This window comes from Bubalus bubalis, chromosome 16 (assembly GCF_019923935.1).
Source record: "Bubalus bubalis isolate 160015118507 breed Murrah chromosome 16, NDDB_SH_1, whole genome shotgun sequence".
Classification (NCBI taxonomy): domain Eukaryota; kingdom Metazoa; phylum Chordata; class Mammalia; order Artiodactyla; family Bovidae; genus Bubalus; species Bubalus bubalis.
The window spans coordinates 17,389,066-17,461,154 of NC_059172.1; the positions used below are offsets into that span (position 1 = coordinate 17,389,066).

Consider the following 72,089-nt stretch of genomic DNA (forward strand, 5'->3'; position numbering starts at 1 on the left):
AGGAATCCTGAACTCTCAGAGGTAGCAATGTGAACGACAGAGCATCCAGCACCTGTACTTGGCTGGGACTGATCGGAGCCAATCTGAGAGTCTTCCTCACTTCAAACTGGGACAGGGTGAAGCCACCCCACACCATAGTGTTATCTGAATATGGACATTGTCAAGTCTAGAAACCTGTCATTCCTGATGATCTACAACTCTATCACATTTTATATGAAACTGTAACATAAGAGCAGTAAAAATATTTTTTCATCGCTTTCTAATGTAAGTAAGAAATTTAAACTGTACCATGGACAAAGAGGGGAGAATTTCTAAATGATAAAAAGGTCTCATTAGTTAAGAGAATTTAAGTCAGAATTGCCAAGATCATCTTATGCAACAACTTTAAAATTAAGAAATGAAAGCCTAGAGAGTTTAATCAATTTGTCTAACATCCAGTGGAAAAAAGCAAGACAGACCCAAGGAATCCACACCTCCCTGCCAGTTGTTACCTGGATTTCAAAAATTCTGCTTTGCTTCATGGCATCTTTCTTAATTCTCAGCTATGTAAACAGTTCAACTGTATTTTTTTTTAACCTTTTGGCCCCATTGCACAGCACATGGGATCTTAGTTCGCCAATCAGGGACTGAATCTGCATCCCCTACACTGGAAATGTAACCACTGGACTGCCAGGGAAGTCCCTTCAACTGCACTCTGCATACTGTGTTAACCTTGCTTTGCTACATAAGGATGAAACCTAGTACCAAATTCTTTTGAGTTTAACAGGTGAGACTTTACTTCTGCAGAACAATATCTCTGTTGCTTTCTGGGGTGACATTTCCTTTGGTTTCCCACAGGTAACCTCCCTTTAACTTCAATTCCCATTTGCTTTTTATTATGGTTCCTTATGAGGTCACTCCATTACCCCATCTGTCTCTAATTAACCTGTAGGCTATTTCCCTGGGAATTATTCAGAATGATTTAACAACTTTAATTTCCAATAGTGGCATACTAGGATTGAACTGATATATCTTGAAGATAATCAACTTGCCTCATGACATATAAATATGCATATGCCATTTTATAATTTAAAAAGTGACTTTGTGTGGATTATCTTTTCTTTGTAAGTTTGTATGTATATTTATTACTTTATTTTTAAAAATATAGCATATAGAGGTCAGAAGACAAGCCTGCTGAATATGAAGTTGGAGAGCGAGGCATGAAATTCAGGTCTCTCTGATTCAAAATTCCACGTACTTTCTACTAGGTCATAACTTCTTCAGAAAAATTGCCAGGTTTGGCCTGTCTCTGGAGGATTAAAATGTACAGAAGCTGAATAAGTTTATGTGTAAGCTTCTACTCTGGGATGGTGAGCATCCCCAGTCCTAGCGCTGGCCTGCTAAATTGGATTAGGAACAAGACACACGGCCACACCTGGTGGCGAACATTAAACCATCTCTGTCAGTAACAGAAACCAAGAGCAACAGGCAAGTGGCTTGGAAAACAGTTAGGTCAGATAGGAAGGGGATGAACGGGCATCATATGTGAGGAGGCAAGGACTGGAGAGAAAGCTTCAAGGCAGGTCATTCCCAGCAATGAAAGTCTGTAAGGAGAATTGAAGCAGGACCACTGCATACCTAGGGCTTCCCAGGTTGTGCTAGCGCTAAAGAATCCGCCTGCTGATGCAGGAGACACAAGACATACTGGTTATATCCCTGGGTTGGGAAGATGCCCTGGAGTAGGAAGGGGAGACTGATGGGCCAAAGTCCATGGAGCCTCAAAAAGTCAGATATGACTGAGCACCTGTGGACCACATCTTGGGGATGGCCCTTAGCAAGACTTGGCCCTAATGTCATCATAACCTCCTACTTGCCTCCTCCTTTGGCTCAGAATGGACTTGAATGTAAAATAGATCTTACTCCTTAAGACAGGAAATGATCCTGAGAAAGTGAAGGAATTGCATTTGCTTTCCTCATCAGAGACCTCATAGAGACTGAGCAGGAATGCCTATGTGGAGGGAAGGCTCTCCTGTGTTGTACACACCCTCCCTGACACATGGCAATCTGTGGATTTCCTCACTGCATGACTGTCTCACGCAGGGCATAATCCAGAAAAAAACTGATCCAGAAAAAAATAGGAGGGCACTTTTCCTCTCCTCCCATCCCACCATCTCTCTCTGCTGCTTTCCAAACTCTGACTCTATTGGTACTAGTACTCAGAGAGCACAACCAGAAAGTTTAAATCTGCTTCAAAATAGGTGTATTCTAATTAAATGGCGCTTTCCACCATTAGAAGTGGATGGGTTTGAGTTTCCCGTTGGAACAGCCTGAAAAAGAAACTACACATTTTCTAACGCTGTGTGATACACAGTTCTCACTCTGGACTTTATGTTTTTCTTAGACCATAAGATCAAAGTGGCATTATTATACTCTGTCCATGTATCGTGTGTATAAACAAATCAAAAAGAGAAAATGTTTTTCTTTTCCCTCAAGGAATTTTAAGGAAATTTATAGTTAAATCCGAGATCCATTTTCCTCCCAGTCTTTGAATTAGTGGCTGGGCTCCCCCAACTGGAGCTTTACTGTACTGCAAGCCATCCTTAATGGCTGTTAGGATTTAAAGAAATACTTATAAACTGATTTTTCTTTATAATCCTCATAAACAAAAGGACCTCATTAGGGAATTTCAGGCTCTATATTTTCCCACTCTTATTCTTTGATTTACTGTATCCTTTAATAAGTATTTTCTTTGATTTACTGTATCCTTTAACAAATATTTTGGGGTCTTATGTCAAACTCAGTAAGAGTAGCCATGGAAATTTTTGCAATTTGGAACAGGTAATTATGAACATGGATAAGGAAATGGCAACACACTCCAGTATTCTTGCCTAGAAAATCCCATGGACAGAGGAGCCTGCAAGGCTACAGTCCATGGGGTCACAGAGAGTCAGACAGGACTGAGTGACTTCACTCACTCAATTATGAGCAAGATCTTGAGAAATCAAAGAGGGTCCCAAGTAAGGACTCTGAGGACTTGACCCTGAGAACAACAGCTGAGCTCACTACATGGGCAATGACAAACTAATTACCACATTGAAACTAATTACAAATGTGTAGTCTGAACAAGAAAAAGCTAAGAGATTACCTATAACTGTCTTCACCCATCAAAGCATGTCTCACAAAGAAGAGGGCTTAGACATATCTTGCATTACTCTATAGCAGAGTTTCTCAACTTTGACACTATTGAAATTATGGGCTGGATAGTTTTTGTTGTCCTATGCATTATAAGATGTTAAGCATCATCCTTGACCTCTACTCATTAGATGCCAGTGGCATCCAGTTGAGAAATTCCAAAATGTCTTTGGATTTTGCCATATCTTCCCAGGGGGATATATGATCCACACTAAAAACCGTTGCTATGGAATCTACAGTGGTGATTTCCAAATGGATTTCCAGAGGGGTATTCAGTTAGCAGAAGTCCAGACACTCTTTTACCAAAGTGACTCCATTCTTGCACATTTTCATATCAGATGGGAGATGCTACAGAGAACTCACACTCAGGTCAATTTCAGGGAGAAAAAGTTCCAAACCCAGTGTTTGAGCAGAAATGAAACTGTGAGGCTCATGTTGCAACATGCTCCCCTTCACTAGAGGAATTTGACAGGAACATAACATCAGTAGGAGAATCTGTAAAAAGATTCTAGGCAACAAGTAGGTAGTGAGGTGTCACTTCTAAGGTTTCCATAATTATGATTTCTTGTCATGATTACATATGGTTGTGTAAACCAGGCACAGAAATGGTGGCTACACAGAATATCATTAACTAATTAACTACAAATTTGATCAGCTGTTCCCTTTAAGAATCTGAAGGCATTTATGCCCATAATTTAAATTGTACCATTTATTTTTGTACCGATCATCCAAAAAGCCTAATCCTTTTTAGAATCTATGATTAAAACCCATCTGCCTTCTTTTCATGTTATCCAAAATAGTGAACATTATTTTATACTTTTTTTGACTGCCTCGGAATTTGGAAGAAATTTCAGAAAGAACAAAACTGTGCCCACTGACCACTCAAGGGTGATTGTTTCTGGACAATGTATACGTCTTTAGAGTGTGTTTCTTATTTCACGCTAATAATAATAGTCCATAGTAATGGCACTATGTTGTCAGAATATTAAATATGTGCATACACCTTCCAATGGAGAAATATCTTTGCCCAATCCATAATACCCTACTTTTACCCAGACAATGACTCTATTTTTTTTTAAACTCCCCTAATCTAAAAGGTATTTTCAAGAGGTGAGATGCTTCTCAACGTTTCCCTAGAGCAGAAATGTCAGAGAAATACAAAAATATAGGGTTGACTCTAGGCTATGTGTTATTTTGAATCATTAGCACAGTCTAAAGGGCTTTTCCGAATCGCCTAGAAATGAAGCTATTTTAAACTGGTAATTAGAAGATTATCTGCATGCTAGTATTTTTAAATTAATTTTAAGCCCCAAAGGGCTTGTGAATGGTTGGGTAGGCTTATTACTGAGTTTTTTTTTTTTTAATGCTCCAGTTATTTGATAATTTTTTTTAATTAAAAAGACAGTGGAAAAGCTCCACTGATCAGACCTATATTAGTTCCCCAGATTGTATCTAAGCCTTGAAGGTTGCTTGTTTAAGCTGGCTTTCCTCAAGTCAAAAATGGCCCTTTCTAGAAAGTATAAATGAAGTCTATATGCATCCTTTGAAGTCTGACCACTGATTCTCATCCCAGGACCACAAGATATGAGTCACTACCAAAAATGTTAACCCCATTCGTTTATTAAATGGGGTTATTCATTTCCAAGATACTTATTACACTGAGAATGCTTACATTAAACTTAATGCCTTACAAAACTGATTTTGAATATTAAAAACACTGGGATTGAAATTAAAGTCACGGCACCTTGAAATTGAATCCTTTTCTATCATCAATGAGTTGTGTGAATCTGAGCAAGCCAAGCTCTCCTCCTACAATTCAGTCTTTTCACCTTAATAGTATTAGATAGTTCTTATTTTTAAATAAAGTTATAGAATTCCATATTCTATAGGCAAACTAGGAAACAGAACATCTTGTGCTTCTTAAAAGTTAAGTATCACAATTTTATCTCCATTCTGAAGATATTTCCTATGGTCTACTCATTCACTTAACACATGGGAGCTCCCAGTGACTCAAGGGAAAGAAACATTTGAAACTTTAAAAAAAAAAAAAAAATCAAGAAAAGAATCTTCCATTGTTTTCTAACTTAGCTTACTGGTTTTGGTTTAGGTTGATGGATTATAGTTTTAGATAAAAATTTGCTGTTGTTTGTGCTCAGTTGTGTCCAATTCTTTATGACCCCACGGACTATAGCCCATCAGGGTCCTCTGTCCATGGAATTTTCCAGGCAAGAATACTGGAGCAGGTTGCCATTTCCTACTCCAGGGTATCTTCCTGACTCAGAGGTTGAACCTGATCTCTATGTCTCCTGCATTATCAGGCAGATTCTTTATCATTAGCGCTATACTTATTGAATGCTTTCTACTTGGGTTGGGCTCTATAGCTAGACTCTCTTCAGTGGATTCAGGCCAATCTCATCAGGTCAAGCAAAACACCTGGCACTTGTTCCCAAAGACTTCCTGAGAAAGAGTTGTGGGTTATACAAATTAATTTGTCTCTTACCCACAAGGAACTGAGAGAGTAGCATTAACATACACACACTGCTGCTGCTGCTGCTAAGCCACTTTAGTCGTGTCCGACTCTGTGCGACCCCATAGACACACTGCTGCTGCTGCTAAGTCGCTTCAGTCGTGTCTGACTCTGTGCGACCCCATAGACAGCAGCCCACCAGCTCCCCCATCCCTGGGATTCTCCAGGCAAGAACACTGGAGTGGGTTGCCATTTCCTTCTCCAATGCATGAAAGTGAAAAGTGAAAATGAAGTCGCTCAGTCGTGTCTGACCCTTAGCGACCCCATGGACTGCAGCCTACCAGGCTCCTCCATCCATGGGAGTCTCCAGGCAAGAGTACCAGAGTGGGGCTAGTGGAAAGCTGCTAAAAAAACACAGGGAGTTCAGCTTGGTGCTCTGTGATGACCTAGAGGAGTGGGATGAGAGGTTGGAGGGAGGCCCAAGATAGAGGGGATATATGTATATTTATAGTTGATTCACATTGTGGTATAGAAGAAGCTAACAACACCGTAAAGCAATTATCCTCCAATTTTAAAAAAATCCTATGACAAATATTTTACCCACTAATACAGTAAAAACAAATTGTCTTATACAGAACAATCTATGCACTTAGCATATTTAACATTCCAGATATACTGTCAAGAAGAATTCATATACTCCTGCTTCTGTATCCTTAGGAAAATGTTGAATACCGAAGATTAAAAACAAACTCATCCCCAGATAAAAGTAAATTAAAGTTCGATTAAAATGAAGTGACACCAAGTTAAACAAAATAGATGCTGTAGCCACTATATAACTGCTCCAGCTCCATAAAATGCCCACTAGCTTTCATATCTTTACTTTAAAACTCAGCTATGCTTCTGCATAGGCACAGGGAGAAAAAAACTTCTGACTTGGCAAGACTTGATTTATAAACAAAGAGTAGGAAAGATGCTTGAAGTGTCCTGACTCACCCTGTCGCTCATTCCATAGCAACATTTCTCCCACCAAAACCAAAGTTAAAGGTCAGCTTCGGAGCTTGAGAGGGCAAGACGTGATAATTAATACTGAGTATGTACTGCATGCATATGTCTAAGTCACTTTTCATACACTAAATCATTTACAACCACTATGAAGATTAATTTTACATGTGAACTTTATGGGCTGAGGGATTCCCAGATGGCTGGTAACACATTATTTCTAGGTGTGTTTGTGAAAGTGTTTCCAGAAGATATTAGCACTTGAATCACAGACAATAAAGAAGATCTCTTTCACCTATATGGGCATCATCCAATCAAAATAGAGCAGAAAGATGGAGACAGAGCACATTTCCCTCTCTGCTCCAGTGGAGGCATGGATTTTTCTCCTGTTCTTAAACACTGGCACTCCTGGTTCTTAGGCTTTTGAACTCAGACCGGGACTTACACCATCAGTTACCCAGTGTTTAGGCCTTTGGACTTGAGCTGAACTATACCACTGGCTTTCTAGATGCTCCAGCTTGCAAACGGTAGATCTCAGATTGTGGGAACATCTTGGCCTTCATAACCTTGTGAGTCAATTCCTATAATAAATCTCCTCTTTTGTGAGCGTGTGCACGTGTATGTGTGCATATATCCTATTTCTTGTCTCTGGAGAGCTCTACTACAATACTCTTATAAAGTAAAATCGATTATTATCACCAGTCTTTGAATGAAGAAACACAGGCACATATAGGTTCAATATTGTGCCTTTTGTTACACAGTGTCACAAAAAAGCAGAGGTTCAAGTTTAGGCAATCTAACACCTTAGTCCTCATTCCTAACAAGTAACTATAAAAATAATAACTAATATTACTATTAACTATTATTGCATATCTTTTAAATGGCATTCCTTTTCTCACTTTCTCCTTGTGAACTAAGGGTTAGTATTCCCATTATAAGATTCTAAAAGATTAACTAAATAGCCTGATGTCACATAGCTAGCAAATGAGAGAGCATACATCTAAGTCTCTGCTTTTAAGCTACTGTCTGCCCTGTTTTGTGAGGATATGAGATGTTCCGTATTCTGTGGTTTTAAGAAAATCCAAGGATACTGAATAAAGTTTCCATGGCTAAAAGCTAATCAACCAGCAGAATATGAACAGACTCAGCATATACTAATACAGAAGAAAGAAGGGCTAAAGCAGAGCTGCAAATTAAGCACCTTTACAGTCGAGACAAATTCAACTATATACTATAGTAGTATAGTTACTACTATACTCAGACACAAGGACGACCCATTCCCACCCAAGTCTCCCTCCACATGCCCAAAAGACCTGACCACCAAGGCCCATGTCCTCTCTTTTAGACCATGTTTCAGTTATCCAGGGCTTCAGAAATCTGTGCACAAATGGTCTTGAGCCCTGGATCCAACCTCCCCAGGACCAGCCATGCCAATGATGTGCACACCCAAAGATGTTTGGCTGGGGCAATAGTTTAAGGGGTGCAAAAGGAGTTTGGATATGCAAGCTGGGGTAGCTGCTTTGTGTAGAAAGGCGCTAAAGGTGGTAAAAAGATAACAAGCAATGGGCCAGGAACTGGGCGCTTACACCATCAACACAGGATTTTGATAAATCTAAGAATTTTAAACTTGAACCCGGGCTTCCAGGATAAAGTTATATTTGTAAAGAGAAAAGGATAGGGCATATTTTATGTAAACATTTGTGAGTCTGATTTATAACTTTTAAAGACCTATGTCCTTCAGATCTCCATCTGCATTCCTGCCCTGAATCCAAAAATTCCAAGTGCAGGCTTGGGTCAGCTCATTTTTTTCTTATTCTTTCCCCTCCTCTCAGAGGTGAATATGCTGCAATGAGCTCACTTTAGTATTAAACTGGCTTCTGTTGTTTAGTCACTAAGTTGTATCCTACTCTTGTGACGCCATGGACTGTAGCCCACCAGGTTCTCTGTCCATGGGATTTCCCAGGGAAGAATACTGGAGTGGGTCACCATTTCCTTTGCCAAGGGATCTTCCTGACCCAGGGATCAAACCCACGTCTCTTGCATTGGCAGGAGGATTCTTTACCACCGAGCCACCTGGGAAGTCCCCTTTCAGCTGGTAGTGGTTAACAAACCTGGTTCGTGGCTCCACTGGTCTTTCCAGAGAGACTCATTAAATCTCAGCTACAGATGACTTTCTGTAGCCTCACTTCTCAGTCTCTGCTGAGGACAAGGAAAAAAAAAAAAAATCACCTGGTGTTGTGTAGGAATTGCCATTTACATAACACTTTGCTGTTCACTTCATTGGAAACAGCTGTTTCATCGATTTATTTCAATGTTCATTAGCTTGACACACAAGATTATGGTGTGCTGTCTACATGATGCCAGAACAACTAGATGATTTAATCAAATTCAGTCCAACAAGCAGACAATTTACTTTGAAAGAGAAATTAGTCCATTTGTTTGCTTGCTTTTTTAATTGCTTGTTTTTAACTATCAATTGTAAATCAATAGGAAATTCAGTCATCCCCACCCCCATCCTGTCCACTCCAGAATAGATATCCACTCCGAGTAGAAGTTTGTATGGAGGGGGCTAGGCTAGACAACATATAAGATGCTCTAGCTTTGTCATAGTTTTCCTTACAAGGAGCAAGTGTCTTTTAATTTCATGGCTGTAGTCACTGCAAGGAGATCCAACCAGTCCATCCTAAAGGAAATCAATCCTGAATATTCATTGGAAGGACTGATGTAGAAGCTGAAACTCCAATACTTTGGCCACCTGATGCAAAGAACTGACTCATTTGAAAAGACTCTGAGGCTTGGAAAGATTGAGGGCAGGAGGAGAAGGGGACAACAGAGGATGAGATGGTTGGATGGCATCACCGACTCAAATGGACATGAGTTTGAGTAAACTCCGGGAGTTGTTGATGGACAGGGAGGCCTGGTGTGCTGCAGTCCATGGGGTCAATGGGAGTCGGACACGACTGAGCGACTTCACTTTCACTTTTCACTTTCATGCATTGGAGAAGGAAATGGCAACCCACTCCGGTGTTCTTGCCTGGAGAATCCCAGGGATAGCGGAGCCTGGCGGGCTGCCGTCTGTGGGGTCGCACAGAGTCAGACATGACTGAAGCGACTTAGCAGCAGCAGCAGCAGCAGCCATAAAAGACCCTGCTCCTGGGAAAGATTGAGGGCAGGAGGATAAGGGTGTGACAGAGGATGAGATGGTTGGATGGCATCACTGACTTGATGGATGTGAGTTTGAGCAAGCGGAGATAGGGAAGGACAGGGAAGCCTGGTGTCCTGCTGTTCTTGGGGTCACAGAGATTCAGAATCAACTTAGCAACTGAACAACAACATGGCTAGACTTACAAAGTCATGGTGACATCAGTCACCTCTCATTCTGACATGTCTGAGTTCACAAAATCCAAAATACCTCCATCCTGCCTTCTTATAGGCTTCCAGCATTCTTCACTATTGAAGAATAGGGAGAGGTTAAATAAAAGTGACCTTATGATCATCTGAACCATCGTTTGGTGCCCCAAGATCAATATATCAACCCATTTGCTGCTTGAAAAGATGGGGCCAGATGTCCTGTAGCAGGAGATAAACAGACCTGAAACTCAGAATCCAGCTGCTTCACACAGTGTGAGATTCCAGTCACTGACAACCATACCACAGCCTATTTATAAATAGAACATCTAATTGAAACCCATGTGAGAATATACCTGATTCATTGTGTGTGGCTGCCAGAAGCAATACAGAGCAATGGGAAATCATTAAAGAGGTACACTCAGTAGCCTTAGTGAAAGTGCCTGCTGATTTGGGGAGGGCACTTTGGAGAAGTGACGTTCTTCCATTTAAAGATAGAAACTCCTCTGGCCACAGAAAGCAAGTTACTTCCCAGTCTTACCTACAAGTCACTTGGGTCATGGTATAAATTTGGAAGGCCGGCTGCAAGGAGTGAATTTTACTGATCATTTACCCTTCCCAAACAGCATGATCTCCCAGGACCACTCTGTTAGAACACAGTAGATCACAGCTTGCCGTAGGTAGGGCCGCAGCCCAAGCTAAACGATTTCATTAGGCACATGCTGACTTAGTCCAGATTGTTTCCTTCGGGTCCTGGATCCTATGTGGAATGGAATCATCCTCCATCATAATTACCAGAAGCGTCAGAAGCAGCTGTTGCCTCCTTCCCACTGCTAAGACTGGGCAGCAGACAGCCTGAGGGTCGCATCGTCTGACAATGACATGCTCGCTTCATGGCAGTGTGCACGCCTGTGCATTCCGTGGCCTGAGCCAGGAGCTGTCACCTGCCCACTTGATGCTGAATATGGTGTGGAAACTTCTCTCCACATTAACGGAGTGACGACAGGACTACTACACCCACTAAACACAAAGGAGTCACAAACACTAAGTTTCACTGAGACACACAAACTAGGGAATACTACTGTCAATATTAGCCATCAGTTACTTATCACCACTATGTGCTAGGCACCAAGCTAAGTTTGATATACATGATTTCACTTCATCCACTACAACATCTTTGAGATTAAAAAGTTATACCATCAACAATCAGAGCGTAAAGGAAAGTAAAACAGACCCTCATCTCGACATAGAGTCTACGAAAATAAGGGGAGAAAAGACATGAAGCAATTGATCCAGGAGGCATAGACTGAGGGGGGATAATTTGAGGCACTCAATCAACGTTTGTTATCACATAATATGGACTGAGATCACCGACCCCATGGACTGTAGCCTGCCAGGCTCCTTTGTCCATGGGATTCTCCAGGCAAGAATATTGGAGTGGGAAGTCATTCTCTTCTTCAGGGGACCTTCCTGACTCAGGGACCAAACTCAAGTCTCCTGCTCTTCAGGTAGGTTCTTTAACATCTGAGCCACCAGGGAAGCCCAACACTGCATGGTAAGCTCTGCACAAGATGCTGGGGACACGACAGAAGAGAGTGACATGGGTTTTACCACTTGAGAAATATAAAGGGAGTGATTTTTTAAACTGTTTTGAGAAAGTAATGCTCAAAATTCTCCAAGCCAGGCTTCAACAGTATATGAACCAAGAACTTCCAGATGTTCAAGCTGGATTTAGAAAAGGCAGAGGAATCAGAGATCAAATTGCCAACATCCATTGGATCATAGAAAAAGCAAGAGAGTTCCAGAAAAGCATTTACTTCTGCTTCTTTGACTACACCAAAGCCTTTGACTGTGTGGATCACAACAAACTGTGGAAAAATTTTAAAGACATGGGAATACCAGACCACCTTATCTGCCTCTTGAGAAATCTAGTATATACAGGTCAAGAAGCAACAGTTAGAACTGGACATGGAACAACAAACTGGTTCCAAATTGGGAAAGGAGTATGTCAAGGCTGTATATTGTCACCCTGCTTATTTAACTTATATGCAGTGTACATCATGCAAAATGCCAGGCTGGATGAAGCACAAGCTGGAATCAAGATTACCAGGAGAAATATCAATAACCTCTGATATGCAGATAAAACCATCCTTATGGGAGAAAGTGAAGAGGGACTAAAGAGCCTCTTGATGAAGGTGAAAGAAGAGAGTGAAAAAACTGGCTTAAAACTCAACATTCAAAAAACTTAAGATCATGGCATCCAGTCCCATTGCTTCATAGCAAATAGATGGGAAAACAATGGAAACAGTGACAGACTTTATTTTCTTGGGCTCCAAAATCACCACAGATTGTGACTGGAGCCATGAAATTAAAAGATCCTTGCTCCTTGGAGAAAACCTATGACCACCTAATAGCATATTAAAAAGCAGAGACATTACTTTGCCCAAAAAGGGCCATATAGTCAAAGCTATGGTTTTTCCAGTAGTCATGTACAGATGTGAGAGTTGGACCATAACAAAAGCTGAGGGCTGAAGAATTGATGCTTTTTAACTGTGGTATTGGAGAAGACTCTTGAGAGTCCTTTGACTGCAAGGAAATCAAGCCAGTCAATCCTAAATGAAATCAGTCCTGAATCTTCATTGGAAGGACTGATGCTGAAGCTGAAGCTCCAATACTTTGGCCACCTGATGAGAAGAACTGACTCATTTGAAAAGACCCTGATGCTGGGAAATATTGAAGGCAGGAGGAGAAGGGGATGGCAGAGGATGAGATGGTTAGATGGCATCACCAACTCAACAGACATGAGTTTGAGCAAGCTCCGGGAGCTGGTGATACATGGGGAAGCCTGGCATGCTGCAGTCCATGGGGTCACAAAGAGTTGGACATGACTGAGTGACTGGACTGAGCTGTTTGGCATAAAACAAGAGGAGAATAAAGGGACTAGCAGGCATTGCAGCAACCCCAGGAAAGAATTCAGTCCAGAGACTTCAGTCAGTGACACTTGCCCTGAACAGGTAGGGAGAGAGGGTTGATAAGAAAAAGGCAGGAAAACTGAGGTTTATAAAGAGGTTCTTCCACAGACCCACATTAGAAGAGAATCAAGAGCTAGCTCTTCCACGATCTGTACCCCCTGGGAACTTCCTTGGTGGTCCAGGGGTTAAGACTCCATACTTCTAAGGCAAAGGTGTGTAGGTTCAATCCAGGATCGGGGAACTAAGGTCTCACATGCTATGGAGTAAGGTCAAAATAATTAATGAATTAACTTAGAAACTAAGAAATTAATGTTTAAAAAAAAAAGATTCATGCCTCCATGATTGCTGCAGGACACTAAACACCAGCTGCTCTGAATGGTCTTAATGCTCTGGAGGGCAAATGACAACTTGAGAATCTGATAAGCTATGCACATAAAGACACATGTATACACACACAACTTTAACTTTTCTGAGATCTATCCATCTCCAAGGCTAGAGAAATGAGCTGGGGCAGACATATCCTCAAAGGGGTTGAAAGAGTCCAAGTCCAAGAAGGTGTGAGATGCATGAAGGCAGCCCCAGCCCAAGGATCTTAGTATTGGTGGGTATTCATTATATATAGTAGATAACTCAGAGAATATTATTAGCCAGCATCCTTCATAAATAAATGAGAAATTCAGAAATGACCTACTGATCAAAGAGGAGAGAGAAGTTTTGGAACAGCCTAAAAGAGGGTAACTGTAAGGAGTTTTCAGAAAACAGTTGTTATTAGTTAAGGACACTCTGTACACCTTCTTGGGGCTTCCCTGGTGGCTCAGACAGGATCTGCCTGCAGTGCAGGAGAGCTTGGTTCAATCCCTGGTTTGGGAAGAGTCCCTGGATAAGGGAATGGCTAGCCACTCCAGTATTCTTGCCTGGAGAATTCCTTGGACAGAGGAGCCTGGCAGGCTACAGTCCTTGGGGTCGCAAAGAGTCAGAGTACACCATGACATGAGTTGCTATGGAGGCAACCAAGAACATCAACCCTCATTTACAAACATCTATGGGACAGGCTAGATTGGAAAGCTCTTTTATTGTACTTTCTGTGTGTAATATATGAAGGAACCTTGGAGGATCTGGAGAAACCAGAATCAGAGTCCTGGTAGCTGAGTCAGCTACATATGCCCTAAAAGGAACCCACATATGAGTTCCCACTGTTGTGTGTTGACCAGAAGTAAACAACAAAAACAAACCAATTTAGTCTTTATGACAACCCAAATGAGGTTATTACCACAATCTAAATGACAAGGAACAAGTCTGCCTAAGGCTTTATGCTAGAAAATGGTACACTATGTAAACCCAGAGCCGCAAATCTACAGAACTCGTCTTCATAATCACTGCACTCAATTGTCTCCCAGGCAAAGGATTCCAGGCAAGTGAAAAATTACATGAAAAAGGCAGGACAAAAATCTCACTCAGAAAACATCTGTTCCCTTCAGTCTTTGCTCCTCTGTGGAATACAGGTGCTAGGAGAATTTTCCATTCTCCAGATGCCCTTGCCACCAAGTTTCCCTCTGGCATCACAAATCATGCTAGAATGCTAGCTTAACCTGGACTACTTTGTCCCTGCTGAATGTTCTTTTTCTTTACAAGGAATGCTTATCATTAATGCAGAAATTCAATTACTGCTTGGATTTATTAATTTGTTTGCTTAATACATAGCACATACCATTCGGAGCTAGGCACAGGATGAAATCACCATACCTGACAAAGGGAGACAGTTTACATGTTCAGCCTAGACATAAACTAAGCTGACTCAGGCCCAACAATCTTGTATTATAGCCTCTACCTGCTACTGCTACTGCTAAGTCACTTCAGTCGTGTCCGACTCTATGCGACCCCATCAACGGCAGCCCACCAGGCTCCCCCATCCCTGGGATTCTCCAGGCAAGAACACTGAGGTGGGTTGCCATTTCCTTCTCCAATGCATGAAAGTGAAAGTGAAGCCGCTCAGTCGTGTCCAATTCCTAGGGACCCCATGAACTGCAGCCCACCAGGCTCCTCCGTCCATGGGATTTTCCAGGCAAGAGTACTGGAGTGGGTTGCCATTGCCTTCTCTAGAGTGTGGTGCTAATCACATGACCTGTTCTTTACACGTAGGCAATGATCAATGGAGACAAAGACCTTGGCTGCAGGAACGGAGGCTGGGGCAGGAAATGTCCTTCCAGAGGCTGCCTCGCTCATATTTGGCAAATGAAACAGAACTGGCCTTGCTCAGCACTTGACTTGGAGATCCCTTCCCCACCCGCAGAGGAAGTTGAGCCTCTGCCCAATGAGATTTATGAAAACTATATTGTTTAATTTCCAAAGAATAGGTTGACATGGTCATTATCTCACAAATTAGGCCAAAAATAAGAATTCTGACTCTAAGTTGTCTTTACATTTATTTACGACCTTCCTGTGTACCAGCCTCTGCAGTTCTCACTGTAGCACATGCAGCATTCCTGTCTGAAGTCCTGGTACAGACAGACTGTGGAATATACTGAGTCATCAGGAGAGTGCAATTAATTAGTATCAGACACAGTTGTCTGGGGCTGTAGCACCCAGAGTCATTTAGGTAGAAGAACTACAGTGAGGAGGGAGGGAAAAAATCATAAATCATAGAGTCAGAGATACCTAAGTTCAAATATCTGTTCTGCTACTTACTTGCTGTGAGACTTTTGGCAAGTCACTTGCTATTTTTCTTAGAAACTAGTGATAAAATCTACTCTGGATGGCTTGTGTTAGGATTTGAGATGGTCATGGGAAAGCCCTCAATTATTCATGTGATAATGATTCCACAAAGAACCATCAAGAGCTACCATGGAAAGGAGACATAAATCTGAAGTCGAGGAGATGGACCACAGATGTGAAACAAAGACCATAAATCAATGGACAAAACAGTAATAAACCAACAACAATTCACAGAAAGGGAGGGGCAGTCATTTTATGCACTATTCATGGGGAGCCTTATATTAAAGGAGTTCAGTTGCCTTTTAGACTTACCGGTGTTCTGTCTCTACCAAGATGTCATCCATGAATTCTGACCACTCTTGAGTCCTGCCAGCTCACTCAGGCCCTGGCAGTAGCTTTAGAGTTGGTCTTTCTCCTCTTGAAAGTAGAAGCCCTTTATTACTCTGAAATTGTGAAAAGCAAAAGGCACAGTAAAGATGCCTCTCTTCTCATAGAATTTTCCTATTAAGTTTCTGAGGTTTTAGTCATAGCTTAAACTGATGCCTGCTCTAATTGGATTTGATATTTCCAAAATTTTTTCTGGGTCAAAATATATCATTTTATGCTCCCATGGCATAACTCATACCTGTGTCTAGGTCAAAGGCTTTTTCCTTCTTTCTATTTATATCTGTACAAGAACTTGATTGTAGTCTAACTCCTATTACACAGCAATCTTTACTTGTACCTCTGTCCATCCACATGACTGTAAATTCCTTGAGGGCAGAGACTGGATTTTATTTTTCCCTGAAGATCTAGTCTGCTTTTTAGGAAAAAAAAATAATAGTTGAACAATAATGTGATTACTGTTACATGAGTGGATGCTATGAACCAACACAGGGCAATGTTGTGAATAGTGTAATTTATGTCCCAATTTCCTTTTGAACCAAAATATTTAAAATTACCTTGGGGAAAAGGCATTCACCAGATAATGTTAATGTGAAACCATCACCAACTTGATCATTAGTATCAAGTTAAGCTTTGAGAATTAAAATTGTGCTTACAAGAAGATAAAAACTGCAGTTTCCACAAGCAGAGTTTTACAATACATTTATAATGGAATGTTTCATCTTAATTACCTAGAAATATCTGAACTGAATGCTGACTATCAAGCATTTCCTTCTAAAATGATTTTTTGGGGTTGTAGTTTCCCTTACTAGTCCCACTGGTAAGTAACAACTCAATCTCCAGCAAAACTGTACAATTCCAACCTGCTCTAAGGCTATGCATTGCCTCCCTGACCAAAGCCAATCACCTTACAATTATGTATCAACCATAAGGTACATTAATGTCCCATGGAATTTTCCAGCCCAGGATACCAGAGTGGGTAGCCGTTCCCTTCTCCAGGGGATCTTCCCAACCCAGGGATCAAACCCGGGTGACCCACATCACAGGAGGATTCTTTACCAGCTGAGCCACAAGGGAAGCCCAAGAATGCTGGAGTGGGTAGCCTATCCCTTCTCCAGCAGATCTTCCCAACCTAGGATCTCCTGCATTGCAGGCAAATTCTTTACCAGCTGAGCTACCAGGGAATCTCAATGTAATAGCAGCTATCATTTATTAGATGAATATGATCCTGTCTATTCTTTATTTGACGTGGATTATCTCAGTTTTTCTTTAAAACTACCCTCTGAAAGAACATTGCTTGTATCCCCATTTTATAGCTAAAGAAACTGAAACCCAAAGAGGCTATGTCACTGATCCAACAGACATATGAATGTATTCATCCTATGTCATCCACCACAGCTGAGATGGAGGAGAAAGACATCGAAGGCATGCCTGAGTGGCCACGGCCTGGTGACCACCTTCTTTTCTTTTTACAGGAATTCTCTCAGTTATGGGCTTCTCCGGTGGCACTAGTGGTAAAGAACCTGTCTGCCAATGCAGGAGACATGAGAGATGTGGGTTCAATCCCTGGACTGTGAAGATTCTCTGGAGGAGGGCATGGCTACTCACTCCAGTATTCTTGCCTGGAGAATCCCATGGACAGAGGAGACTGGCAGGCTACAGTCCATGGGATCACAAAAGAGTCAGACATGACTGAAGCAACTTAGCATGCACACACACTCTCAGCTAGGCATTTGGTATCACTTGGTTATGAAAATCTATCTTTGAATTTGCATATTCGATAAGAAACAGCCCTCAGAACCAAAGGAATGATGCATTCCAATATGAAGCAGTGGCACATCATTAGTTATCACTGTATCTGTCTATGAACAGCATAAGGAATGAAGTTTCATAATTTTCAAATTTCCCAGAAAGACTATAAGAGAAATACACCAGAGAGAAACACAGTATAAAACATATAAATCTCCAGACCACTTTGCAGAGACACTACTCATGGACAATCAGAGAAGGAAAGTCATACTCAAAATGGCAAGAAAGTGATACCTTACACCTAGTCCATCTATTTTTATGTGTATGAGCATCATCGTTATTTCTGAGTTGGTACATTACAGTTCGCTAACATTAAAGTGATCATCTTTGATACTGAGTGAAGTTGGTTGTTGCTCTGAGAATGAGGATGGCTGCACCTGGTTGTAGTAATCTTATCTTTGTATAGAAAGGTGACACTGAGGACCCACAGTGAATTTCAATGGTACTTTGCTTTCTTAGTTGTAAAAATGACTCTTCCATGATCTATGAGCAATTCCTAAGAGACTGCCAGGCACCTACAACTAAGAGAACAAAAAGGAGCTAATGGGATTGAACCTGAAAATGGTTCAATTCACCCAAACTCTGATAATACAGTTTTCAAGAGGCAAATGCTGCAGAATGGAAGAAAAAGATGGAGGGAAATCAAATCAGTTGTATAGAATATATATTTTTTTTCTTTGTATTATCACCCCAGAAACCCCTTATTCTAATTTGCCCTTATCACTATACCTTGTTTTATTGTACTTTGCTTTATTGTGCTTCACAGATATTGAGGTTTCGTTTTGCTTTTTTTTTTTTAACTAACTTGTTTGTTGCAGCTCTGCACTGAACATTTGATCAGTGCCATTTTTCCAACAGCATTTGCTCACTTTGTGTTTCTGTCTAATATTTTGGTAATTCTTGGACTATTTTAAGCTTTTTCATTATTATTGTATTTGTCATGGGGATCTGTGATCTTTGGCGTTACTACTGTGATTGTTCTGGGGCACCATGAACCAAGTCCACATAAAGCGGTAGGTTTAATGGCGAGATGATGTGGGTGTTCTGAATGCTCCACTGACTGCCTGTTCCATTTCCTCTCTCCCTTTCCTCAGGCCTGCCTGTTCTGTGAGACACAATATTGAAATTAAGCCAATTTATAACCCCACAATGGCCACTAAGTATTCAAGTGAAAGGAAGATTCTCTTTAAATCAAAAACTAGAAATGATTAAGTGTAATGAGGAAGGAATATTAAAAGCTAAGATAGTCTGAAAGCTAGGCCTCTTTTACCAAACCATTAGCCAAGCTATGAATGTAAAGAAAAAGTTCTTGAGAAAAATGGAACATGCTGCTCCAGTGAACATACAAATGATATCCATTCCTAAGTCCATGGATCAATGAGTCATTTAGACCTTCAAGCCTTACTATGTAAGAAATATATTTCATAAGGCTATGGCTACCATAGATAGGGGTTCCTCTGGTAGATCTGGACAAAGTCAATTGAAAACCTCCTGGAAAGGATTCACTATTCTAGATTTCATTTAAAACATTTGTGATTCCGGGAAGAGGTCCAAATATCAAGATTAACAGGAGTTTGGAAGAATATAATAAAGTCCAACCCTCACGAATAACTTTAAAGTACTCAAGATTTCAGTGGAGGAAGTAACTACAGATGTGGTAGAAGTAGAAAGAAAGCTAGAATTAGAAGTAGAGACTGAGGATGTGACTGAACTGCTATAATCTCATGATAAAACTTGAGGGGATAATGAGTTGCTTCTTACAGATGAACAAAGAAAGTGGTTTCTTGAGATGAAATCTACTCCTGGAGAATACTGTTGAACTGGCAACATCTTTAGAATACTACATAAACTTAGTTGATAAAATCAGCAGAGTGTGAGAGGACTGACCACAATTATTAAAGTTCTATTGTGGGTAAAATACTGTCAAACAGCATTGCCTGCTACAGAGAACTCTTGGGAAAGGAAGAGGCAATCAAACTTCATTGCAGAAAACGTCATTTTTTCACCTCAACCTTTAGCAATCACCACCCTCATTCAGTAGCATTGACAGTGAGGCAAGACCCTCCACCAGCAAAGAAACTGCAACTCACTGAAGGCTCAGATGATGGCTAGGACAATTCAGCAAAGAAGTATTTTTAAATTAAGGTACGTACATTGCTTTTCTTAGATATAATAGGACGGTACACTTAATAGCTTTTATGTATAGTATAAACAGAGCTTTTATATGCACTGAGAAATCTAGAGATTCATGTGACTCATTTTATTACGATATTTGCTTAACTGCAGTCCCTGATCTAGAAGCAGTATCTTCAAGGTATGCCAGTATTTTTCTTTTTTTTGCAAGTATTCATCCTCAACTTGAAAAATGTAACAGAAAGTGATCTGAGAAGTCTCCAAACATAACCCTAAATTTTGTCCCTAATTTAAGAGCCCATTTCTGGCTTAACTTAGACAAAACACTTATAGGAAATGTTTCTCTCACCTTTTAGATAAGCACTCATCAGACATCAACAGTTAGTACCCCCTTTATGCCTCCCTGACCTCATAGACTCTGCTCCTGGCCTTCCTAACAGTGTCTCCCAACCTTAGAAGATCTCTTCGAGCTCATCTGATTTCTTTGATCTCTAGTCCACTCACAGAGATAGAGATAGGACATAGTGAAATTAAAACAAAAAATCATGTAGATACCCAATGTCAAAATAAGCCCAGGAAGTAATCAATGACTTGTGTGATGTCAAAGTCATTAATTGGGTATCAGAAGGGCATAGATATCAGTGGGGTGCACAGAATTGAAAGGCCAAACCAGGGAATATGAGACAACAGAAAATGTTAACCCAAGGAAGAGATTCTGGCAAGATAAGGATTTTGCCAAATAATGCCTAATTAATAAGAACATTAACACATACCATTTATTAGATGCCTATTAGGGGCCAGACACTATTAAGCTTTTCACATAGTTATGTGATTTAATGTCATTAGCTCTATGAGAAAGGAATCATATTAATTTCATAAATGAAGAAAGTGAAACTCGGAGAGAAGGGGAAACTTGCCAAAGGTCACACAGCCATTAAATGAGAATGATAGAAATCAACCCGAACTCTATCAAATTCGAAAGCCGGTTACTCTTAACACCATACAAAATCCCTTTCTTACATATTTTACTACCAAGTATAATGTGTGGCTTTTTAAAGATATATCAGAGGATTTTTCAGACAATGTTTCAGCCCATCTTAAAGGTTCATACCCTTTGGCTTAGCTGAACACTTGGTCCAGCTCCCTGCAACCAGTCTAGTTCCTTTCATAACTGTATTTTTTGGCTTTCAGTTCTTTATTCAGATCCTAAACCCAAATCCATATCTACATTCGCCAATGTCATTTGCTTAGAGCTGTGGGTCATTCCCTTTTCTCATTTCCTGGCTCCCTTCAGAATCTTTATAGTGTGTTATTTCTGGACCAGTTGCTCCCTGTGACAACGTGGAAAGACTCAGAGCATCTGCCAACTTCCTGCCAGATGGCTGAACTCTAGTGAATGGCCACTGACCTGTGGACTACGCTGAATGCTTTTCTGCTTAATGCAGAAACTCTAGCAGAATGTCGCATGGTGCAAGTCTGGGATTCAACTAATCTCTAGGAGATGTTAAAATCTCGATAATAATGATGGTAATGATAATGTCCAAGTACTCTGAGTACTTACTATAGGTCAGCCCAGCTTCAAGCATTTTAGAAGCATCATTTAATAATCTTAAAAACAAGTGAAATAAGAAGCTATGATTACTAGCCTTGCTTTACAAGTGAAGAAACAGGCCTAGAGAAAGTTACCCAAGTTCACAAAGCTGGAAAATAACAAAGCAGAGTTCTTGACTGTTTTCTGCACCATGTTCTGGTAAGGAAAAGTTTGGGATATATTTGTTCCACAAAAGGAAGCTAAAACCCAAAACATCAATCAGGAGGACCAAAAGGAGGCCCATCATGGAAGCCTTGTTGAGGATGATCATTAACATTGGGAAAGAAAATAGTAACAACTAGCTCATATAAAGCTCCTTCTTTGTGCCATTTACACATATCCAGTCACAAAATCTCACAATAACTGTATGAGATAAATCTTAACGTTAACTCTAATTAAAAGAAGAAATTTACATTTGTGAGATCACAAATGTAAATTTGTGTTCTACAAGGATAGACTGGTAAAATACCAGATAGTCACTGCCAAGGTAATGCTATGTAACAAACCAGACCATAACTTACTCGCTTAAAACAACTATAATTTCATTAGCTCACATTTTTCAGATTGACACTCTGGCTTGATTTGACTGAACAATTTCTCCCTTCTTCTTGGGATTCCTCATGCATCTAAGGTCAGTTTTGGGTCAAGCAGGCAGCGTTGCTGATTTTTGATTAGGCTCTTTTACCTCTGTAACTCAGCTGGAGCAATGTCTCTAGATAATACTTAGTTATATGCAAGGATTCTTCAGGGTTATGCTTAGAAATGATACCATGCTTTATACCACTTTGTTAGCCAAAACAAGTCACAAGGCCATCACTGTTTTAAATTTCCAGTCTGATAATTCCAAAATCCCTGCCATATCTGAATCTGGTTCTGATGCTTGCTCTTTCTCTTCAAGCTGCATTTTTCACCTTTGTAGTATGTCTTATAATTTATTGTTCAAAGCAGGACATGACAGATGGGCTAAAAACAAACAAACAAAAAAAAACCCTCCAGTAAATAAAGCTTTAGTGATATGGCAGCAGCAATTCATTGGGTCAGGGTGTGGGGGGTGGGGAGAAGGAAAAACATTCTATAGTCCTACAATTAGGCTTGTCTTTGAACCCTGGGAATGTGAAGTCACCTCCCCTAATTAGGTGCAACAGGGTGACAAAGAAGGAAGGGAAATTTCTTCCCACAGGTCAGTTAGGCTCTGATAGAATCCTAATAGGTTAGGTTTCTTGTAAAATTGTTTCTCTTGAGGGAAAACTTTGTTAAGAAAAGCAGAATTCTCTGGCATATTTCAAAACAGTTCCTTTCCCTCTCACCCTACCAGACTCATCAGGGACTTTCCCTTCAATATTCACTATGAAATACCAGTAGAATTCCTAGCCATAAAACCCACAAAAGTGTGGAGCCTCTCCTCTGACCATCTCCCTTGAGAAGTTTAACTCTCAAACTTTTCCATACTGAGCCTCCAGCCATTTGTCAACTACAGTTTAGGTTTGCCTACCCCACTCTAGTCCCTCAAGAAGTTTCTGCTGTTGGGTTTCTTATCTGGTAAGTTATAATTCTCTGTGTTACTTCTTTGTCTAATTTTAGGGAGCAGTGACTTGTCATGTGACTTCACATCTCTGAAAGATCTAAGAAGAGTTAAATTTTCAGTTCATTCAGCTTCTTACTTGTTAGAACAGAGGGATAACTCCCCAAGGTCTTTACATGCCTGCAAGACCAGAAACCAGAAGTCCTGGATCAGAACCTTGAAGTTATCTTTTCAAAGATCGTGTTCCTAGTATATACAAGTACTTAGTGAGCTGGATTTACCTTTCAGTTGACTTGTTATAGGACCCAAAAGAATGTAGAAGGTGAGGGCTATGAACAAAGCTAGTGGAGATGATGGAATTCCAGTTGAGTTATTTCAAATCCTGAAAGATGATGCTGTGAAAGTGCTGCACTCAATATGCTAGCAAATTTGGAAAACTCAGCAGTGGCCAAAGGGCTGGAAAAGGTCAGTTTTCGTTCCAATTTCAAAGAAAGGCAATGCCAAAGAATGCTCAAACTACCGCACAATTGCACTCATCTCACACGCTAGGAAAGTAATGCTCAAAATTCTCCAAGCCAGGCTTCTGCAATACATGAACCGTGAACTTCCAGATATTCAAGCTGGTTTTAGAAAAGGCAGAGGAACCAGAGATCAAATTGCCAACATCTGCTGGATCATGGAAAAAGCAAGAGAGTTCCAGAAAAACATTTCTGCTTTATTAACTATGCCAAAGCCTTTGACTGTGTGGATCACAATAAACTGTGGAAAATTTGGAAAGAGAAGGGATTACCAGACCACCTGACCTGCCTCTTGAGAAATCTGTATGCAGGTCAGGAAGCAACAGTTAGAACTGGACATGGAACAACAGACTGGTTCCAAATAGGAAAAGGAGTACATCAAGGCTGTATATTGTCACCCTGCTTATTTAACTTCTATGCAGAGTACATCATGAGAAATGCTGGGCTGGAAGAAGCACAAGCTGGAATCAAGATTGCCGGGAGAAATATCAATAACCTCAGATATGCAGATGACACCAGCCTTATGGCAGAAAGTGAAGAGGAACTAAAAAGCCTCTTGATGAAAGTGAAAGTGGAGAGTGAAAAAGTTGGCTTAAAGCTCAACATTCAGAAAACTAAGATCATGGCATCTCATCCCATCACTTCGTGGGAAATAGATGGGGAAACAGTGGAAACAGTGTCAGACTTTATTTTTTGGGCTCCAAAATCACTGCAGATGGTGACTGCAGCCATGAAATTAAAAGACACTTACTCCTTGGAAGAAAAGTTATGACCAACCTAGATAGCATATTCAAAAGCAGAGATGTTACTTTGACAACAAAGGTCCATCTAGTCAAGGCTATGGTTTTTCCAGTGGTCATGTATGGATGTGAGAGTTGGACTGTGAAGAAAGCTGAGCGCCAAAGAATTGATGCTTTTGAGCTGTGGTGTTGGAGAAGACTCTTGAGAGTCCCTTGGACTGCAAGGAGATCCAACCAGTCCATTCTGAAGGAGATCGGCCCTGGGATTTCTTTGGAAGGAATAATGCTGAAGCTGAAACTCCAGTACTTTGCCCACCTCATGCGAAGGGCTGACTCATTGGAAAAGCCTGTGATGCTGGGAGGGATTAGGGGCAGAAGGAGAAGGGGACGACAGAGGATGAGATGGCTGGATGGCATCACTGACTCGATGGACGTGAGTCTGAGTGAACTCCGGGAGTTGGTGATGGACAGCGAGGCCTGGCGTGCTGCGATTCATGGGGTCGCAAAGAGTCAGACACGACTGAGCAACTGAACTGAACTGAACTGAACTGAACTGAGGGCTATGAAGATGACAGCTGCTTCAAGGAGCAAAGACTGCAAGTTTGCATGAATGAATCTGAAAAGTGTTTCCTATGGACTCTGCATGCTTTTTGAAACAATCACCTGCCTCTAGAGAAAGTGTAATGAGACTAAAGGCAACTTTTCCTAATGGGGACTTATTTTGGATCAAGATTCTCTTTGCATTATAAATGGTAGGACTAAAATGGTATATTCAGTAGGGACCCAATAAAAACAAAATTCCTTGAGGCTTACACAATGAAGGTGCAAAAAATCTCATGGGGTGTCTGGTTTCTCTCATTCTGTGTTAAGCATTGAGTATAAATGAAAAAGTTGAGCTCATCATTCTAACTTATTTTTCATGTTCATAAAGAGCCACACTTAGACAAGAGACAGCCCAAGAACCCAACTGACTGACTGACATCTGAGTTTAAGATGGTTGTGCGTGTGTGCTCAGTCATGTTTGACTCTTTGTGACCCCATGGACTGTAACCAGGCAGGCTCCTTTGTCCATGGGATTTTCCAGGCAAGAATACTGGAGTGGGTTGCCATTTCCTCCTCCAGGGAATTTTCCCGACCCAGGGATCAAACTCACATTTCCTCTGTCTCCTGCATGGACAGGTGGATTCTTTAACACTAGCACCACCTGGAAATCTGGTTAAAATCCTCCAATATTTCTATAGCTTGAAATACTTCAACTTGGACCATCTGTTGCTTCAGTATCACCCAGAAATATTTCCTCAGCCTTTTCATAAAAAGAAGGAAAGCAGCAAGCCAATTTTGTTTAGTACATTTCCATTTTATTCTTTTTGAAGAATTATTAGTTATGGTTGCACTGTAGAATTTTTCAAAGGGAAAGTCAGGCTATAAGAAAACAATCTCTTTAAATTCAAATAAAAATGTAATCAATGAAAGAGTTGAAAAAAAATCAGCTAGCCAAGGAAATAACTTAGTTTACATCTAAGTTTGCTTTTCTCTTATTTGTGCAAAGTCTCCTTTAGCTGATAAATATTTTTATTCAATGAAAGGAACACATATTTCAGGTGAAATGTTCTTATTCCAGAAGGAAAAGGAAATTCTGAAGTGAAGGCTATCCTGAGGAAATAATTTGGCAAAGAATATGACATTTTCCTGTTTTTGCTTATTATCATAAACAGAATAAATATGGGTTACGAGGAACTAAATGGAAAAAAGATTCCCAGAATAATAGAATATGAGATCAGAATAGTTCCTGAGAGATCATCTGATCCAAATTCCTTATTTTTTCCATGAGATCGAAGACCCAGGGAAGCAAACTTCATTGCCCAAAGTAACACAGATGGCTAGTGGCAGAACTGAAGCTTGAACTAAAACTTAAAATTCTCTCGATTGTCCTTTGTAATAGGACTCAAAAGAATCTTCTTCCAAAGTCTACCTCTCTCTAACCATGATCTATTCTATCCTGCCAAGCCGCAGAAGGGCTATTTCTATTCTCCAGCAAGGAGATGACAGGTGAGACTCTGGTACAGACTGTCACCTAAAGAGGGACATGATAAAATTCAGAGTATGGAAAACTTCAATGGAAAACTTTTCTCATTTCTTATTCTTTTCAGTAACGAGACTGAGCATTTTTTATCAAATACCAATGGACACAACTGGCCACAGTTGAATTAGTGGCTCCTGTGACTGTCACCATGAAAGTCAGATGTTTTCACATTCTTCCACAGTTGCTGTATATTTTGAAACATAATTTATGTTCATAATGATTTTGAATTAGGATACTCAGACTTGTTCCTAGATGTTAACATTCAATGTCTTCATGAAAAGACACATACATTGCCATTTCACAAGTGTGCTTTTTAATATTTGGTCATTGGTTTCCTTAGCAACGATATATAATTTATTTTATGGCCTGCCTTGAACAGTCAATTATATGAAATTGTACAATGCTCCCCCAAAGGTCTTCTGTATCACAAGATACCTACAAATACTTCTCAGTTCAGTTCAGTCGCTCAGTCATGTCCGATTCTTTGAGACCCCATGAATCACAGCACGCCAGGTCTCCCTGTCCACCACCAACTCCCAGAGTTCACTGAAACTCATGTCCATCAAGTTGGTGATGCCATCCAACCATCTCATCCTCTGTTTTCCCCCTCTCCTCCTGCCCCGAATCCCTCCCAGCATCAGAGATTTTTCCAATGAGTCAACTCTTTGCATGAGGTGGCCAAAGTACTGGAGTTTCAGCTTTAGCATCAGTCCTTCCAATGAACAACCAGGACTGATCTCCTTTAGGATGGTCTGGTTGGATCTCCTTGCAGTCCAAGGGACTCTCAAGAGTCTTATCCAACACCACAGTTCAAAAGCATCAATTCTTTGGCGCTCAGCTTTCTTCACAGTCTAACTTTCACATCCATACATGACCACTAGAAAAACCATAGCCTTGACTAGATGGACCTTTGTTGTCAAAGTAACATCTCTGCTTTTGAATATGCTATCTATGTCGGTCATAACTTTCCTTCCAAGGAGTAAGCATCTTTTAATTTCATGGCTGCAATCACCATCTGCAGTGATTTTGGAGCCCAAAAAAAGAAAGTCTGACACTGTTTCCACTGTTTCCCCATCTATTTCCCATGAAGTGATGGGATGAGATGCCATGATCTTAGTTTTCTGAATGTTGAGCTTTAAGCAACTTTTTCACTCTCCTCTTTTACTTTCATCAAGAGGCTTTTTAGTTCCTCTTCACTTTCTGCCATAAGGCTGGTGTCATCTGCATAGCTGAGGTTATATATATATAACCATATACAGCCATGACATACTCCTTTTCCTATTTGGAACCAGTCTGTTGTTCCATGTCCAGTTCTAACTGTTGCTTCCTGACCTGCATACAGGTTTCTCAAGAGGCAGGTCAGGTGGTCCACTATTCCCATCTCTTTCCAAATTTTCCACAGTTTATTGTGATCCACACAGTCAAAGGCTTTGGCATAATCAATAAAGCAGAAATAGATGTTTTTCTGGAACTCTCTTGCTTTTTCCATGATCCAGCGGATGTTGGCAATTTGATCTCTGGTTCCTCTGCCTTTTCTAAATCCAGCTTGAACATCTGCAAGTTCACGGTTCACGTGTTGCTGAAGCCTGGCTTGGAGAATTTTGAACATTACTTTACTAGCATCTGTGATGAGTGCAACTGTGCGGTAGTTTGAGCATTCTTTGGCATTGCCTTTCTTTGGGATTGGAATGAAAACTGATCTTTTCCAGTCCTGTGGCCGCTACTGAGTTTTCCAAATTTGCTGGCATAATGAGTGCAGCACTTTCACAGCATCATCTTTCAGGATTTGAAATAGCTCAACTGGAATTCCATCACCTCCACTAGCTTTGTTCGTAGTGATGCTTTCTAAGGCCCACTTGACTTCACATTCCAGGATGTCTGGCTTTAGGTGAGTGATCACACCATTGTGATTATCTGCTTTATGAAACTCTTTTTGGTACAGTTCTGTGTATTCTTGCCACCTCTTCTTAATATCTTCTGCTTCTGTTAGGTTCATACCATTTCTGTCCTTTATTGAGCCTATCTTTGCATGAAATATTCCCTTGGAATCTCTAATTTTCTTGAAGAGATCTCTAGTCTTTCCCATTCTGTTGTTTTCCTCTATTTCTTTGCATTGATGGCTGAGGAAGGCTTTCTTATCTCTCCTTGCTATTCTTTAGAACTCTGTATTCAGGTGCTTATATCTTTCCTTTTCTCCTTTGCTTTTCACTTCTTTTCACAGCTACAAATACTTCTAGAGCTAGCTAAATCTCTGATTTAAAAGTCATCCCATAGCTCCCTGGCAGGCCAAAAAAAGACCTTAAAATACATCTACAACCGGGGAGTAGACCAAGATGTGAGCTCCTGAGCCAAAATCATTATGAGTAATTAAGAAGTCTGCTTGAATTAATTAACCACGTTCAGCAACAAGGCTTGAATGTTAGGGTGAAGGACTGGGCTTCTGGTTCAAATCTGGACCATGCTTGTCAACTTCTCTTGGGCAATGCTCCCTGCTACCCCTCCCCAACTCCCTTTGCCCTATCATGCAATACATCAGTGAAATTACTGAATCCCTGGGAACCAAGTCTTTCTGCTATGAGACACCACTGTAAATGCTGGATCCAAGAGGGAAAAAAGGGTTTTCCTCTGGTAAAGAGGATGTCGCAGCAGTGTTACCTGAAGCCTTGAGCAACCCCGAGTTGGGCGAGCCAAACAAGAACAGAAACCAAGTGGATGGTGGACCACAATCAGTGGTCCAGACTATCAACTAACAATTCAATAGAAAAGAGGCAGCAGCATCAATTTTCTGCAGAATGCACTGGTTAGGAAGTCAGATGCAGCTCCCACAATGTCCGTGTTTGAATTGATTCAGCCTCTTATAAAAGATACACAATTTAGCCAAGTTACTTCACCTTCCTGTGCTGTAAAATATAATAGCTGTAACTACTTCATAGGGTTTTGTGAGACCAAAATGCATACATTTCAAGAAAGTGTATATAATAGGGCCTGATCCACTGTACGCATTCAATAAATGTTAGCTATTAGGGGTAGCAATTGCTCTGAATATATACACAGGACAACTGTGCTCTCCAATATATCATGGAACTCTTTGAATGCATAAACTGCTGCTGGCATTCGGAGCACAGACAGGTTACCAGTGTAAGACCCTTTGGGATCCTCAGGGATTTTGAAAGGATGTATTTCCTGGAAATAATTTGACTCCTTTGAAATATCAAAATCAAGGGTACTATTAGAAAGGCAATTAATCCTTCATAATGATTCTGTTACTGTTGTAATTATGTGTACAAGAAGAATAGTTAACAAGTTTCTGAATTACCTTCAATTTTAAAGACTAAATATTAGTACCCTAAGTCACGTATTATGTCTCAGTCACTTAAACCTACAAGACAGCACTTAGTCCGAGGTATGATCCATTTTAAGAATGCAGCAAATGCCGTTGAATAAATGAAAAACAAGTTCACTAGCCCTCTGCAGTGCAAGGTAAGGCTCGCAGAATTCACAACACCTGTGAAATCTAGATATTTCATTTTTAATGCTATTCATGTCCTGGTATAATATACCAATAATATGTTGAAATATACACATTTGTTCAAGGTGTAAATAAAAGTGCTATTTATTAATTTGCTACTTCTTCCTCACTGTTTTTATTGATGGCACAGCGATAGGGACTTGGATTTTTATTCTAACCCTGCACCATCACAAAATTTTAGTCATAATATTTTACAAATCAGTTTCTCTAGAAATAATAGCCCACTTATTATATGCAAGAAGGGCATTCACTCACTCCTTTCCCCCTCACCCAATTCCCAGGGTAACTTCCATTTCTTGTCCATGCAAGAGTGACAACAGCAAGTCTAAACCAATTTGTTATTCAATTCTTGATTAGATATCCAGGGACACTAATGTTTACAAATATCCAGGCTTGTAAATGGGATGCTTAATCTCCTGTGCTGCTGGGATGCCTGATTGACTGGAAGATTAGTGGCTTTTATTCCTAAAGTGTTTGTGTGGTCCAGGCAAAGCTTCGCTAGGAAAGTCATCATCTCCATAATGAGCAGTCTCGAATGGTGCCCTAGTCTGTGCCCTGGCTCTGTGTTTACCCACAGCTGCCTTCTCCCAGTTGAGGGGTCAGTGATCCTATATTTTCATTGGCTCATCCCAAACTAGATGCAGCTGAAGCTCCAAGTTCCTAAAGCACAACTCAAGAAAATGTCTTATTGTTTAGGCTCCATGCTGCTTGGAGAACATGCAAGTCTTCACAACCTTGATTAGTGATGGCAGGTGGAATGGGTTTAACCCGTAGCTTCAGGGTTCCAACCCCACCCATCTTTTGATTATTCCTCAGTCTGGAGGGAGAGGGGGTGTGGATGGCCCAGGCTACTTTCTGCTGATAAGGGGTATAGACCCAACAAGGGCTTGAAAAAATGAAACTAGCTAGCAGTTGTGTGGAGAAGGCAATGGCACCCCACACCAGTACTCTTGCCTGGAAAATCCCATGGACGGAGGAGCCTAGTAGGCTGCCGTCTATGGGGTCTCACAGAGTTGGACACGACTGAAGCGACTTAGCAGCAGCAGCAGTTGTTTGAGAGTGTTTTCTTGTTTCTGGTTTCAAATTCATACTTTGATCTCAATAAATAAATACTACCTATGAGCCAGCTGTCAAGGTGCTCATAGACCGAAGATTGGTTACAAACCCCAAAGATATACCCTTGGGGCCCAAAGAATACCAGACATGGTTAATTTTTAGTTTTAGCAGTTTTATCAAGGACACAGTCAAGAAGGGATTTTTGGTGTCTCAGTTTTTTATGTGTTTTCATATTTCAATCATTATCCATTTGGCTGAAACACTTAGGTATTAAATATGGAAGAGACATAGGCTGGGAAAATTATGGTTTCTTCAATATCCTAACCAAGTAGAACCTTAACAGGGATAGATGCCAGGGTTGTTTTGTTTGTTTTAAATATGAAGATTCAATATCAGAGAGAACAAAGTTCCAGCTGAGAGAAAGAGGACAGGTGATCAGCCTAATTGATAGGTTACATCTTAAGGCAGTGAAGTTAGGGATGGTTGAAAAACTGGCCAGCACAACCAAGTACATACACTTCATGTACTTGTGCATGATCAAGTACAGGAAGTGATTTTGGACGGTAGGTCCATTGCTAGAGATACACCTCTTTTTGCCAAAGTAGGAAAAATCTAGTTACCAAGTTGTCCCTGCAAGCCTGGAGTGACAGAAACAAAGGCCTAACAAAAGAAAAGCTCACTCTTATAACTTAGGAAATTACTTCAATTGCCTTCTAAAGAGTTTCACTTTACCAAAAGCCACCACTGCAGCAAGCCCACTCACCTTATTTCTTGCAGTTTCTGAGAAGCAACTTGAGATCTGTTTTGGTTCACCTGCCCCAAGGAGCAGTCAGCATCAGGATCTGGAACCATGCAAGTTTGGGCAACCTTGTTCCCGGTTTTTGTGCAGCATGGCTTCCATTTCCCATCTATATCTCATAAGGCCCAGTCCAGCAAGGACAAAACCAGTCTTCTGGATGTTTATCCTCCAAGATTTCAGTCTAGAGGGGGTCACAATCTCTTCCTTTAAAAGCTTCATTCAAAAGGTTTTGCTATGAGTCTGAAGTTAGGGATCCAGACACAGCAGAAGCCAACCACTCCCAGGAACCACCACAGTTGTCGAGGTGGGAACTGCCACCCACTGTAACTTCTGTGGCTTCGAAAAACAATTCTCTATCCTTAAGTTCAAAAACTCCAAAATACTTAAAATGGAGGACCAAAAATTAAAAAAAAAAAAAAAAAAGAAACTGCCTTTTTCTGCAGGAGCTCCAGAGATGAAGTGCCTGTGAAAAAGAGTAAAAAGCAGGCACAAACCTCAAGCTGGTCTCCTGAAGTCCACGGGCTCTGGGTATTTATGGGATCAGGAATGAAGAGGCCCAGCATTCTCAGGGTGCACAGCAGGGAGGCGTGGGCAATGTGGGGAAAGGTGATGGGGAACAGGTGCCGGGGAATCACTGTTCTGCACAGGCATAACTAGGCTACAGGCCTCTGGACCGTCACAAAATTAGAAGCAGACATGCGCAGGTCCAGTTGAGGGGTTGGTGGTCCTATCCCATTTCATAGACTCATCCTAAAATAGACACCGCTGATTTCAAGTTCCTGGAGAACAACTCCAGCAAACATCTCAATGCTTAGGCTCAATACAACTTGGAAGAAGCCTAAGTCTTAAAATCACCTTTAGCAGTGACAGCAGGTGAAATAGATGTGACTCGTTACCCATGGGTTCAATTTGAGAATCAAATCAGAAACAGGGCTGTTATCCTTGACTTATAAGGTCAGGGGGCATTTGATTCATCATGACTTATTTTCTTTAAAGTATTTTTTTATTGAAGTATAATTGATTTATAATGTTGTTTTAGTTCCAGGTATACAGGAAAGTGATTCTGATACATGTGTGTGTGGAGAAAAGGAAATATATACCCATCTGAATGCAGAGTTCCAAAAAATAGCAGAGAGAGATAAAAAGACTCAATGTAAAGAAATAGAGGAAAACAATAGAATGAGAAAGACTAGAGATCTCTTCTAGAAAATTAGAGACAAGAGAAGGCAATGGCAACCCACTCCAGTACTCTTGCCTGGAAAATCCCATGGACGGAGGGGCCTGGTGGGCTGTAGTACTTGGGGTCGCTAGGAGTTGACACGACTGAGCGACTTCACTTTATTTTTTCACTTTCATGCATTGGAGAAGGAAATGGCAACCCACTCCAGTGTTCTTGCCTGGAGAATCCCAGGGACGGGGGAGCCTGGTGGGCTGCCGTCTATGGGGTCGCACAGAGTCAGACACAACTGAAGAAACTTAGCAGCTGCAGTAGCAGGAAATACTCCATGCAAAGATGGTCTTAATAAAGGACAGAAATTATATGGACCTAACAGGAAGCAAAAGATATTAGAAAGAGGTGGCAAAAATACACAGAAGAACTGTACCAAAAAAAATCTTAATGACCTGGATAACCACGATGGTGTTAACCACCTAGAGCCAGACATCCTGGAATGAGAAGTCAAGTGGGCCTTAGGAAGCATCACTACCAACAAAGATGGGGAGGTGATGGAATTCCAGCTGACCTATTTCAAACCCTAAAGATGATACTGCTGAAGTGTTGCATTCAATATGCCAGTACATGAACCAAGAACTTCCAGATATTCAAACTGGATTTAGAAAAAGCAGAGGAACCAGAGATCAAATTGCCAACATCCCTTGGATCATAGAAAAAGCAAGAGAATTCCAAGAAAACATTTACTTCTGCTTCATTGACTATGCTAAAGCCTTTGACTGTGTGAATGAAGTGAAAGTCACTCAGTCATGTATGACTCTTTGCCATCCCATGAACTATATAGTCCATGGAATTCTCCAGGCCAGAATACTGGAGTGGGTAGCTGGTCCCTTCTCCAGGGAATCTTCCCAAACCCAGGTCTCCAACATTACAGGTGGATTCTTTACCAGGTGAATCACAACTGTATGGATCGCAACAAACTGCGGAAAATCCCTAAAGAGATGGGAATACCAGACCAAATTACTGCCTCCGAGAAGTCTGTATGCAGGTCAAGAAGCAACAGTTAGAACTGAACATGGAACAATGGACTGGTTCCAAATTGGGAAAGGAGTACATCAAGGCCATATATTGTCACCACATTTATTTAACTTATATGCACAAGGGTGGTGTCATCTGCATATCTGAGGTTATTGATATTTCTCCTGGCAATCTTTATTACAGCTTGTGATCATCCAGCCCAGCATTTCACATTAACCTCAGATATGCAGATGACACCACCTTGTGACAGAAAGTGAAGAGGAACTAAAGAGTCTCTTGATAAAGGTGAAAGAGGAGAGTGAAAAAGCTGGCTTAAAACTCAACATTCAAAAAACTATTATCGTGGCATCTGGTCCCATCACTTCATGGCAAATAGATGGATAAATAATGGAAACAGTGACAGACTTTATTTTCTTGGGCTCCAAAATCACTGCAGATGGTGACTGAAGCCATGAAATTAAAAGACGCTTGCTTCTTGGAAGAAAAGCTATGACCAACCTAGAGAGCATATTAAAAAGGAGAGACCACTTTGCCAACAAACATCTGTATTGTCAAAGCTATGGTTTTTCCAGTAGTCATGTACAGACCATTATGAAGGCTGAGTGCCAAAGAATTGATGCTTTTGAACTGTGGTGTTGTAGAAGACTCTTCAGAGACCCTTGGACAGCAAGGAGATCAAACCAGTTAGTCCTAAAGGAAATAAGTCCTAAATATTCATTGGAAGTCTGATGCTAAAGCTGAAGCTCCAATACTTTGGCCACCTGATGTGAAAAGCTGACTCTTTGTAAAATACCCTGATGCTGGGAAAGATTGAAGGCAGGAGGAGAAGGGGCCAACAGTGGACAAGATGGCTAGATGGCATCACAAACTCAATGGATATGAGTTTGAGCAATCTCTGAAAGATAGTGAAGGACAGGGAAGCCTGGTGTGCTACAGTCCATGGGGTGGAAAAGAGTCAGACACCACTGAGAGACTGAACAACAACAAATATACCATATCCTCTGGTGAACAGAGCTGTGTCAAGGGGGTTATCTAGAGGTGGCTGTGTCCTCAAGAAGACTTTAGGCAGCCTGTCTGCTAATGGGTGGCACTGTGGTCCCACCTTGTTGGTTGTTTGGCCTTAGGTGTCCCAGCATGAGAACTTACTGGCTACTGAGTAGCTGTTGGGTGAGGCCAAGCCTTGGTAATGATTACCCAAGCAATATGTCTGCCTCCAGCAAGAGTTCAAGAAGATGAGCACTCCCTGATATTTCTTCCACAAACTTTTATGACCCCAGAGAGACACACAGCCATTCCCTGTCTGCCCAGAAGACCCTCCAAGACCAGCTGGTAGGGCTGCCCCAGGCTCCTATGGAGTCACTGCTTTAGTCCTGGGTCCTAGTGTGCATGAGACCTTGTATGCACCCTCTGAGAGTGGAGTCTCTGTTTCCCCTAGTCCTGTGGCGCTCCTGTAGTCAGGCACTTCTGGCCTGCAAAGCCAAACGCTCTGGGAGTTCCTCCTCCTGAGGCCGGACCACGAGACTGGGAAGCCTGACATGGGGCTGAGAACTCTCACTCCTGCAAGATGGAGCAGATATTTATATAATATAATATACATAACATACATAATATAATATATAATAATAATTATATCTGTGATCTAATTACTCCCCAGTTTCGGTGTCACTCTTCTGGGGGGGTGGTGTGGGATTTGATTGTATCATGAGTGCATCCCTCCTACTGTCTCATTTGGTTTCATCTTTATGTCTTTGGATTTCCCTGGTGGCTCAGACTATAAAGCATCTGCCTACAATGCAGAAGACCCAGGTTCGATCCCTGCGTTGAGAAGATCCCCTGGAGAAGGAAATTGCAACCCACTCCAGTACTCTTGCCTGGAGAATCCCATGGATGGAGAAGCCTGATGGGCTACAGTCCATGGGGTCGCAAAGAGTCGGACACAACTGAGCAATTTCATTTTCATTTTCTTTGTCTTCAGATGTAGAATATATTTTTTATAGATTCCATTCTTTTTTATTGACAGTGGTCCAGTAATTAATTGTAATTTTATGGTTCTTGTGAGAGGAGGTGAGCTCAAGGTCATTCTACTTCACCATCTTGTCTACACGCATACTGATATCTTCATGTTCTTTCTGTGAGCAAGTTATCATAGGTGCAAACTGAGGCATCCTCAGTTCAGTTCAGCCACTCGGTCATGTCTGACTCTTTGTGACCCCATGGACTGCAGCACACCAGGCTACCGTGTCCATCACCAACTCCCGGAGCCTGCTCAAAGTCATGCCTCTTCTTTATCTTGATATTTCTATTAGCCTTATTATTTTCCTGCATTGCTTACCTTTGTTGAATTCCTAAGTTCTCCCAATTCTCTGAGATAATATCAAATCTCTTAAATACCTACTTGGAGTTTTTTGTTTTCTTACTCTACTTGGACTTTTATAAGTTTACTGCATGATTCAGTAGTTCAGTTCAGTCGCTCAGTCTTGTCTGACTCTCTGTGACCCCATGGACTGCAGCACGCCAGGCTTCCCTGTCCATCACCAACTCTAGGAGCTTTCTCACACTCATGTCCATTGAGCCATCCAACCATCTCATCCTCTGTTGTCCCCTTCTCCTCCTGCCTTCAATATTCCCAGCCTTAGGGTCTTTTCCAAAGAGTCAGTTCTTCGCATAGGTGGCCAAAGTATTGGAGCTTCAGATGCTAATGTTGAAACATGGGCTGAGCTTTGTGGCCAATGGGAAACTGTTTATGATCAAAGATACTTAGGCAAGGCTATGGCAAATGTTGTGAGCTTCGTTGCCCTCTCTGACCTGACAACCATTTGCCAATCTGAAAACTCTGTCAATCATTGCTATACAACCATCTGTCTTTTTCATGGTTAGCTATTACTCTGTCACTGAACCAGGCTCATCTTGCCCCAACACACAGCAAACCAAAATGCCCAGCTGATCTCTCAGGGCTACACATATTCAGATGTCATGATGATTCTCCCATGGATGACTTCAGCCCTGACCACATTGCCAGAGTTCCAGCGTCAAAGGTTATTGTCCAATTTGCTGCTAAATACTTCCAGGCTCTTCTCCAGGGAGAAGGCTTGTGAAATGACTCATTGGTGGTGAGTCATTGATCTATGTTTCTCTAATGAGTGAATCTGATCTATTAAATGGCTTAAGAATGGAGGGCTTAGTCTCTTTCTCCTCTCCACCTGGACTGGAGGGAGACAATGACCTATGTCTCCCGAAAATTCAACTTTGCTTCAGGTGGGCAAGTTCAGAAATGCAGGGTAGGTCTCAGCAAACTAACTTTAGCTCAAACTAAGACAAATCTTCCAACTTAACCACTGTTGAAAATCAGAAAATAGCTGGGTTTCCATTCTCTTGACTCCTTTGTCTTATTTCCTATTGAGTGAGAAATCAGTCCAGGAAATAACATGCTACTTTGTAATCTATTGCTGTATAACAAATCATCTAGAATTTGATAGCTTGGAATAAAAACAATCATATTTTTGGCTTGTAAATTTACAATTTGGGAAGAGTTTGGCAGAATAGGCTCATCATGATCCCATGAAGCATCAGCAGCCCAACTGGTCTGGAGGATATGATTCCAACATGGCTATCAAGTTGCTGCGAGTGTCAGCTGGGAGTTCATCTGGGGCTGTTGGCCGAGGGCCACTCCCTGGGGCTGGTTGGGCTTCCTCACAGCATGATCAGTTTCAAAAGCAAGTATTCAAAGAGGCCCAGATGGAAGCTGCATGAATTCTTATCAACCAGCCTGAGAAGGCTCAGAATTTTACTCTACAGCATTTTATGATCAACCAAATCTGTAAGGCAAGCCCAGATTCAAGAGGAGAAATGCCATCTTTCAACAGAAGGCAAAGTAAAATAAGGTGCACCCACTGTTAATCTATCACAGATGCTATTGATTGAACTTCCTTTAGAAGTCTGATGCCCTGAAAGGTACAACTATACAAAAACAAACATATAAGAAAACAGAAATCATAGTCCAGCTTGCTAGTTTTTCTGAAAAGTTTAAGAAGAGACCAAAAAATATAAAAAGTCTGTTTCTAAATCCCAATAGTCTTCAGCTTTATGGATACTGACTAATTCATGAATAAATTCTGGAACCAAGAAGAATTAAATGTTCCAGGGTCTCATCAGACATCAATATAAAACTGATTTCTGTCCTAAACTCTTTATCACCTGATTTCCCACGTCTAAATTGTTCCTAAGCAGAACTGTAACCAGAATGATTTAAAAGTTGTGTCTCAAGTGCCTAGTACTTTTCCATTCATTTACTGTCCTTTCCAAAATCTATTAGGGGAAAGAAAAAATGACACCTTAAACTTGAGGATGCCAGTTCAATTACCTAAATTGAAGAGGCTGAACCAGGTCATCAAAAGATTCTCTGAACTCCTACTTTCTTATAAATTCAGCTAACTCCAGCATTATTATAAAAAAAATATCATCAGACATTAAACAGAATTAGAAAGAGTAGGTCATTCCCTCCCAATGTGGGATAGAGGGATGCTCTGAGTTAAAACTACTACTATTTGTCTATTTTGTTATTAAAAATATTCACTACCATTGGCCATAAAATTAGAGATGCATGTGTGAGGTTTATAAACGTTATAAGTAGTTGAAGATCCACTGGGTCTTCTTTTAATAGATTTGTGAGATTCAAGGTGAGTCATTATCTCAAATATATCTTTTGTTGTGGGAAAGAGGAAAGATGTGCATGCTTATTCTTTAAGTTCATTAAGTGCAGGAATACAAAACTTGGCCATGTGAAGTTTATATAGTCACTAGAGGAAGATTCTGTTCAATGTCAGCTTTTTAACTGTAGAAAGAAATATTTTTCCAAGGGGAAATCACAAGATCTGTTTGGGAGCTCTAAAGCCATCTGGGAGACATTGCACAAGTTCTTTACTACCTAAAAATGTTAGGATTCAAAGGTCTCAGTCTTTTTCCCACTTTTATTAGGGATGTACTTTTGACATAAAAGAAGTTTAACATTCATCAACCGCCAACAATACCAACTAAGAACCAAGAAAAATAAAAACGTTGTGACCCTTCACTGTTTATTTCATTTAAAAGCAGAATTAGCAATATATAGAGTAATGAAGGGGCTTCGCTGGTGGCTCAGACAATAAAGAATCTGCCTGCAATGCAGGAGATATGGGTTCAATCCCTGCCTCAGGAAGATCGCCTGGAGAAGGGAATGGCTACCCTCTGTAGTATTCTTACCTGGAAAATCCCATGAGCAGAGGAGCCTGGTGGTCTACAGTCCAGGGAGTAGCAAAGAGTTGCACAGGCCTGAGCAACTAAGCACACACACTATCGCTGTAAATAAGTTAAAAAAAAATTTACTTGGTCACACTTTTATCCTATATTCAGGAAATACAGGGAATAGAGCAACATGAATGTGCAACTGGCACACTGCAACAGGAGGATGGATTAGCAAAACCTCGACGGTGATAAATGAGTCTTGTTCCAAATCAGATAAAATGGGAGGAAAAGAAAAGGAAGAAGAGGAAGATTTACATTAAGAGAATTAACATGTATATTAAATAAAAATAATGGGCAAGATTAGGGCATAGAAATGAAATTTTGACTGGTTAAATGAAAGGAAATAGCTACTTTAAGTTTTAGGATAATAAATTCTCAGAATATTTTGGAAGGATAAAAGGCTTATGCTTGGGGCAGGACACATGAGGGGCCTTCTGGGGTGACTGACAAGGCATCCTGAATTGAACTGGATTGTGATTTCAAGAGTGTTTGCCCTATAGTACTGGACTAAGCTAGATATACGTTTGTGTGATCTTTGAATCTTTATCTCCTTTTACCGAAAAAAAAAAAAAATCTAAAACAACAACAAAAAAGAATAGTTGAAGAATTATATGCTTGTATTTTTTTTAATTACATCTACAAGTAGCTCATAGATTTTTCCAAAATTAGTAAGGAAACAATATATAGAATTGAATGATAACAAAAATACCTTACAAATTTTAAAAAGCAAATAATGTGGCAAGTTTAAAGGGAAATCTATAACTTTGGACAGTCATTCTAGAAAAGAGGAAAAGCAAACCATTCATAAGTTAAATTATAATATCAAAAGAAAAAAAAGGAAAAGCCTGCAGAATGGAGAAAGAGTAATAAAATGAGAAATTTAACAAGAAAAATATACAGTATAGAAGAAAGTGAACTGGCAAGGCAGTCCAGATTAAAAAAGAATATAAAACTGAGCAATCATGCAGATTAACAGAGGCCCTAATTACACACCAGCAGATATTAAGAGATGATAAAATATTATAAACATCTTTATGTAAAAATCTCAAAAGCATATACAAAATGACAAATTCCTAGAAAACAATAATGTACTAAAATTGAGTCAAGAATAAATAAAATATTTGAATAGTCCTATACAGTTGAAGGAAACATAGTTAATAACTTTTAAAAAATTCTTTCCACAAAGGTAACACCAGGGCTAGAGATCTTTATAAGGGAGTTGTACAAAATATTCAGAGTTTTACATGACTTCTAGAAAAGAAAAAGAGTAACAATGCTTGAATTATTCCATAAAGTATATATAATCTTACATTAAAGCCAATAATACATTAGGAGAAATTAAAAATTTAGGTCAATCTCACTCATAAATGTGGATGTGAAAATACTAAAATATTAGCAAGCTAAATATATTGATGTAAGAAAAACATAAAACATTACAACAACATGATTTATCCCCAAAATGTAAGGTTCATACAATACTGGGAATGCTTTCAGGTGCTTTACCAGAGGAAACAATTGATGGGGAAACTCACGTAGCCTGCTAAATACACTTATTAAAAAATTACTAGATAAAAATTAAAAATCTATTCATTCTTAAAGAAAAAACTTCTTAAGGAGCCAGAAATTATTTCTACAAAATCAATATACATAGCGGTAAAATGTAATAAAGCATTGTCTGTTATTGTAAGACAAGGATATCCCGTATTACATCCTCTATTAATAGGTACTCTTGTAATAAAGATATTCAGTTCAGTTCAGTTCAGTCGCTCAGTCATGTCCAACTCTTAGCGACTCCATGAATCGCAGCACGCCAGGCCTCCCTGTCCATCACCAACTCCCGGAGTTCACTCAGACTCATGTCCATCGAGCCAGTGATGCCATCCAGCCACCTCATCCTCTGTCATCCCCTCCTCCTCCTGCCCACAATCCCTCCCAGCATCAGGGTCTTTTCCAATGAGTCAACTCTTTGCATGAGGTGGCCAAAGTACTGGAGTTTCAGCTTCAGCATCATTCCTTCCAAGGAAATCCCAGGGCTGATCTCCTTCAGAATGGACTGGTTGGATCTCCTTGCAGTCCAAGGGACTCTCAAGAGTCTTCTCCAACACCACAGTTCAAAAGCATCAATTCTTCAGTGCTCAGCTTTCTTCACAGTCCAACTCTCACATCCATACATGACCACAGGAAAAACCATAGCCTTGACTAGACAAACCTTTGTTGGCAAAGTAATGTCTCTGCTTTTGAATATGCTATCTAGGCTGGTCATAACTTTCCTTCCAAGGAGTAAGCATCTTTTAATTTCATGGCTGCAGTCACCATCTGCAGTGATTTTGGAGCCCAAAAAAATAAAGTCTGACACTGTTTCCACTGCCCCATCTATTTCTCATGAAGTGATGGGACCGGATGCCATGACTTTGTTTTCTGAATGTTGAGCTTTAAGCCAACTTTTTCACTCTCCACTTTCACTTTCTCAAGAGGCTCTTTAGTTCTTCACTTTCTGCCATAAGGCTGGTGTCATCTGCATATCTGAGGTTATTGGTATTTCTCCCAGCAATCTTGATTCCAGCTTGTGCTTCTTCCAGCCCAGCATTTCTCATGATGTACTCTGCATAGAAATTAAATAAGCAGGGTGACAATATACAGCCTTGACGTACTCCTTTTCCTATTTGGAACCAGTCTGTTGTTCCATGTCCAGTTCTAACTGTTGCTTCCTGACCTGCATACAGATTTCTCAAGAGGAAGGTGAGGTGGTCTGGTATTCCCATGTCTTTCAGAATTGTCCACAGTTTATTGTGATCCACACAGTCAAAGGCTTTGGCATAGTCAATAAAGCAGAAATAGATGTTTTGCTGGAACTCTCTTGCTTTTTTGATGATCCAGCAGATGTTGGCATTTTGATCACTGGTTCCTCTGCCTTTTCTAAATCCAGCTTGAACATCAGGAATTTCACAGTTCATATCTTGTTGAAGCCTGGCTTGGAGAATTTTGAGCATTACTTTACTAGCATCTGTGATGAGTGCAACTGTGCAGTAGTCTGAGCATTCTTTGGCATTGCCTTTCTTTGGGATTGGAACGAAAACCAACCTTTTCCAGTCCTGTGGCCACTGCTGAGTTTTCCAAATTTGCTGGCATATGGAGTGCAGCACTTTCACAGCATCATCTTTCAGGATTTGAAATAGCTCAACTGGAATTCCATCACCTCCACTAGCTTTGTTCGTAGTGATGCTTTCTAAGGCCCACTTGACTTCACATTCCAGGATGCCTGGCTCTAGGTCAGTGATCACACCATCGTGATTATCTGGGTCGTGAAATCTTTTTTGTACAGTTCTTCTGTATATTCTTGCCATCTCTTCTTAATATCTTCTGCTTCTGTTAGGTCCATACCATTTCTGTCCTTTATTGAGCCCGTCTTTGCATGAAATGTTCCCTTGGTATCTCTAATTTTATTGAAGAGATCTCTTGTCTTTCCCATTCTGTTGTTTTCCTCTATTTATTTGTATTGATCGCTGAGGAAGGCTTTCTTATCTCTTCTTGCTATTCTTTGGAACTCTGCATTCAGATGCTTATATCTTTCCTTTTCTCCTTTGCTTTTTGTTTCTCTTCTTTTCACAGCTATTTGTAAGGCCTCCCCAGACAGCCATTTTGCTTTTTTGCATTTCTTTTCCATGGGGATGGTCTTGATCCCTGTCTCCTGTACAATGTCACAAACCTCCACCCATAGTTCATCAGGCACTCTATCTATCAGATCTAGGCCCTTAAATCTATTTCTCACTTCCACTGTATAATCATAAGGGATTTGATTTAGGTCATACTTGAATGGTCTAGTGGTTTTCCCTACTTTCTTCAATTTAAGTCTGAATTTGGTAATAAGGAGTTCATGATCTGAGCCACAGTCAGCTCCTGGTCTTGTTTTTGTTGACTGTATAGAGCTTCTCCATCTTTGGCTGCAAAGAATATAATCAGTCTGATTTCGGTGTTGACCATCTGGTGGTGTCCATGTGTAGTCTTCTCTTGTGTTGTTGGAAGAGGGTGTTTGCTATGACCAGTGCATTTTCTTGGAAAAACTCTATTAGTCTTTGCCCTGCTTCATTCCCTATTCCTAGGTCAAATTTTCCTGTTACTCCAGGTGTTTCTTGACTTCCTACTTTTGCATTCCAGTCCCCTATAATGAAAAGGACATCTTTTTTGGGTGTTAGTTCTAAAAGGTCTTACAGGTCTTCATAGAACCATTCAACTTCAGCTTCTTCAGCATTGCTGGTTGGGGCATAGACTTGGATTACTGTGATATTGAATGGTTTGCCTTGGAAACGAACAGAGATCATTCTGTCGTTTTTGAGATTGCATCCAAGTACTGCATTACAGACTCTTTTGTTGACCATGATGGCTACTCCATTTCTTCTGAGGGATTCCTGTCCACAGTAGTAGATATAATGGTCATCTGAGTTAAATTCACCCATTCCAGTCCATTTCAGTTCGCTGATTCCTAGAATGTCGACATTCACTCTTGCAATCTCTTGTTTGACCACTTCCATTTTGCCTTGATTCATGGACCTAACGTTCCAGGTTCCTATGCAATATTGCTCTTTACAGCATTGGACCTTGCTTCTATCACCAGTCACATCCACAGCTGGGTATTCTTTTTGCTTTGGCTCCATCCCTTCATTCTTTCTGGAGTTATTTCTCCACTGATCTCCAGTAGCATATTGGGCCCCTACTGATCTGGGGAGTTCCTCTTTCAGTATCCTATCATTTTGCCTTTTCATACTGTTCATGGGGTTCTCGAGGCAAGAAGACTGAAGTGGTTTGCCATTCCCTTCTCCAGTGGACCACATTCTGTCAGATCTCTCCACCATGACCCACTCGTCTTGGGTTGCCCCTCGGGCATGGCTTAGTTTCATTGAGTTAGACAAGGCTGTGGTCCTAATGTGATTAGATTGACTAGTTTTCTGTGAGTATGGTTTCAGTGTGTCTGCCCTCTGATGCCATCTTATAACACCTACTGTCTTACTTGGGTTTCTCTTACCTTCAGCGTGGGGTATCTCTTCACGGCTGCTCCAGCAAAGTGCAGCCAATGCTCCTTACCTTGGACGAGGGGTATCTCCTCACCGCTCCCCTTCCTGACCTTCAATGTGGGAGAGCTCCTCTAGGCCCTCCTGTGCCCTCGCAGCCACAGCTCCTTGGACGTGGGGTTGGTCCTCCCGGCCACCGCCCCTGGCCTCGGGCGTGGGAAAATACAAATTAAAACCACAATAAAATGCAATTTTATACTCTCTAGATGGGCAAAAATTAAGCAGTCTAACCATACCAATGCTGTGAAGAATGTGAGTCCAGTTGGGGTGTTCTCACATACCTGGTGGGACTACAAACTGATACAACCATCATGAAAATCATTTGTCATTATGTAATATACTATACTATGGGGTCGCGCAGAGTTGGACATGACTGAAGTGACGCAGCAGCAGCAGCAACATACTTAAATATGCTAATTTTTGACTTCATGCTTCATTTTTTCTAATCTGAAAAATGGGTTTAATAACATCTACCTCATAAGATGATTTTAAAGATTTAAATGAGACAATGTAAATTGCAACAACTCTAACACATACAAGTGCTCAGCAAGTGTTAACTAAAGGTGCTGTTGTTAATATGACTGAACTGACATTCATCTGTTTAGTTGGTATAGTATAATCCAGATATCATGAGCGCTAGAGTGAAAAACACACCTTTTTGAAATATACGATTATACCTGGAAAAAAGGAGAAAAGTCACTGTACTGGACTGTAGATAAGTAGACACTACGCCAAAGCCTTTGTGCAAATCACATCAAATTGTGGAAAATTCTTAAAGAGACAGCCCACCAGGCTCCTCCAACCATGGGGTTCTCCAGGCAAGAATACTGGGGTGGGTTGCCATTTCCTTCTCCAGGGGATCTTCCCGACCCAGGGATGGAACTCAGGTCTCCCACATTGCAGGCAGACACTTTTTAACCTCTGAGCCACTAGGGAAGCCACTAACTTAAAAAGACAGGAATACCAGACCACCTGACCTGCCTCCTAAGAAATCTGTATGCAGGTCAAGAAGCAACAGTTAGAACTGGACATGGAACAACAGACTGGTTCCAAATGGGGAAAGGAGTACGTCAAGGCTGTATATTGTCACCCTGCTTATTTAACTTATATGCAGAGTACATCATGAGAAATACTGGGCTGGATTGAACACAAGCTGGAATCAAGACTGCAGGAAAATATCAATAACCTCAGATATGCAGATGACATCATGCTTTTGGCGGAGAGCAAAGAAAAACTAAAGAGCCTCTTGATGAAAGTGAGAGAGGAGAGTGAAACAGTTGGCTTAAAACTCAACATCCAAAAATTTAAGATCATGGCATCTGGTCCCATCACTTCATGGGAAACAGATGGGGAAACAGTGGCCGACTTTATTTTGGGGGGCTATAAAATCACTGCAAATGGTGACTACAGCCATGAAATTAAAAGATGCTTGCTCCTTGTAAGAAAAGTTATGACCAACCTAGGCAGCATATTAAAAGGCAGAGACATTACTTTGCCAACGAAGGTCCATCTAGTCAAAGCTATGATTTTTCCAGTGGTCATGTATGGATGTGAGAGTTGGACCACAAAGAAAGCTGAGAGCCAAAGAATTGATGCTTTTGAACTGTGGTGTTAGAGAAGACTCTTGAGAACCCCGTGGGCTGCAAGGAGATCCAACCAGTCTAGCCTAAAGGAAATCAGTAATGAACATTCATTGGAAGGACTGATGCTGAAGCGAAAACTCCAATACTTTGGCTACCTGATGTGAAGAACTGATTCATTTAAAAAGACCCTGATACTGGGAAAGATTTAAGGCAGGAGGAGAAGGGAATGGCAGAGGGTTAGATGGTTGGATGGCATCACTGACTCGATGGATATGAGTTTGAGTAAGCTCTTAGAATTGGTGATGGAGAGGGAGACCTGGGGTGCAGTGGTCCATGGGGTCGCAAAGAGTCAGGCAGGACTGGGCGACTGAATTGAACTGAAGTAGAACTTGCTCATAGGGAAATAGTGAAGCAGGAAGATGAGATAAGAATTTGTAGAATGGAGGAGAATCCAGTTAATGAAAAGTGAGTATAGTTAGGAAAGAGATATGTGTGAACAGGTGGGAGGAGTTCAATTTTTGAAAACTTCTTCTGAAAGGATTATATAAAATACAAGTAGCAAAGTAAGGCAACTTAATGAATTTGGTCTCAAGCAAAGAGGAAAAGAAAATAAGCAATAGAGAAGAAGGAAGGAAGGACAGGAAGGGAGAGGCAAGGAAGAAGGGAAAGAGGGTAGGGAAAGACAAAGGATTGGGGTGGGGGGAGGGGTGGAAGAAGGAAGAGAAACCCATCAAAGACCAAACTCAGTGAAAGCTGTGGCAAATTCAGTTCAGTTCAGTTGCTCAATCATGTCCAGCTCTTTGCAACCTTATGGACTAAAGCCCTCCAGGCTCCTCTGTCCATGGAAACTCTCCAGGCAAGAATGGAGTAGGTTGTCATGCCCTCCTCCAGGGGATCTTCCTGACCCAGGGATTTAATCTGCAACTCTTATGTCTCCTGCATTAGCAGGCAGCTTCTTTACCACTAGCACTACCTGCGAAGCCCTGGACTGCAGGACTATGCTTTGAAAGATCTGGCAGCCTCCCCTGTTTCCCTCTGAGGAACCATGAAGGAAGTCCAGGCTAGTCTTCTGAAAACACATGGTTGTAGAGGGGCCCTGAGGAGCCTGAAATGTGAGTGAAGAAGCTATCTTGGTTGTTCAGCCTTATCAGTCTGCACTTGATTCCTGCCCTAGCTGTCCTCTGACCGTGATCCCACGAGAGGCGATGAGCAAGAACTGTCCAGCTTAGTCTATTCAACCCACAGAACCATGAGAGATAATGTTATTGTCAAAACTACTAAATTTTAGGGTAGTTTGGTACACATCAATAGATAAACAGAACAAGGCATCTTGTAGGGAGAGAAAGAACATGGTATCAAGAGAAAATAAAGACTGAAGATGCAGACTAGCCTTGCCAAAATACAGCATCAAGGTCATCTGGAATTCTTAACTCTTGGATCTTCTTTCTACCCTTTGTAGGGTTCTAAGCTGAGATGGTTTGCATAGATCTTCTTTAATTCCAGAATGCAGAGAGAGGACCCAACCTCCAACCAACTGTCCATAAGAGACTGCAACCACCAATAGTGAATCACATTTTCCTGGTCTCATCTGGAAGTGTTTCCCCCCTGCTCTTATATTTCCCTGTAAAAGTCTAGTGTGCTCCTGCAAATATATTCATTAAAGTCTCAGGATTCAATTTACATAATTGAGGCAGTCCAGCTAATTTTAGGAAAATTACAACTTTGCGAAAAATAACTGTTATACAGTAATTATGGCAAAGATGTTCAGCTTTGTGTCAGACACAATGAAAGTGAGTTTAAAAATTAAGAACAAGGGCCTCTAAGCTCTCAATGTCATTTTAAAAATGAGAGAGAGCTGTTAAGAAACAGCCTTGCATGTTAATCACAGAGCTCAGGAACATTCTGTGTTAAGATATATGATTTTTCAACCTTGTTAAAAGAAATATTGAAAGAGGGAAATTGATTTTTTTTCCCCACAAAATTTGCCTGCCACACTCCCAGATAAGTTACTGTTATATGTGTCCATTAAATAAGTTTATTATATGAAAAGTCACACTCTAGGGAAAAAAGTTCAGTCAGCATTGACTTCAGCTAGGATTTATACAATCTCTTAATTCAAGGATTCAAGGTGAACAGAGTTGATTCTCATTAATGTGCAGTTGAACTAGTTATGGAATGAAGAGCATATGGAATAGTAACAAGCTATAACTACATTTGGGGAATGGGGCTGGTTGCCTCAGAGAGGGATTCTTGGAAATACTGTATTCAATAAGAGAGTAAATAAATGTGTTGCTACTATATGTACGGAATGGTGAATTAACACACAATGTTTGGCAGAAGAAATCAGGGAGACAACAATGTAATTTTTAAAAGCAAAAGAAAACACTTATCCTAAAGGTTTTCCAACTTTCCCAAGAAGCCCTGGGTTCTGCTAAGACAGTCAGGACTGGAGGAAGAGGGAAAGGAAGTCTGAGTGGATGCAGCTAAGCAACTCTACATCTATCCATCTACGGAAACACAGCTCCGCCTTGATGTTTTTTTCTGTACTGAGGTGATTATAAAATTGCATTTGAGAAAATAGATCAGAGCCTAAATAGGGTTCTAGATGACTTCCCTCAGAAGATGACCCTTAAGTGATTCCTAAAAAGCACCAGCAAAGCAGTGGCAAAGTAAAAGGTTGGAGGTGAAAATTGCTATCTCAGGAAGGTACATTTGCAAGAATTCAACCTGATCTGATAAGCTTCCAAATGTAAAATCCTGAGTGAAGAGGAAATCCCTGATTCAAGTTTTCTGACCATTTTCTCCTTGAATATAACAAATATTCTGATTTGGGGGGGCGGGTAGGGTTGACACTCCCATGAAGTTTCTGGGGTTTATTCTGGCTCACTAGGCTCATACAGTATCTATTTGGTTAATTCACTCCAAGTTGAGTTTACTGCTAGCTAAAGCCAAATGTAATCTCAAATGACATACAATATCTTTTCACTTGACAACAACAAATTTTAGGTCAATGATGTGCTTCTTTAGAGCCGTAATTAGTTACAAAAGCCAAACTGCAATAGAAACTCTTTGAAAAATACATCTATACATGTCCAACTTTTTGAGTCTCTATTCTCATCTTTAAAACAGTACAATAGTATTTACAGAATCCTTGCAAAGATGAGATAAGGTATGCAAAATGTTCAACACAATGCTTAGATATACATGTTCAGTGGGATAGCATTTATCATCATTAATAATAATCACTATTATTACAAAAGAACAGAGGAACTGGAGAAAATTTAGCATTAAATGATGGTATTATTTACCCCTTTATAAGTACATCAAGGCTGTATATTGTCACCCTGCTTACTTAACTTATATGCAGAGTACATCATGAGAAACGCTGGATTGGAAGAAGCACAAGCTGGAATCAAGATTGTGGGGAGAAATATCAACTGAACTGAACTGAACTGAACTGATAAGCATCTCTTGATGGGTAAAAATTAATACTATTCTTGATAAAAATTGTAAAATACTATTTTACAGAAATGTACATATATTAGTTTTTGTTTAATTATATTAGATTCATATTTTCCTTACTCTGACATTTTACTTAACCCATGACTGCCACTACCTCTCATTCCTAAGAGGGATACCTAAGAAGATGAAAAGTCTAAATCAGCAGTCTCATCAAAAAACAATAGCAAGACTATCTAGTCTAGAGATGGATCAGTTCCATTCAGTCACTCAGTCGTGTACAACTCTACGACCCCACAAACTGCGGCACGCCAGGCCTCCCTGTCCATCACCAACTCCCAGAGTCCACCCAAACCCATGTCCATTGAGTCAGTGATGCCATCCAGTGATCTTATCCTCTGTCATCCCCTTCTCCCCCTGCCTTCAATCTTTCCCAGCATCAGGGTCTTTTCAAATGAGTCAGCTCTTTGCATCAGGTAGCCAGAGTATTGGAGTTTCAGCTTCAACATCAGTCCTTCCATTAAACACTCAGGACTGATCTCCTTTAGAATGGACTGGTTGGATCTCCTTGCAGTCCTAGGGACTCTCAAGAGTCTTCTCCAACACCACAGTTCAAAAGCATCAGTTCTTCGGTGCTCAGCTTTCTTTCTAGTCCAACTCTCACATCCATTCATGACCACTGGAAAAACCATACCCTTGACTAGATGGACCTTTGTTGACAAAGTAATGTCTCTGCTTTTTAATATGCTAACTAGGTTGGTCATAACTTTCCTTCCAAGGAGTAAGCGTCTTTTAATTTCATGGCTGCAGTCACCATCTGCAGTGATTTTGGAGCCCAAAAAAATAAAGTCAGACACTTTATCCACTGTTTCCCCATCTATTTGCTGGATTCCATGATCTTTGTTTTCTGAATATTGAGCCTTAAGTCAACTTTTTCACTCTCCTCTTTCACTTTCATCAAGAGGCTCTTTAGTTCTTCTTCACTTTCTGCCATAAGGGTGGTGTCATCTGCATATCTGAGGTTATTGATATTTCTCCCGGCAATCTTGATTCCAGCTTGTGCTTCCTCCAGCCCAGCGTTTCTCATGATGTACTCTGCACAGAAGTTAAATAAGCAGGGTGACAATATACAGCCTTGATGTTCTCCTTTCCCTATTTGGAACAAGTCTGTTGTTCCATGTCCAGTTCTAACTGTTGCTTCCTGACCTGCATACATATTTCTCAAGAGGAAGGTCAGGTGGTCTGGTATTCCCATCTCTTTTCTAGTTCTCCGCAGTTTGTTGTGATCCACACAGTCAAAGGCTTTGGCATAGTCAATAAAGCAGAAATAGATGTGTTTCTGGAACTCTCTTGCTTTTTCGATGATCCAGCAGATGTTGGCAATTTGATCTCTGGTTCCTCTGCCTTTTCTAAAACTAGCTTGAACATCTGGAAGTTCATGGTTCATGTATTGTTGAAGCTTGGCTTGGAGAATTTTGAGCATCACTTTACTAGTGTGTGAGATGAGTGCAATTGTGCGGTAGTTTGAGCATTCTTTGGCATTGCCTTTCTTTGGGATCAGAATGAAACTGACACTTTCCAGTCCTGTGGCCACTGCTGAGTTTTCCAAATTTGCTGGCATATTGAGTGCAGCACTTTCACAGCATCATCTTTCAGGATTTGAAATAGCTCAACTGGAATTCCATCACCTCCACTAGCTTTGTTTGTAGTGATGCTTCCTAAGGCCCACTTGACTTCACATTCCAGGATGTCTGGCTCTAGGTGAGTGATCACACCATCCTGATTATCTGGGTCATGAAGATCTTTTTTGTACAGTTCTTCTGTGTATTCTTGCCGCCTCTTCTTAATATCTTCTGCTTCTGTTAGGTCCGTACCATTTCTGTCCTTTATTGAGCCCATCTTTGCATGAAATGTTCCCTTGGTATCTCTAATTTTCTTGAAGAGATCTCTAGTCTTTCCCATTCTATTGTTTTCCTCTATTTCTTTGCATTGATGGCTGAGGAAGGCTTTCTTATCTCTCCTTGCTATTCTTTGGAACTCTGCATTCAGATGCTTATATCTTTCCTTTTCTCCTTTGCTTTTCACTTCCCTTCTTTCACAGCTACTTGTAAGGCCTCCTCAGACAGCCATTGTGCTTTTTTTGCATTTCTTTTTCTTGGGGATGGCCTTGATTCCTGTCTCCTGTACAACGTCACGAACCTCCATCCATAGTTCATCAGGCACTCTATCAGATCTAGTCCCTTAAATCTATTTCTCACTTCCACTGTATAATCATAAGGGATTTGATTTAGCTCATACCTGAATAGTCTAGTGGTTTTCTGCACTTTCTTCAATTTCAGTCTGAATTTGGCAATAAGGAGTTCATGATCTGAGCCACAGTCAGCTCCTAGTCTTGTTTTTGCTGACTGTATAGAGCTTCTTCATCTTTGGCTGCAAAGAATATAATCAAGCTGATTTCAGTGTTCACCATCTGGTGATGTCCATGTGTAGAGTCTTTTCTTGTGTTGTTGGAAGAAGGTGTTTGCTATGATCAAGGACACACACAAGATTGAATTGTGAGTAAAACTAAAGAAGTTATTCCTGGTCCTTGATGACCTGGGCAGAGCTTCCGATTTTGTTGTTTTTTTTTTTTTCTTTTTGGCTACACCACGTGGCCTGTCGGATCTTAGTTTCCCAACTGAGCCCTCAGTAGTGAGTGCAGAGTCCTAACTGCTGGACCACCAGGGGATTCCTGAGATTTTGATGTCACTATATGGAGGCTGGTCAAGGAAAACATGGCAGATCCCAATAGAGATGGACCTTGTTGAACTTTCTGGGCAACATACTGGCTCATTGCCCACGTACAGGAGTGTCGATCCCAGAACAGATTTCAATCGCATCACTTTGTTGACTGAATTTGGGCATGTTATTTGATTTATACGAGCCTATATTTTGTCATGTATAATACAGCTATATAAATCAGGATTTGACTGTGGTGCTGGAGAAGACTCTTGAGAGTCCCTTGGACTGCAAGGAGATCCAACCAGTCCATTCTAAAGGAGATCAGCCCTCGGTGTCCTTTGGAAGGAATGATGCTAAAGCTGAAACTCCAGTACTTTGGCCACCTCATGTGAAGAGCTGACTCATTGGAAAAGACTCTGATGCTGGGAGGGATTGGGGGCAGGAGGAGAAGGGGATGACAGAGGATGAGATGCCTGGATGGCATCACCGACTCCATGGATGTGAGTTTGGGTGAAATTCGGGTGTTGGTGATCAACAGGGGGGCCTGGTGTGCTACAATTCATTGGGTCGCAAAGAGTCAGACACAACTGAGCAACTGAACTGAACTGAACTGAAAAAAAATAACATGTAAAAAGCAACCAGAACAAGGCTTGGGAAATAATAAATAGAAGTTATTATTGTGGTTATTTTACCTTGTCTTCCTTTTCTATAAAATTTCCTTTGCCCAGCCAACTCAGTTTCTCCAATTTTTTCTAGTATTTCTTCCTGTGCTGTGCTGTGCTCTACTTAGTCATTCAGTTGTGTCTAACACTTTGTAACTGTAGCCCGCCAGGCATCTTTGTCCATGGGGATTCTCCAGGCAAGAATACTGGAGTAGGCTGCCATGCCCTCCTCCAGGGGATCTTCCCAACCCAGATATTGATCCCAAGTCTCCCGAATTACAGGCAGATTCTTTACTGTCTGAGCCACCAGCTGCTGCTGCTGCTAAGTCACTTCAGTCATGTCCAACTCTGTGTGACCCCATAGTCGGCAACATCTAATTTGGGGATATAACTCAATGAACGCTGTCACAATGATGTTTAAAAGACTGATACCCTCTCTTGAAGATTTCCTTTTAATTCATGAACAATGTCCCAAGCCAAGGCATAAAGTCAGGGATGAAACTGCAGTTTCCACAATCTGATGGCAAATTTATTACTTTATTTTCCAATGGATGAGGGGAATTCCTCGGCTTCCCTCCCAGAAATCACATTTATCCGTGGATACCTTCTCCCACTAATTGATATGACCAAGTGCCCAGTGACAAGGTAAAAAAAAAAAAAAAGTATCTCTGGCCAAATGCCTTTTTCTGAAATACTCTCAAAAAGCAGGAAGCCTGTAAGCCAGGCTAATACAGTTCATCCCACAGCAGATGGGACTCATACCTGAACCCTCTCCAGCCTCAATAATTCATTACTGCCCTAAAACAGCAATTCCCTCAGTCAGTGCTAAACACCATAGCTATTTGCTCATTGCGAAACATCACCACTTCAAAGAAACAGCAGGCAATTTGCTTGGTGGCTCCATATGCTTGGTGGCTCAGATTATAAAGAATCTGCATGCAACGCAAGACACCCAGCTTTGATCTCTGGGTTGGGAAGACCCGCTGGAGAAGGGAATAGCTACCCACTCCATTATTCTTTCCTGGAGAAAGAATCTCATGGACAGAGGAGCCGAGTGGGCTACAGTGGGCTAGGGTTGCAAACGGCTGGGCATGACTGAGCGACTTTCACCTTTTCATGCTCATTGCTGAAGCTGAATTTCCAATACTTTGGCCATCTGATGCAAAGAGCTGACACATTGGAAAAGACCCTGATGCTGGAAAAGATTGAAGGCAAAAGGAGAAGGGGGTAGTGGAGCAGGAGATGGTTAGATAGCATCACTGACTCAATGGACATGAATTTGAGCAAACTCTAGGAGATAATGGATGACAGAGAAGCCTAGTGTGCTGCAGTCCATGGGGTCACAAAGAGTTGGACACAACTTACGGACTCAATGACAACAAAAGCAACATGGTTGACACCTCTGTCCAGTTTGTCTACAAACTGAGGTCTTGGCTGGTTTTATAATTCCGGCCATATTTATTTTCATCTTTTTTTAGCAAATCAATCTTATCTGCCTTTGATAATTCAAATATAACTGCTGCTATCGGGACACAGTCTTGTGATGAAGGGGCATGAATAACTCAATGAAACTATGAGCCATGCCATGTAGGGCCACCCAAGATGGATGGGTCATAGTGGAGAGTTCTGACAAAATGTGATCCACTGGAGAAGGGAATGGCAAACCACTCCTGTATACTTACCGTGAAAGCGTCATTAACTGTATTAAAAAAGCTGGCATGCTTCAGTCCATGGGATCACAAAGAGTCAGACACAACTGGGCAACTGAAAAACAAATCGGGACCAACGGGCTTCCTTGATGGCTCAGTAGTGAAGAATGCGCCTGCCAACATAAGAGACATGGGCTCAATCCCTGGGTCGGGAAGATCTCCGAGAGAAGGAAATGGCAACCCACTCCAGTATTCTTGCGAGAAATCCCATGGGCAGAGGAGCCTGGCGGGCTACAGTCCATGGGGTCACAGAGAGTCAGACATAACTTAGCGACTAAACAACAAACAGGGACAAAAACTGAAAGATTCCTTTTGTTCCCTCTCCTTGGTTTCAGCATGTAGCTGATGTACAGCTATTCTTTACACTGTAATGCAATGAATTATATGATGGTTCCTAAAAATACGTTAGCAGATTATCAGCTCCTTTTTAAAAAAATTCTTATTATACATGCAACATGTTCTCACTCACTAATCCTTCTCAATTCATGGGGCACAAGTTAGTACAACATTGTAGCACAGGGTTTTAGGTCTTTATATATAGCTTACCTCTTGCTAATGCTTTTTGAATAGAACTAGAGCCAGGAGGTAAGGGGCAGAGAGAGGAGATAGGAGTTGCTAAGAACTATTTCTGGATAAAGTATGAACAGAACTAAAGTGCTGTAGTTGGATACAAATCCTCATGTTTACCCCTCAAGCATTAAATTGTTTGGTGCCCCATCTATCCAAGGGTGATTAGTGTTAGGAGACGTATTTGGAGATAATTCAATTGCCAGCTTCAAATGCCTGGGTTATCGAAACTAGTATTGTACTAGCCCTGTTCCCCTTATTTTAAAAAATAAGCCTTCTCCTCCTCCTCAGGGTGGAAAAGTTCAAGAAGTACTGGAAAGAAGAAGAAGTAGCAATGACGTTATTCATGTTTTCTACCTTTAAAACTGAGTTTGTGGGCTGCACTGCTTAACAGCCTCCAAATGAATATTTGTTGCTGATCCCTTTTTTATGTACCTGATATACTGGCTACTTTAAATAACAGGCACATTCACATAATGATCCATCAGAAGCTAGTATACATGCACACTAATGTTATTAAAGTGTAATCATGAGAACAGGAAAACATAGTCTACTGGGGCAACCCAAATGCTCTATTTTCTAGCAATCTCTTAACCAGACGTGACAAGCGATGCTCATGGCCCACAACCCAGAATCGCTACAAGATTTGACTACTTTTTAACATTTAAAAGGTACCCAGGATTTTATCAGGTTTAAAAAGAAAATAAAATCCTGATGGGCATTTCCTCAGCCTTTCTGTCATTGACCTCAACCTAGGACATCTTTGGCAGCAGAAGCATTCTTAATTCCCAGGGTACGAATGCATCCCAGATCCGCCCGTGTTATCCCAGGTCCCCACTGTTGCATCAGCAGCTTCTTCTCTGCTCATTCCTACATCTCAGACTACATAAGGATGCATGTTTCCCATGTCCTGTAACTGAAACTCTTTGCCCTTCTCCCTCCCATCTCTCTTCACTGCCGCACATCAGTGATTTCTCTCTACATTCAGGTGTCTGTGCCATTTCATGCCTCGGTGTCCCTGCCCGTGTGTCCTGCATCTCTAATGTCTTTCCCAGCAATGGCCACACATTTTCAAACTTCAGCTGAAGCACCCCTTCACCTTCCTACTACACACTCGCCCTCGGGCTTAGCAGACCCTGGCCCATCCCTCTTCTGCGTCACCACTGTGCTTGGGTGGTATCTTCATCTTGGCATCATGTAGCATATCAAAGGACTGTGACAGAAACTTCTGTCTCCCAATGTCTATTTCCCTCTTCTTTTCTCTATTTTTTTCCCCTGCACAAATATAACTTGTGGCACTCAAAAGAAGAGAAGGAAGTAGTACGTCGTGAAATAAATAAGTAAAGAGAAATATTGGAGAATACACTTTAATAAATCAAAGGTAAAAAGAACAGGTTCTGCATCTTTTTGGAACTAAAGAATGTAGATGTTTCTAGAAGGCTAAGAGAATAAGAGGGTGAAATGGGGAAATAGCTCAGAGATTAAGGCAATATTTTTTTCACACTTGCAATTAATTGTATTAATAAGTTCCATGATAGCTAACCTTCCTAATATTCCCAGATGTAACTTACTTCACTCTTGGGTACTCTTCTTTTAGTAAATATATTTCTTTAAAATATAAGTGGATACAACTTGTGCTGAATCTTTTCTTCAGAATTTTTGTTGTAGTATCCGAAGTGAGATTACCCTTTGCTATTTTTGCTAGTTTCTAGTTTAAGTACTAAGTTTCTTTCATAGAATATGTTGCTTGAAGTTTTCCTCACTTTTCTGTGCTCTGGAATGGTTTAAATGTTTGTCTTCAATAACAATGAATTTGTCTATGCATTTGTGTGAGCTTGTCACCTTTGAGGAGGTTTTTTAAATCTCTTCTTTCTTTTAGGGTTATTGATCTATTCAGAGTTTAGACCCTACCTTGAATCAAGTTTGAGAAATTTGATTACCCCAGAAATTCATCAAATGTACAAAGACTTGCAAATTTATCAACATATAGTAAGTATGTGTACACATAAATCAGTTGTAAAAAATTTTAATTTCCTGGCTATTTACATCTGTAGCCCATGATGAAGCTTAGAGGTGCTTTCTCATTATTTTATCTCCTTTCCATTCTGACCTCACGATAATCCTTTAGTCCAGGGCCCTTAGTTTTTTGCTTGTTTGTTTCAAGCCTTGTGGCTTGTGGAATCTTAGTTTCTTAATTCCTTGACCAGGGATCAGGCCAGTGCCCCTGCAGTGGAAGCACAGAGTCCTAACTACTGGAATGCCAGGAAAGGCTCCCAGAGCTTTTGTACTTGCTATTTCAGCTTCCCCTCTACCTAGAGAGTTCCTCCTTCACTTCCAAGTTCAGCTCAATAATCCCTTCCTCACATACATTTCATGAGCTCAATAATTAGTTAATTTCTTCCTGTTTGGCACATTAATATCATATATCAGTTAAAATATTATAATACTTTTAGTTGCAATTATTTGAGTACTTATGTCTTCACTACAGAGTCTATATTGTATATTGTTCCTTCCAGGTAACTTTTTTTTTTTTCTGGTTGGCTGCTTACATCAATATTCTTTATCATTATAGATTTAAATTTTTAGCAACATGCATTTAAAGGTCAATTTCTTTTCACAATTTTGGCTGAAAGATAGTGAGACATTTTATATTCACATGCACAGTTGTATTTTCTTCAAATTAAAAAGATGTTGATTATTATATCTTTAAGGATCTTTCTATTCATTTGTTCTTTTCTGTATATGTGGAACACCAGTTAGTTATTAAAGCATCTTTGTCTTCTATCTACCAAAGCTATTATATTGTCTTTCATTGATTTCCACATTGTAGAAGCACTTTTCAGTTTTACCAACTGAGTCAATAACCCGGTTTTCCACAGCATCACTTCTGCTGTTTGCTGCCTTGGGGTGAATTATAACTCTGCCATTTTATTATTTTTACAATCCTTACTTATAGAATATATCTCCTTTTATCAGCTCACATTATTACCATTTATCTTTTTATAGATTGTTCTCTTCTTCAAGGTAACCATCTGTCTTAAGTTGCCAGGTTATAAAGATTTTTCTGGATGTTATATAATATACAGAGGTATGAAGCTTCTGAAACATAATTTTCTTATTTCTCAATGGCTATGCAACAGACCTGTCTTTGCAATAGCCTCATAATATTCTATAATATGGATGTGCCATATTGTAATCGCTCTTGTAAATTCTCTTACTAATACATTTCGGGTTATCTATAGGGCTAGTCTGGTGTTGGTTTGGTTTGGCTTTCCTGTCCCTTCAAATAACACTATAATAAAAATCTTTGTAGATTTATTCTTGTTATTTAGTCACTAATCTGACTCTTTTGCAACCCCATATGAACTGTATCCCACCAGGCTCCTCTGTCTGTGGGATTTCCCAGGCAGGAATACTGGAGTGAGTTGCCATATCCTTCTCTAGGGAATTTTCCTAACCCAGGGGTTGAACCTATGTCTCCTGCCTTTGCAGGAGAATTCTTGACCCCTGAGCTACCAGGGAAGCCCTAGTTGTATTCTTAACCTTACTGTTTTTCCTAGCAAAATGTCTCCCATAATGTGAAACACCACTAGCAATATATAATACTGTGTTGCATGATTCCATTGCCAGTCCTCTACTTTATATATACTTTTCATTTACCTATTTTTATCATTTAAAAGTATGTGTGTGTTTAGTCACTAAGTTGTGTCTGACTCTTTGCGACCCTGTGGACTGCAGCATGCCAGGCTTCCCTGTCCTTCACGATCTCCCGGAGTATGCTCAAATTCAAGTCCATTGAGTCTGTGATGCTATCTAACCATCTCATCCTCTGCTGCCCTCTTCTCCTTTTGCTTTCAATCTTTTCCAGCATCAGGGTCTCTTCCAATGAGTCAACTCTTCTCAATCAGGTGGCCAAAGTATTGGAGCTTCAGCATCAGTCCTTCCAGTGAATATTCAGTGTTGATTTTCTTTAAGATTGACTGCTTTGAAATCCTTGCAATCCAAGGGACTCTCAAGAGTCTTCTCCAGGAAGCAGTCTGTCAGAGCTATCTGAGGTGCTGCCTCCTAGACTGCAGGCCTCATTTTGCCCCAAATAAAATTTAACTCACCACTCTCGAGCTGTGCATCTATTTTAGTCAACAGTTATCATGACCAATGAAGCGACCCAGAGTGGACTTCCTTCTTTTGCCTGAAATCCACAAGGAACCAGAGCTTTGGTATCAGCAGAGGCCCCTTGTGCCCATCTGCCTCCTCAGGGAGGGCAGACAAATTTGGAACACTCTAAGTTTGTTTCTGAAGCTTATCTCAGTAATCTATGTTTGGATGAAGATCAGATGTCTCACAACCTGCAGCCAAGACTGGAGAAAGACATAATTTAAGGGACTGTCTCCAACCTGGATGGAAGGAACTTTTTATCAGACTATGAAAATGATGTTAGACAAAAAGCAAATTTGAGTAGTTTTCTTATTTGAGTTCAGAATGTAAAGCAGTGGAGAAAACTCACAATATTAACAATACATTTGGCCCAGGAACTGCTAACAACCTACAGCACAGTGGTGGTTCAAGAAGTTTTGCAAAGGAGACTAGAGCCTTGAAGATGAGAAGCGTAGTGGCTGGCCATAGGAAGGTGACAACAATAATTGAGAGCCATCATCAAAGCTGATCCTCTTCCAACTGCATGAGACTTGCCAAAGAACTCAACATCAACCATCTACGGTCGTTTGGCTCTTGAAGCTAATTGGAAAGGTGCAAAAGTTCAATAAATGCAACCAATGCCTCATGAGCTGACTGCAAATCCAAAAAAAAAAAAAATCATTTTGATGTGTCTTCTCTTATTCTACACAACAACAATGAACCACTTCTCAATCAGATTGTAACGTGTGATGAAAGTGGATTTTATACAACAACCAGCAATGGTCGTCAGCTTAGTGGTTGGGAAGTAGTTTGAAGCTTCTTCTTTCTCCAAAGCCAAACTTGCACCAAAAAAGAGGTCATGGTCACTGGTTGATCTGCTGCTGGTCTGATCCACTATAACCTTCTGAATCCAGCAAAACCATTACATCTGAGAAGTACACTCAGCAAATTGTTGAGATGCACCAAACACTGCAAAGCTTGCAGCCAGCAGTGGTCAACAGAATGGGCTCAATTCTTCCCCATGACAATACCTGACCACACGTCATACAACCAATGCTTCAAAAGCTGAACAAATTGGGCTATGAAGTTTTGCCTCATCTGCTATATTCACTTGACCTCTAGACAACTGACTGCCACTTCAGGCATCTTAACAGCTTGCAAAATGATTCTACAACCAGCAGGATGAAGAAAATGCTTTCCAAGAGTTTGTCAAATCCCAAAGCATGGATTTTTATGGTACAGGAATAAACAAACTTATTTCTTATTGGCAAAAATGTGTTGATTGTAATGGTTCCTATCTTGATTAATAAAGGTGTGTTGAGCCTAGTTATAATTTAAAATTCATGGTCCAAAAACACAATTATTTTTGCACCAACCTGATATAAGGTTAGGTGGCTTAGAGTTCCCTTGTTTCCTGAGGTAGGACTGTATTGCTATGAACTTCTCTCTTGGAACTGGCTCTACTGTATCTTGTAGGGTTTGGATTGTTGTGGTTTCATTTTCAGTAGTCTCTAGTTTTTTGTTTGTTTGTTTTTCTTGTTTGATTTCTTCAGCGATCCATTGGATGTTTAGTAACATATTGTTTGTCCTCAAAGTTTTTGTGTTTTTTATAGTTTATTGTGGTTTATTCTAGCCTCATAGTGTTGTAAACAGAAAGGATGCTTGATATTTCAATTTTCATGAATTTGCTAAGGCTTGCCTTGTGGACCAGCATGTCATCAATCGTGGTGAGTCTCTCATGTGCACTTGAAGGATGTGCAGTCTGCTGCTTTTGGATGGAATGCTCTATAAATATCAGTGAAGTCCAAAAAGAAAAAAAAATATCCAGCACCACAGTTAGAAAGCATCAATTCTTCAGTCCTCAGACTTCTTTATGGCCCAACTCTCACATCCACACATGACTACTGGAAAAACCATAGCTTTGACTATATGGACCTTTGTTGACAAAGTGATGTCTTTGCTTTTTAATATGCTATCTAGGTTTTCCATAGTTTTCCTTCCAAGGAGCAAGTGTCTTTTAATCTCATCTTTCATCTTTGAATTTCTTTTCCATCTGATCCACCAAGGAAGCCCCAGTTTAAAAGTAGCTTCTCATTGTATGGTTCTGGTTTACAACATATCTAATCATCTTTTTATATGTTCACTTACCAGTTTTCATTTACTTTTCCATGAATTGTTTGTTCATATTATTTTCTTTACTTTTTTCTTAGATATTTGTAGGAATTACCCAGACATTAGAAATATTAACTCCTTGTCTCTTACTAATGTAAATATTGCAAATATTTTCTCCTGTATATAAACGGTCTCAATTCTTTACTATGTCATTTTCCAATACGAAATTTTTTTTTTTAAACTTTACATAATTGTATTAGTTTTGCCAAATATCAAAATGAATCCACCACAGGTATACCTGTGTTCCCCATCCTGAATCCTCCTCCCTCCGCCCTCCCCATACCATCCCTCTGGGTCGTCCCAGTGCACCAGCCCCAAGCATCCAGTATCGTGCATCGAACCTGGACTGGCAACTCGTTTCATACATGATATTTTACATGTTTCAGTGCCATTCTCCCAAATCTTCCCACCCTCTCCCTCTCCCACAGAGTCCATAAGACTGTTCTATACATCAGTGTTTCTTTTGCTGTCTCGTACACAGGGTTATTGTTACCATCTTTCTAAATTCCATATATATGCGTTAGTATACTGTATTGGTGTTTTTCTTTCTGGCTTACTTCACTCTGTATAATAGGCTCCAGTTTCATCCACCTCATTAGAACTGATTCAAATGTATTCTTTTTAATGGCTGAGTAATACTCCATTGTGTATATGTACCAATACAAAAATTTTTATTATTAATGAATGTAGCCAAATCTGTCAATTCTTTTCTGTATAATTCTGAGTTTCCCAACTCAGTCAGAATATCTCTTGGATCCTAAATTATAAAAACATTTTCCTAAAGTGTTGTATGTTTTTATTGTTTTACTTTTTACACTTGGTTCTTTAATCAACTTGGATTGTATTTAAAATAAGCTATAAGGTAGAAATCCAAGATTGCTCTTCCAGATAAATAGCCAATTATGCCAATATCACTTATTATGTCAACTATCATTTTGGACTGATTTCAAAAGGTATTCTTGTTATATATAAAGGCCTCATCCCATTTAGAACTATTCCCAAATTCCCTTCTCTGTTCAAATGATCTGTTCTTTTCTTACCCAGACATTATACTATTTTTATTGTAGGAAATTATGCAAAAATTTAATATATTTTACACATTTATTCTTCATATGAATTTTTAAATGATGCCTTCCAGTTTGAAAAAAAAATGAGATTCTGAATGAAATTGCATCAACAATGTGTAATTTGACAATTATTTACAATTTTATGAAATTTTACTTTCTTATCTGGGAATGGTCCCCCCAAATTTATTTTTTTGTAGAGTCAAATACATTTTCTGAATATTGATTACACCAAACATGTTGTTTTGTAACTTTCTTTTTTTCATTAAACAACATATTATAAATACTTCTCATATCAGTGAATATTTTTAAACAATTACACAGGCTTCAAGATATTAAAATATCAGGATACATTCTCACTGATATAAAAGACTTTGTTGAATCTTCAGGCTTTTTTATTATAACTAATGTATTTTTTATTATTATAGCTAACATTATACATTGAACTGCCCTGCAGATAAATTTCTGCTTACATCTATGATTTATATTCATAACATAACGCAATTCATGTTCAACATAGAAGCCATGAAAAGTACAGAAAATCTCAATGGAAGAAGAAAATCCCCAAACTATAATTATGATCCCATCTGCTGAAGATAATTGTATAATGAGGATTTTTTGTATATCTTTTTAGTATCCTCTCTTCTTTCTCTCTCCATACATGCATGTGTAGTTATAAAAACCATATCGAATTGCATATACGATAGTTTCTCTTTTTTAGCCATTATATTTTGAATGTGCTCATCTGTTATCCATTTGGTTTTCGTCTGTTTAAATGTTCATGTCTCTTGTGCCCCTGAATTCTCTCAGCCCCAACTGTCCCTTGACACTTAATGCCCTGCTCAGTTTCAGCCGCTGCATAGGTACATGACTCTATGGGACCCAGCAGCCACATGTCTGGAGTCTCTGGCTCCTCCCACCATTGCCTAATTTGGATAAAGCAAGCAATGCATGGAGTCTGGCTTCCCTACTGGCTGAAGAGCCAAGGACACACTCATAAGTTTGGGAATGTTAACTCCCTGAGCAATGAACTTTGACCAGCAGTAAAAAACAGATTGGGATCAAGAGAGAAATTCTTGCTCAAGTCTAAAGGCAAGCCATGTGAAGTACTGTCACTTTGCATTTGTACCTTTTAAAAAAAAAAAAGATTTATTTTTTAATGTAGATAATTTTTATTTCTTTTTTTAATTTTATTTTTAAATTGGAAAATAATTGTTTTACAATGTTGTGTTGATTTTGCCATAAAACAACTCATATCAGTCATAATTATACATATAACCCTCCCTTTTGAGCCAACCATCTTTAAAGTCTTTATTGAATTTGTTACAATATTGCTTCTGTTTTTATGTTTTGCTTTTTTGGCTGCAAAGCATGTGGGATCTTAGCTCCCCAAACAGGCATCAATCCCATACCTCCTGCATCGCAAGAGGAGGTCTTAACCACTAGATTGCCAGGGAAGTCCTTGCATTTGCTTTTTTATCCTTTGCCTTGCTTCTTTTTGCCTCAGCCTTGCTGCCCTGGGGAGTACACCTTCTAATTAGGATTAGCACTTGAACCTGTTTTCATGATCTCTCTTCTATGGACCCCAGGCAAAGCACTGGGATAATATTGTATCATAAGGATATTATGACTTAGTAATTAACCTTCCATTGATAAGCTTTCAGGTCTTTCTAAATATTGTATATTATAAGTGATGCTGTTTTCAAATACTTACACAAGTATGTTTACACATAACTCTGATTATTTTCTAAAGATAAAGTCAAAATTGTAGGGTTTTGGAAAATTGTATAAACATTTTTCAGGGTAAGTAAACTTAAAAAGTCATATTTAAGTTCATTAATTCTAGACTGTCTATGAGTCAACAAAGAAATTAGCTGTGAATTGCTGAATACACAATTTGAAATGGGAATCTTTTTCAGTTGAATATGTTAAAATTTAGAAACTACACGGCCAGTTCCAAGATCAGTAGGTAGTTCCTGCCTCATTAAAAAGGCAGGAGACAAGCTGTAATGTCTAAGAGTCTCCAGTATGTTTGGTGGGCTTTCTTCATTTTCCAGATAGCTCATATCCTTTTTGAACAGGTATCTTCTTTCAGAAATATTGTTTTCTTTAAGCATGTAGTTTTTGCTTATGTATTTGTTTCATTTACACTCCAGAAACTTTTTGGAGTACATTCAGAAAGAAACAACAACAGCAAGTAGGTTTTGCTTCTTTTCCGTATACTCTGAAGAATCCTTGATGCCACCCTACCTAATTCAAGGGAATATCTCTGTGACTTGTAGCTCATTATTTCTCTGTAACTCCATTCTGAGAGGGCGCAGAGTGATTAAGGGTCCAAGAATTTACATGTGCTTCCTGAACTGCCATGACGGGCTGAATCAATAATACACAGGTGCTGTACTGATACGCATTTGGTGCCATTCTGATACCTATCTTCTTAGAGCATCATTTACTAATAGTATCATTATGCCAGGAAGCTATATGAAGTTTGAGAAGTTTAAGTGAATATCTTCATATTTGAAAACAAGAAACTGCTGTTCTAACTCAGCCCTGTGTTCCGTGCTTGCAAGATGTCACATCTCACCTGTCACCAGCATCTTGCATGTTGTGGCAGTGGGGGAGAAATATTTAAAACTTGTTTGATCTAAATATTTTTCTCCAAAACTAAAAAGCAAATGCCCCAAAACACTCTACTACTACATATCCATCCTGTGTACCCCAAGCACCATTTAGTGGTTATAAGTTGAGCTCCAATGTCAAAAATCTTTGTGTTCAAATTCTGTTCCATCACTATGTGGCTTTGGCAAATTGCCTAGCATTGCTATTTTTTCATCATTTCTTCCATAAAATTGGGATAATAGCCATATCTGTTTCATTGAATTAGTATGAGAATTGAATGTGTTAATATATGTGACTCAGAAGAACATTTGGCACACCGTAGGCATAGAGTAAAATAGAAACTACAGTAAAAATAAAAATAAATTATTATGTAATAATTTCATGCCCAATATTATATTGACTACCTGGATAATGCTTAACTTAAATTATGTAACCTTACACCTCCTCCCATATTTGAAAAGACTTTCAAGGAAAAATATAAGAGAAGAAAAACATTCATACTATTTCAATACCTAACATGTTCCAGGGCTTCCCCAGTGGCTCAGTGGTAAAGAATCTGCCTAACTATGCAGGAAACCCAGGTTTGATCCCTGGGTCAAGAAGATCTTCCAGAGAAGGAAATGGCAACCCACCCCAGTAATCTTGCCTGGGAAATCCCATGGACAGAGGAGACTGAGGGGTTACAGTCCATCGGTCACAAGAGTCGAACACGACTGAGCAGCTAAACAACAACAACATGTTCCAAACACCCTATTATTACACGGAGCACTTCCTAAGTCTATTAATATCAAATACGCCACATGGTATCACATTATTATATATTTATAAAAATGCACCCATATTCTATGTTATCTCATTTCATGGCATTTAAAAGATTGACAGTTTTATAACTGTGTCCTTAAAATCATTCTCAATTTCAATTAGTTTTTCAATGTATAATTTAAAGGAAAGAATATTTTATATCTCAGTCATCTTATAGCTCCATCTTGGACAGAGGAGCCTGGTGGGTTACAGTCCATAGGGTTGCAAGAGTTGGACAAAACTGAGCAACTAAACCAACACAGTCATCTTAAAAGGCCCTTATATTCTGTAGGTTGTAGACTCTCTACCTGTAATATCTAATAGATACTTTGTCTCTCTTTTTCATATCTCATCTTTATTATCAAAATTAACATGTCTGTTCTGCTGATGAGGAAACTGAGGCTTAAAGAGCTTAGGAATCTTCACTAATATCACTGTGGAAAAGCATTAAACTGAGAGCTGGCCAAGATCAGAAGCACTTTCTCCATCTCATGTGGCCTTCAGCATTCCCATCTTTCTCAGCTCTCTGTTTTGGTCCCTAGAAGTAAACGCAAAGGCCTCAGAGTTCCTCCTCCCCAGGAATGTGGCATTGAACAGAAAACTTCAGCTCTAAATCTCTTCAGCAGAAAGCCCAGATTTCTGGAGTTTCATTTATTCCCTTGTCAGGCTGCCTGTCAAGGATTAAAACTCCATAACTTCATGTGTCTGAAGCCCCAAACTCTCAACATTTCATTCTATCTTTAAACACTCTTTTGTTTCTGTTCTTATCAGTCAGATGTGTGTCTTACATCCTGTCTTTTAAGTTTTAAATCCCTTTTCCTTCTTGATTTCTTTTCTAGCTTTTGGTCAGCCTGGCAATGAGAAATAGCCACACCTCTGAGCTGTTTGAAACAAATTCTGAAATCTGAGTCTATGGATTGGAAATTGCACAGATAAAAGTCAGGTGTTATCAGTATCAAAATACATCCTGGTTAAATGTTTCACACCTGCATTTTGGTCATCTGGCAACTTTTTCTAATGTACTAAAACTATGTCTCTTAGCCCTGTAAAACATTTAACCTGGGAAAAAATATTTATTTTATATGCACATAGAGGCTATGTTAATACATACATTCATAGATGCAACCTCAGCCTAGCCATCAAAGATGCTGGATTGGTATAGGTATAAAATAACAACTAATACTTATAAAGGAATTTACAATGCCAAGAGTTTCCCTGGTGAGTCAGATAGTAAAGAATCTGCCTGTAACTCAGGAGACCCAGGTTCGATACCGAGGTTGGGAAGATCCCCTGGAGAAGGCAATGACTACCCACTCCCGTATTCTTGCCTAAAGAATCCCATGGACAGAGGAGCCTGGTGGGCTATAGTCCATGGGGTCACAAAGAGTCGAACACAAACTCAGTGACCAACACTTACAATGCCAAGCCGAATTCAAAATACTTTGAATGACTAAAGCATTTAGTCCTCACAACAAAACTAGGAAGTCTAATCCCCATGTTAGAGGGGAAATTGAAGTATAGAGGGATCTAGGAAATTGCCTAAAGTCACAAAACTAGTAGGTGATAAAGGAGAAATGTGAACCTAGTAAGTCCAGCAGCAACACTCACACCTAACCACTAGGCCTAGTACCTTCCCACCCAGAAGGGGATTTTAAGGGAAGAAAGATCCATGTGAAAGAGGTGTTCATATAATGATAGAGGGGAAAACAGAAGAAAGCATTTCTTCTGCTGCCACTTAAGTCTCTAGACTCATTTCTGAGCCTATAGCAAAAACTGAAGGCAGATCCTCTTGAGGGATTCTGTGTGACTTCAGAGATAAATTATTCTTTTTGAAGGCAAAAGAAGAAATGGAAGAGAAGATATTTCTCCAGTTAGAGGCAGAAAATAAACAATGACATTTGATGGCATATGTATACAGCACCAGCACAGAGAGTCCTTTTGAGAGATACTGGTATTTTCATAAATATACCATGTGCAAGGGCAATCGTGGTCATGATCAAGTGACTTCCAGAGAGAGTGTATCAAATTTGGGTATCAGAGCAAGAGAATAAGTAAGTATCTTATGTCATCTGGAGACTAGAGTTGCCAGACTGATGTGAGCACCATGTAAACCACGACTTGAGTAGGAAGTGCCCTGTGAGCAGTTGTGGACTTGAGTCAGTGAATTTCAGACTATTATTCCTATATAATTCATATATATATATATATATACAAAGGCTGGGGAAAACTCAAAATACTAGTAAATAAATTTGCTTATATCACACAGGTAGGGATAATTTTATCAGGGCAAAAATATCAATTTATAATTATGAGTACATTATATTAAAAAATAGCCAAAATCAAGATTTAGAAATAAGGATAATAGGTCGTTCTCATATGTTTCCATTTTTCTCATTGTTGTTTTGCCTCTTAAGAAGCATTTTGTCATTGACCAGGTATGACTAGCATTTTGTCATTGACTTTGGTATATTAGAAGATACCAAAGGCTTAAGAAAATTATGAGTATAAAAACACTGAAGGACAAAGGATAGACCAATTCATAGAATGCCAGGATAACCCACTATATCAACTGAGAACCACTACTTTGGAGCGTCAAAATTTGGGGAGGGAAGAAACTTTTGTTAGTCTTCTTGTTCAGATCTTAGAATGATTTCTATACCAACTTCTCCAATTTGCACAAGTTATACATGAAAGAACAGTTAAGAAATGGTTGGAAAATTGTGACCCATGGTACAAATGCTAAACATTAAGTTATAGTATGACAGAAAAACCAGAAAGGAAAGAAAAAGAACAGCCATGCATCCCATTAATTGAGTACATTTGAGAGGCATGGGTAGGAGAAACAAGGCCAGTAACTAGAGTTCAAATTTTCCTGACATATAACTTAATTGACTTGTAGTCTTATAGACCCCAAAACAAAATGAATCTAAGTTAGTTTCACCATAAGAAATCATAGTAGGCCCATCAGTGAAATCAAAGGAAGATCAAAAGAATCAGTAACTATAGCATGATAATTTATCCTTTGTTTTGTAAAATCCTTAGTAATTTAATCCAAGTGATCATTGTGTCTCAAGATATCTTTTGCATCTTGCAGGATATTTTATCTGGGAGTCCCAGTGATAAAAGCAAAAAGCTCTTCCCTCAACCCTCCCACCATAACCATATTCCAACAACAGCAGTCCAATGTTGTCATATGACATACCAGATTTTCTTGGAAAGAATATTGATGGAAGCATTGGACTTGAACAGATATTTCTCCAAGGAAGATATATAAATGGCCAATATGATAGAAAAGATACTGAACACAACTTACCATATGGGAAGTACAAATCAAAATGACAAGATACCTGTTTACACTATACAGATGGCTGTTATTAAAAAAGAGAGAGAGATGCTGGTGAAGATGTGGAGAAATTGGGATCCTTGTACACGGTTGGTGAGAATGCAATATTGTGTAACTGGTGTGGAAAACAGTATAAAGATTCCTCAAAATTTATAATAGAACAAACATGATCCAGCAATGTGATGGGGAAGTAAAAACTTCTGGGTTTAAGATTGGCTCAAGGATGTATTGTGCAACATGGGGAATATAGTCAATATTTTGTTATAATTATAAATGTAGTGTAACTTTTAAAACATAAAAATATTTTAATAACCATTAAAAAATTAAATCAGTATTTAAAAATGCTGTATTCTTATGGCTTTACAGAGCAATTCTATTATTCATAAAACATATAACACAGATATTTTCTTTTATTTCTTTAACATTTATTGCTCAGCAAGTTCAAGGTACTCTTCTGAGTGCTTCTCATATCACATTTTCATATAGCCTTTATTAAATTTTCATAACAATCCTGTAAGATAGATATTGTAATTATCCACAATTTATAGGTGAGACTACTTAGAGGCTGAGAAATTTAGGAATTTTCTAAAGGTCATACAGTTGTTAAGTGACATAGATGGACAAAAAAACAGATAATTTAACTCTAAAGACTGAGCTCTTCACCATCACACCACTGTTTCCTTGCTAAGAAAATCATCAAATTGTATATTAAGACATACACCAAAAACGTTCAGTAAAGAATTTTTATACTAGTAAAACACTGGATACAAGTTAAATTGGCAATCACAGGAGAACATTTAAACAAATTACAATTCATATGATAAATTACTATTAAACTACTTTAAATCTCTTTTAAGAGTGCTCAAAAAAAAAAGCCCCACACATTATATTAAGGAAAATAATCAAGACATAATTTTAAAAATTTTAGCTATATAAATTCATATATCCATGTATATAAATATTTCATAATTAGGAAAGAACATTTGTCAAAATACTAAAAGAATTATCTTTGAATGCCAGAAATATGAACTTCAAAGGTTTTCTTACTTCTTGTTTGCTAAATTTTTCAATATATTACCTACACATTATTAAACTAATAGTAGCTTGTGGAAATATTCTTAATGCCTTGTGTTAGATAAGAACTTCATATTCTTTTTACTAATTTAAAACCACCAACTTAGTATTTATTCTACTGGAAATATAAGGTTGTTTTATTAACGATAGTCTAGAACTAAGAAGTTATTTATTTTGTTCATTCTAGTTTAAACAATAAATAGACTCAAGATAACATAAAAATAAATTAACTGTATATTTTTAAAATTACATTCCTTCTTAAGCAACCCCAATTCCAAAGAATAGAAAATCGAATGCATGTAATGTTAAGTTAGCAGACAGTACTCCTCATTAAAGCATCTCTAAGTTTTGTCAATAAAATAAATTAAATACATGAGATGCTGATTGAACCAATATGAATAGATAACTTTTAAACAGTATCATTCTAAATGGTAGATATAAATTAGAGACATAGACAGTCACCCTTAGAACACCACAATGATAACTGCTGCACACAAAATTTTTGAATGGATGAGAAACTTTAAAGATAAATAGGATATTTCCGTGGCTTAAATGTACCTCTCCCTAAATACTTATTTATTATCAGTGGTTTAACATATGTCCACAATTTGATAATCTTCCTTCCATAATGTAGAGCTTAATTTCCCATTCCCTGAGTGTGAAATCACTTAGTGTGCTTAGTGATTCCTTGAAATGAATGGAGTATGGGAAGGGAAAAAATGGTAACTTTAAAATAGAGAAACCTGGTATACACTTGAACCAAGTGACTTCATGAGCCATGTTGATATCATGTATCCTCTGATGTCATGGGTTGAAAAAGGTACATGGTCCCTGTGATATTGTTGCCAGATCCCATAACCCCAGTGTAATCATGAAGAAAACATCAGACAAAACCACATTGAGGGTGAGAGAGTCAATTCCTAGGCAGGTTGACAAGAAGCCCGGGGTCCCAGAGGAGAGAGAGGTCTGCAGCTTTCAAGGAGGAGGAAAGGACAAATGTCATTTTTTTTCTCTACATTCTTTAGTCTAAGGCACATAAAACACTTTTTTTTCTTTAAGCCCAGAACTGAGGATTACACAGCAACTCAGTTTAAACTCTACACTAAGGATTATATAACAACAGTGTATCCTGCTTGAGGACAGTTTCTCCTTCAAAATCTTCTGACCAATTGTGTCATCTTAAAATGTATATTGTGGGAGTGGGTCTGGTAAGATCTTTACAACCTTGAGACATTCTTTTGATTTATTGTAATAACCAATTTAAAAAGTATATAATTCCCTTGCTGAGACTAGCGAGGGGGGCACTCTCCATCCCCCCTTCTGATGTCTGTGTCAGAAGCTTCCTCTGTCCATTTTCATACTTGGATAAAACACTGCTACACAAAAGCTCTTGAGTGATCAAGCCTGGTCCGTGATCCTGAAGCTAAATCTTCTTTTTCGGAGATCATGAATCTGACACCATTCACTCACTGTAAGCTGTCAAGGGTATGTTCTACAAAATACCTGACCAGTATTCTTCAATAGAGTCAAGCTCATGAAAAACAAGGAAGGACCGAGGAAGCATCATAGACGGTAGGAAACCAAGGAGACAGAAGAACTAAATATCCTAGAAAAAATCTTGGATTAGAAATAGCACGTCTGTAGGAAAACTGATGACATCAGAATAAAATCTGTAGCTTAGTTGATGGATTATTCCAATGTTCATTTCTCAGTTTTGATGAATGTACCATGGTTATGTACATGTTTAACATCAGAGCAAGCTGGTAAAGGGTATATGGGAACTACCTGTACTA

General features: G+C 39.8%; 1 long non-coding RNA gene across 2 annotated transcripts; it reads right to left on the reverse strand.

Annotated features, from left to right (window-relative positions):
* Positions 1-8,668: 8,668 nt before the first annotated feature.
* LOC123329720 lies at positions 8,669-32,618 on the reverse strand. 2 transcript variants are annotated; one of them, XR_006545257.2, is made up of 3 exons: positions 31,798-32,618; positions 15,982-16,112; positions 8,669-8,833 (listed from the first exon to the last, which is right to left on the reverse strand). It is a non-coding gene; the product is annotated as an uncharacterized LOC123329720 (long non-coding RNA). The 2 variants fall into 2 exon arrangements; XR_006545256.2 differs by having other exon boundaries at positions 8,669-8,836.
* Positions 32,619-72,089: the final 39,471 nt, after the last annotated feature.